Raw genomic sequence first — 71,168 nt, 5'->3', positions numbered from 1 at the left:
GCCAGCTGAGAGACATAGTCCCTCCAGCGTGTCCTGGATCTCCCTCTGGGTCTCCTCCCGGTGGGACGTGCCTGGAACACCTCACCAGGGAGGCGTCTAGGAGGCATCCTGACCAGATGCCCAAGCCACCTCAACTGGCTCCTCTCTATGTGGAGGAGCAGCGGCTCTACTCTGAGTCCTCCCCGGATGACTGAGCTCCTCACCCTATCTCTAAGGGAGAGCCCAGACACACTACGTAGAAAACTTATTTCGGCCGCTTGTATCCGGGATCTCGTTCTTTTGGACCCAAAGGTCATGACCATAGATGAGGGTAGGAACGTAGATTGACCAGTAAATCGAGAACTTCGCCTTTTGGCTCAGCTCTCTCTTCACCACAACGGATCGGTACAGCGCCCGCTTCACAGCAGACGCCGCACATATCCGCCTGTTGATCTCCCGCTCCATCTTATCTGAAACAAAAAAATATATATATGTGGAAGACTGAGCAATGTTTTTTTTTTTAAAGAATAGTCTTTTTTTTTTTGCTTTCTGTTTTTAATTCCTCCTGTATTATGTTACAATAACATCCAAATAGAACCATTAACTATTAACATCAGTAATTTTCAAGCTTTTACTTTTGAACTTCAGATTTGGATACAAACAGAACAATGGTTGGAAAATGATTACTCAATAATTAATCAGAAGATAATTTACTGTTTTGACTGATCATTAATTGACAATTTAGTGTTACTGTTAAACAATTATTCTTTATAGCTTTGCTATGGGAACTTTCTTTAATCAAGTCTATTAGTCAAAAGCTGCTTGTTTTTGGTTGGAGCCATACCGGACCAAGCCGAACTTTAATCTTGTCCTTTTGCTTTAATTCCTTTCTCCCAAGAAGAGAATACTTTAGTCGCTGCTCGTTTTTCTTTTTTCGGTATTCAAGGAAGGTGCTGAGGGCTGGTGCAGGGCAGGATGGGACAGTCTGTTGTGCTAGAAGTAAAGTAAAGAAAAAATGTCGCACATCACATACATGCAAACAGACGTTATGTATTACAAACTGAAGTAAGTTTAGCACAACTCTAAACTGAGTGTGTGTTCCCTTCTGAAAAGGCGGGTAGCTTGATCACAGTGCAAAAGAACCAGAACGACACAAATTACCCTAGAAGTAGTGCCTGAGGCTGTAACGGACCTTACTATATGTTGCTAATACACGGCTACTGTATTATATCGACTTTGTGTACTTTTAATTGCATTTACAATTAACAAATAAATGACAGTGGACACAGTCTGGAGACCACTAACGTTAGCAAGTTATTACAGCCATAAGAAATATAAATCTTTCTCTATGGTTATTAACTTACTTGAACATTGTGGAGTATCCTCCAGACAAACTTCAAGCCTCTTGCCATAACTGCTGCAATGGGTTGCTGACGGCTCAACCAGCTCTTTTCCACAGTTTGGGCTTGCTTTGCTTCTCATTTAAACGAAGCACACCAGAATAACTTCCGGTTCAAAAGTAAAACGAGCTGTAGTCCAATCAATTTCTTTGGTCTCCCACTTGGACGTACCTCTTCCGTTTTGTTAATGTTGTAGCGCTTTCGTTAATATTGCAGTGCTTTTGTTATGTTGTAGTGGTTTCATTGATGTTGTAGTGCTTTTGTAATTTGTAATTGTGCTTCATTAAGGTTTGTATTGCTTTCGTTAATGTTGTAGTGCTTTTGTTGATGTTGTAGTGGTTTGCACCTCAGGGCCACCGTAGAGTTGACTCATTTATACTAACGTAGTCCTTCTGTGAGGCAAAATACATCAATCTGATTATCAGAAATCAATTAATTAACTAACAAAGTCTTTGGAAGGAGAGACCTTATATTTAATAAACCACATTTAACTGTTTTAATTGTTTGGTTCATGTTCTGTTCTCCGATATGCATCCATATAATGTCTTGAGGCTACACAGAAGCACGCGTGAGACATCTTCGTCTTAGCAGGTACTCTTTAATTCTGCCCCGCGCCCAAACACAATACAGCACAAAGGTTCCTATCCACTGATAGCCTGGTACTACAGTTGGGACGTGTTGATTTTTTTGATTTGCTCCTTTTAGATCCGTTTTTAATCTGTTCAGCTTTGGCTGTAGGAAAGACACTGTCTCAATAGGGTAATGGGTGGGTAACAGTACAGAAGCTGTGTGACTGCCATCAATATCAGTTATGCTGTTTAAGTTAATTTCATAGATTTAATTTGCAATAAATAAGTGTTGTTTTGGTCGGATCAATATTTCAGTTACACACTATGGTTCAATGTTCAACTTGATAAAGGATTTTCTACATAATCGATCTATACAAGTAAGAATAGGAAAACAATTTTCAGGAAATATTTATGTTGAAAATGGTATTCCCCAAGGAAGCATAGTTAGTCCATTATTTTTTTCTATTATGATTAATGATAGTCTAAGCAGTTTGAAGATGTGGAAAGTGAAATGGGTGTTTCTTTGTTTGCTGATGATGGAGTATTTTGGAAGAGGGGTAAGAATGTAAGTTTCATCATTAAAAAAGTTCAAGAAGCTAATAATTAAATAGAAAATTGGTCCTTTAGATGGGGATTCAATATTTCTGTTGATAAAACAAAGGTTTCTGACGAAATAAAGTTACAAATTTATAGATTTGACTTGGAAAGGGTAAAACAATTAAAATTTTGGGGTATATGGTTGGATGAAAGGCTTACTTGGAAAGTTCATATTGAGAAGATGATTGATAAATCCAAAAGAGTTCTAAATGTTATGAGGTGTTTGGTTGGGAATAAGTGAGGTGCTGAACTAGAAAGTATTGAAATCAATTTATACAGGTTTGATTAAGTCTGTTTTTGATTACGGATGTATTGCTCTGGTTCAGCATCAGTGTCATTATATAAGAAATTGGATATTGTTCAATATCAGCTTGATATTGTTCAATATCAAGCTGATGTTGGTTCAACACCAACATCAGCATTACAGGTAGAAATGGGAGAAATGCCAATACCTTTAAGGAGATTGCAATTACTTTCAACCTACTGGTTTCAGTTAAAGAATCATTGTGAAACTCATCCTTGTCAGGAAATTTTAAAACCAAGTTGGGAAAAAGGGAAGAAGAAATTAAATTATTTTGGATGGACAGCAGATAGGACTATTAAAGATCTTGAATCATCTCAAATAAATGTCAGTAAAACAGTTATTAGATCATTAAATTATCCATCTTTGTTGCCTGATATTGATACAGATCTAACATTGCTGTATAAACAGAAAAAACAAAGAGGATATTTCAGATTTAAGTATGGTTCAGCAATATTTAGAAAGAAAAATATTGTGGATATGTGAACATTTTTATGGATGCTTCAAAAAATTCAAATAATAGGAATGGTGTTTTGTTTGTAGTTCCAGAATTTAATTTTAAATCTGGTAAAAGAATCAGTGATGGAGTTTCAGTTTACACAGAAGAAATGTTTTGGGATCATGTTAGCATTAGAATTGATTGATGAAATCCGACCATTAAGTTTAGTTTGCTCTGATTCTAGTTCAGCGTTATATTCATTTAAACACAATCATTTAGACAGCAGACCTGATTTATTAGTAGAAATTCAGCAATTATTATTTAGAATTTAAGTAATGGGATTATTTGTTTGTTTTATATGGATTCCTTCTCATATAGGAATAAAAGGAAACGAGATAGCAGATAAATATACAAAACAAGCAAGTAAACGTAGTCTAATTTTATAATAGTTCCATTTGGTAAAGGGGGAAATAAAATCAGTAATTAAGAAAAGGATTAGAGCAAGATGGCAGAAACAGTGGGAAGAAGAAAGAACTGGAAGATGGTTTTATAATACTCAAAGAAAAGTAGGCTGTATGAGAAAAACATCAAGGAATAGAAAGGAGGAAATATTATCATCAAGATTACGCTTTGGTCATGCAGGTTTAAATAGCACATAATTTAAAATATATGCTAAAAAGCTGGAGGTCGAAAAACAGTCCTAAGTCAAAGTCGGGAAATCAGAAAGTGCTACACAGTCCAAAACAGAATCTGGGCTCAGAGTCAGGAAAAAGATCCAGGTTCGGTACACTAACAGGCTGGACGAGGGCAGGCAGGACTGGTGGTCAGATAACAGTCCAGATCGGTACACAGGTTAGCAGGAAGAACTGACCGAGGTCAAGGCAAGCTCGGATAATCCAGAAACGGGCTGAGTCCAGTACACAAGTCAGCAGGCAGAAACAGGCAGGAAAATCAGATCATGCTGGCTTAGATATCAGTAGACAATAGGGTCAGCATCGACAGGACTATCAGAATACAGACCGCTGGAAAAGACTCACCGAAAGGATTAAATTGATCTCGCCAAGTGGAGTGAACTGAGACAAGTTTAAATAAGGAGGTGAACAGAGCCGAGTGCTAATTGCCAGTGACAGGTGCAAACAGTCAGAGGAAGGGTAGTGACTGAAAGTAAACCGAAGCTGATTGGATGGTGACTGGTGACAGGGGCGTGACATGCAGACAGACTGGGTAGTGACTGAGAGGTGAGTTGGCTGATAACTGGCAGGAGACTGAGAACTGAACTGAACTGGCTGGTGACAGAGATGTGAACTGATCAAAATAAAGCAAAGAACAAACATAAACCAAAACAAAACCTAAATCATGACAGAACAGGGTGAGCAAACAAAACCTCGTAAACATATGGTATACTTTGCTTCATTTGGAATGGTCCTGTACTCATGAACAACCTCTAGTTTAACTGGTAAGCCCTCCGTATGTAATACTGTATGTCAAATTTTAAACACTTTCAACTCAGGAGCATATTGAAAAATATCATCTTGATGCCTTAACAATAATAATGAAAAGAAAATCTACTAAGCCAGAAGAATAGAGAATTATGATCAGGACTTGAATAATGAAGACTTACTAGTTAGTGGTTATGAGTGAATCTTCTCAGAATTACTTCTTCACACTGTCTACAAATCCAGCTGCTTCCTTTGGTGTTTTAAATAATTGTCACTTCTCATCTGGGAGCTTTACCCTGAGTGTTGCAGAATGCAGTAGAAAAGTCTCAATACCCCAAGATCACAATTTCTTTTTCACAATGTCAAATTCCTTTCATTCCTTCACCAGGCTGACGCTGAGGTCAGGAAAAAGCATCACTGGTGCATTCTCATACAAGATAGGATCTTTATTTGGTCTCAACAGCTTGCCAGCTGTGCGGAGTATGTTCTCTCGGTCCTGGTAGATCAACAGGCGTATCAGTACTGCAACTGGTTATGGCACAAAGATCCAATGAACTTGCTCTATCATCAAAGACTCAATATATTTGGCTGCCAGTTTGCAAAAAATGTCACGGAGTCATCTCCTTCAAAGCCCTCACACATTTTCACTATGTGAATGTTGTGTCTGCTGTACTTTTCCAGTGATTCAACTTTCTTCAGCAAAAACATGTTATCTTGATTTAGCTTATCTAGCTCCACACTCATACCCATCGTCTGATCCTCCGTCGTCCTGATGTGGGCCTACGCCTCGGTGCCTTTCTACATCGGGCCGTTACTTGCAGAGACAAGCATCAGGATTGGATGTAGTGCACGTAGGGTAGCAGAGGAAGGTGGGGGGCCTTGGCTTTAGGAATACTTAATGTCACCTTGCTGGTAGGTAAGAATGCCGAGCTGTTGTGTGAGGTTGAGCAGTATCAGCTAGAAATAGTTGGACTCACATCTCACAGCTTGGGCTCTGCAACCCAGATTTTGGCAAGGTGCTGGTGGACTCTCTTCTACTCCGACGTTGCCCAGAGAAAAACACATCAGGGGTGGTGATACTCACAAGCTCCCAGATGAGTTCCTTGATTTTTAAACGTTGGTGTCCTTGGAAGTGGTAACTTCTTTGGATTCAATGCTCATCTGGGCAATGACAGTCTTAACTGGAGAAGTGTGATCGGAAGGAATGTCATTTCTGATCCGAACCTTTGTGATATTTCTGTGCAAGGCCGCTGGCCAGACCTGGTAAATACCAAAAAGGTGGGGAGTTGTTGCTGGGAACAACTAGACAAGGAACCTGTACGAGTGATCTTCCATCCATAGCTCTGGGAGAATTTATCCTATGTCTTGAGGGAGGTTGGGGACATGGAATTGTGGACCAATCTTGAAACCTCCATTGCAAATGTGGCTTCAATTAACTGTGGCCAGAAGTTTATCAGGCCTGTTGCGATGGCAACCAGAGGACCTGTTAATGGGCATCATGGAAGCCGTCAAGCTGAAGAAGGAGGCTTTTAGAGCTTGGATGTCCTTAGGGACTCCAAATGCAGCTAGCAGGTACCAGGTGGCTAGACAGACTGCAACTTCTGTAGTTGCAGAAGCAGAAGCAATGAATATGCAGAGAGACTTCCAGTTGGCCTCATGGAAGTTTTGGAAAAACTGTTCAGCAACTCTGAAAAGGAAAACAGAGACCATCCTAAGCTGTGTATGCTTTGGCAAGGAAGCTGCAAACCCAGACGGAGGACATTGTCAGATGGTGGAAGAAGCTCGCTGGGGATCTCCTCAATCAGGTCACAATGTCCTCCACAAGGTAACGACTGAATACTCATGAGAATATGATTACATCACTATAGTAAAGGCATCTAAGGTAACAGCAGATGGGCTTAAATCTGTGACGATCTCGGCACTGGCTCTGATCTTTTCCTCTGTTCACCACACCTGCTCATTCTCCACCCTGCCTGCAATTAGTCCTTATCGGTTTCACCTGTTTTCACCTCCTTATAATCCCCGTGCAGATCAGAAGCCAGTGCCAGATTGTCTCAAGCCACCTGTACGAGCATTCCAGCGTTTCCTTGTTCTGCCTGTCCGTGTCTGACCTGATTCTGCCCTCCGTTACCGAGCCTGCCTGTTCCCCGTTCTGATTCTGCCTGGAGCCTTGACCCCCGCCTGTGAGTACCGGATTCTGCCTTGCCCCTGTGATTATTCTGAGCCCGCCTGTTATCGGACCTGGACCGGACCTGGACCTCGCCTATCGGATTCCCCTCTCTGTGCTGCCGCTGGATAACTGCCTCTCTGTGATTGGACCCGGACCCCCCTGGATAACGCTCCTGGAATTCCCTGAACGGATCGTCTGCCCGCCTGTAGTCGCTCTACGGCTTCAGTCCTGGAACCCTGGCCCGAAGTTAAAGCCCAAGCTTTGGAGTCCCACTACCAGGTTAGTGATCCAGCCTCCCTCATTCTTGCCCGACACCACAAGCTGATCACTAACCTGTTGTCTCTGCTGCAGGGAGGTTTCCAGTCACAGAGCGCGCAGCGAGCTCCGAGTGCCTGCGGCGGCGTATCTAAAATAAACTTGTTTAAATGCCACTGACCTGTCTGGTTTGAATTCGGGATCCAGTTTCCTGCTCGTTACAAAATCTGAATCAATTGGACTTTCATACAGTTTTTCTGAAATGTTTCGACACCTATCCAGGAGTCTTTCTCAGTCCTGGTGGCTCACACTTGAGCAACCAGTAGCTGGAGTGCTGCTGTTTTAAGGACATGGAGGCCCATCCTCCTAGGTGCATTCTAAGTCAGATGCAAATCGATGACCCACCCGTCACTGTTCCGGTTTTGTAAAAGGTTATTGCTTAGTGTGAGTGGAGTACTTGGTCACCTGAATCATGAGGAGAGCAGCTTAGGTAATCTCTTTGGAATGTGTTGGAGCACAGAGCTGTCAACACGGGGGAGTTGGAACGCAATCCATCCCTTCTGTTCGGTGATGGCTTTTCTCTTTTGACCGAGATGGCTTCTTTCACCCCTCTGAAAGGAGATTACATAAACAGTCTTGTCGTGACTGACTTGATGAGAAATCTCCCCGGTAGAAGGGTGGCAGGTGTGGAAGTAATTTTGCCTTAGTTTCTGTAAGGCTCTGGACATTGTAGTCCGTTCATGATTGACACATCTCTTCAGTGCCGCATAGCGGACCATGTAAGACTGGGTGGTGGTCCCAATTTCTTTTTAAAAAGTTGACCAGAGGGTGTGTTCCAATTATCAAGGGATTCATACTTCTCAAGCCTCCCTGGGAGAGCTTACTCTGGGGTGTTGAAGATGATCTTCCAATTGAGTGTTGAATTGCAGATCCCTAAGGAGCAATTTAGCTTTTGTCCTGGCTGTGAAACAGTGGACCAGGGGTCTCGTTTATGAAATATTGCATAGAATCTATACTAAAAGTTTGCATACTCCAAGAAAAAATTCTGATTTATAAAGTAACGTGCATGCACGTCAGCAAGTGACATTGCTTTATAAATCACAGCTGCACCTCATCTTTGCATACACGTTTTCCCCTCATGCTATGCCCTCTACATGCCCACATTTAGTGATAAATGGTCAAAGCAAAGCACCTCATCAATGTAATGGTGTATTCAAGTGAGCCAGCAGATCAATTGTATTTCATTGTTAACAATAGCAACCACGCAGAAAAGAACAAGAAAGGCTATTTCACAGAAAACCCTTTTTTAAATAAGTAAATCAGAGGGAGGCAAAAGCACATATGTTGTCCCCGTGAGTCAGCAGGTGATGAGGAGGGTCTGAGTGAGGAGAGTCTGGCCAAGGAAGAAATTAGCACCAAAGGTCTGTCTGTTCCCTGTACCAGTCCACCCAAAGTGCATCGTGCATCTGAAGGAGGATGGATGCTGACGAATGATGTCTTGCAAAATCAGAGATAAACAAGTTATTGAATGAAAGAAACAGTAGAACAGTGTTGAGTAATTTGACACTATTGTCTAAATGCTGTTTTCTAACGGACTCTGAACAGGACACAAACATGGAGGCAGAGATATGCTTTCGTTAAAAGATTTATTGATAAACTGAAGATTGTGGACTGTGGTTGGAAAACGAAACAAACTTTACCACAGGCAGCAGACTCAGCAGAGGCCATGTTCCTCAACTAAAAAAAGGTGGACGGCTCATTCCAGGTTGGGGGTCAGTCTATACCTTTATTAATACATTTAATTATCTTAGTGTCTTGTTCATGAGTGATGGCTGTCATGTTTTTTTCTGATAGTGGAAAGATTCAGGCACAGATGCAGAATAGGTGCCAGTAATGAAAAAATAAATGTCCAAAGATGTCGTAGTTCAGGAGCAAAAATAAAGGCACAGAGAAAAAAGGAAGCATGGGGGAACAAAGCACAAGGTTAAGTAAATTAACCTGCACTGAAAGAAAGAACCAGGCTGCTTAAATACAGGAGACAAAACAAGAGAACAGCATGGGGAACAGGTGAAGTCAATCCAAGTGCTAATGGGTGACAACTCAAAGGAATGAAGGCAGGGGTGTGATGGAAAATGATTCAGGAAGAAAACAAAGAAAAGGCATCTAACAGAACACAATACATAAAAAGAAAAATCAACAGAATCCACTAAAATGAACTAAAGTGACCGTACTGCACAATATAAAACACTTTGGGCCTGATTTTTTTATAAAAATTTTTATTAGCGTGTCCTGTCTGGTAGTGTAACATTAATATTTGCTGTCTTAATGCCAAAGAAAGCATTACTGCTTTCACTGTAGTGCTGTGCTTGAAGTATATGCAAAAAACTTTATTATGTATTCTTTGGGGATTATTTTAGGTTCAATGGACACAGAAACAGAAAGTAAAAGAAAGAAAAGAAAGAGATAAAGATGAGGCAAAACATTAAAAAGGGACAAAAAATAGAGCAGAGGAAAAACAGTCCGCTTCTACATCAGCAGAGAAGACATATCTTCTTTTCTCACCACACCTGTTATATTCCCCAAATACATCACCAGACAAGTGTGTGGAATTGTATAACCTAGAATTTTAGCCAGTGTTGATCCAACTTTTCCCCAATAACCACTTATTCTTCTGCAGCGCCAAAAAAACAAACTTCTTCACATTTTCTCCAATATTCTTGTGGCGTGGAATTCTGTTAGCTTTGAATTCTATGTGTCATAAATTGCCATCTTAGGTTTTTCCAACAAAACTCCTTCCATGATAGTGAATTTGTTGTCCACTGCTGTGTTTCACACATTTGGAACCATTTGTGGGAAGTTATTTTAATATTCAGTTATGTTTCCCATTTCTATTTTAGGTACAATGTAGTTTCTTTACATTCCCCTGGGGCAATGTACAAGGCTAAGATGGTTTTTACTTTTGTTTTTTTTATGAATCTATCACTACTCTAAAAATGCTATAGTTGGTGTCAAGTAATTTTGGTTTAACTTGTTTTGTGTAGTAATCTCTTGCTTGTAAATACCTAAAGAACTCCCTGTCCTACAAGTTATCTTATAGTTTTAGTTCCTGAAAACTCATTAATTGTCAATTTTTCAAAAGGGTGAAAATTGTAGTGATTCCTTTGATTTCCCATTGTTTAAATGCTTGATCAATTTGCCCTTATTTAAACTTAGACTCATATCTGAGCCATCTTAGCCATCATATTCCGGCCTGCACCACAGGCCGGGATATGAATGGAGGATAAAGACACACAGTTTACAACTGATGAATAAAGACATTTCATTGAAGGAAATAATGAGAGCTTTTAGGATATTTAGAAAAAAAAATATTGTAATATTAATGGAGAAATAATAATGATGATAATAATGGAGAAAAAGAGGACACAACCAATCTATGAAATCACTAATTTTGTAGAATTCCAAAAATTAACCTTTGCCTTTCAGGTTTCCCTTAAATAAAAACAGCACAACTATAAAGGTATCATTGGTGAAAACGGTTTGAGCATCTGTAACAGTAGAATTTGTAGTTGTGTACCTACACAGATACAAATCACTGTAAACAACTAACATTCTACTGTTATAGATGCTCAAACTTTTACACATGTACTTCAAAAAGTGCTATTCGTGTGAAAATAAGTTGAAGCCCCATTGATAAGAGGGAAAACATTTTCAAGACATACAACCAAGTGCAGTTGTTCAAATTTAACAAGATTAGGTATTCAAGATAGAAACTAAATTATTAAAATTACCAACCAGTTCGGGTCTTCGTTTAGATAGATACAAAGTGCCCTGAGGATGCACTCCCTCCTCTTTTCAACTGTTTCATTAAAAAAATAAACATACGGTAATGTCACACTTAACATTTTTAACTTAACTTGTCACTGAAATTAAAATCAACTTAAAATTCCACAATGTTCTCTACTGATAACAAGACATACCTGTGTGATTGGGACCAAAGTCCTTCTGATTTTAGTCCCTGTAGAGCCTCCCTTTTTATTGAAGACTTTGATGAGCTGGGCAGTGTGTTGGTCAATCTGTGCATGACACTTTGAGAGAAGGGGACCAGTAGTGATCCTCACAAATTCTGCTTCCACTTGAAAACATAATATCCACAAACAACATGTTATTGGCACCTATTAAAACATTTAAACAGAATGTGTAAATAAATAAATAAATAAATAAACGGGCTGCGCTTTAAACAACAGTATTTCCTGTGCCATGGTTACATTTTACACAAAATAATTAACATTTCCATGTTACATTGTATCAAATGGCAAAATATACTGACTGTAGCAGGGGTTCAAATCCGACCTCATGCCCTTTGATGCATGTCATCCCTGCTCCCTCCCCTGCCTTTTTCCGTCTATACACTGTCACTATCCAAAACTGCAGAATTGCTAAACAAATAATAAAGAAGCATTTCCTACCTCTGACACAGTGAACAATCCTGGCCATCTGATCTTGAATTCCGCAACCATGGGCTTGTCTTTGACAACCTCCTGTCTCCTGTATGCGAAGGTCTTGGCCATCTTTTCTTTTACCACTTTATCGCTATGTCTCTTCTTGATTTTAGATAACAACGCCAATCTGTCATCTTCAAAGCTGTCCTGGGTCTCTCCAGCAGGATAGGGAGGACAAAAATTTACCTCTGCCTTGCTTGGTTTTTTGACATCATAGGCAGGGTGACATCTATCTGCGGGTTTGTGCTTGAGAGAGTTGATACTTAGTTCAGGCCACCCCAGGTTTCTAAGCGTTTGTCCTGTAGTTTGCCATCTTGTACTTAAGGATAGAAACCACTGGAGGATCCCTGTTCTCTCAAAGATGGATGTGCTTTGATTAAAGCTTCAGCAACAGATTTAATTTCTAAGTTTGAGGGATATGCCTTGAACTTGATCATTTCCTGTGCCAGACTTTCCAAGTTGTCTGATTTAAGGTTATGACCAGGCAACAGAAGAATTCCATTTGATATGAAGGCCTGGTTTGCACTTCGAAGTTGCATTTCCACGTCATATGAAAAGTTTGGGATTTGGAATTCTTTGAGCCAATGAGATCGAACAGTTTCTGAATCAGAGGAGAGTATTATTGTGTCAGAAGATGACGATAAGGATATTTCTTCATCACTGTGGTTCATACTGCCTTGGCTGAGGTTTAGAGCATCTGACAAGCAGATTATTTTCACTGTGCTCTTGTCTTAAATGTCAGAAATCTGGTTACGGTTAACAAAGTCATTATCAAAGTCACTGTACATGTACTGGAGTCTAATGTCCCCCTCTATATCAAACTGACGTTTGATCTCATTGGATAAATCCTCAAACAGACTTTGGCATCCCAGATTCTATGGTCAGTTTTTCAGCATTGTTGGAACCAAGGATAATCCGTAGTTTTACTGGTGTAGTCATCATTCAAATGTGTTGGTCTAGAAAATATAAAAATACAAATATAAAGTCAATTAAATATGTATAAATGCATTCAAATTAGAAAATAACCAACTGACTTGGATCATATGTAAAACAAACAGGACACTGAAGGAAACACTGAGCAATCCACAGACAGAAACCAGTGACATGCTGATAGTAGCATGGAAGATTATTTTTTTATACTATGGTTAGTGGTGCTCAAATTAGTTGCTTGAGGTTGGAATAGGCGAAATGACATTTTTAACCAAATACCTCTATACTGATATTGTGAGGATATAGTGGAGATGACTATGGTGCTTCCACAAAATATTTAAACAATGAGATTTTTGTGAAATAATTATCTGTAACATGCTTATAATAACTAAAGGCAAAGGCAAATGATTGTTAGTTCAGAAAATGTCATCATTTTACTATAATGCAGCCTTTAAACTTAAAAAGACACAACACTCATGCCATAGTCTGATGTCACAATACCCAAAATCCCAGAAAATATCTAGTCTCATATTACAATACCAATATATTATCAAAGGATTGGTCAGCCCCACCAGTGACATGGAGTTAGTACATGTACAGAAACATGTTAGTAAACAGCCAAGTGGAAAGAGGTGACAGGCATTACCTTCTCATGCAGGTAAGAATAAAGAGCAGATTTTGTAAGCTATATATTAAAGCCATTTACTCACGTATTCAACATGTGCTTTTGATATTTGGATATCTTTTAAAGGTATCCAGTCGAAGGGGCCCAACAAAGTAGTCATGTAATGGGTACTTCTCTGCCAATTTGTCATGTGTTATCAGGGACATTGCGCCGCTTGGATATGGTTGCAGTTCAAAGGCCCAGGTAGTGCTCTCTAAACCAAGCTGAGAACATCCTGACTTTGAAGTTCAGCACGTCCTGAATTACAAATATTCGTATTATCTCTTCGAATTCAGGTAGCCCATCAGTAAATCTACAGATGACTGTCATTCCCTTTCTGTAATTGATCCCCTTGCAAACTGTGCTGTTAGCCATATTTACTTCTGCCATGTTTGGGTACATCTGCTGGAGAGGCAATGATACATCATCTTTCAGAACTTCAACAGGGACCCTCGATACACTGGGCAAGGATATGGGTCCCTGCACCCATAATGTGGATGTTTTAACCTGTAATGATTAAGTAACTGGCGTCTAGTTGAGCTCTTTGAACTGCAACCTTTACATTGCCACATTCACATCTGGGAGGAGAAGGGGAGAGGGGCAAAAAACAAAACAAAAAAACAAAACGTAAAACACAATGGAGATATTCTTAAACTAAGAAAGAAAAGTCTCAGCAGTGCCGCAAACACCATATCAATGAGTGAAGAAATAGCTAACCGTGGAGCAGTTTGACCTCCTCCTTACTGCCATCTTCTGGATGTACGAAGTATTTCATCCATAATTCACTTAAGTTAAATTATTATTGATTAACCAATATAGAATTATTGTGTACACAGAATGAAAGACACAATTACGAAGACTTTTTTAGAAAAAAAAATATGTTAACTTATCAAAGACATGTATTTTAAGTAAACTGACAACATAAAATGTATACAAAGTGCACAACCCACCTCATTCACTTTTTTGAGCGTATGTCACCTCATCCTAGGCCTTTTTTGGATCTAAATATCTTGCCTTGCTATTAGCAAACTGTCTTACAAGTTTATGAGAAGATAAGGAAGTCCACAGAAGAAAGATATTTGATCTACAAGAATATGAGTCATGAGAGATTGTACCATTCCATTTTGCTGTACTGTTACTGGGCAATTGGCTTTTTCTGTAAAGACTACTAATCAGTGGAACACACTACCTGATGATGTGAAGAGCTGCAGTTCACTGAGTTCTCTGAGTTTTTGCCTCAGCGACCAGTTGAGCCTCCTGTCGCTTTGACCGTCGGTACACATCAGCTGAAGAAGGATAGGACTCCTTCAGCTTGATGGCTTCCCTTACCGCTGGTGTCCACCAGCTTGTTCGAGTGTTGCCGCCACAACATGCACTGAGAACTTTGCGGCCACAGGTCCGACTAGCCGCCTCAACAATAGAGGCACAGAACATGGTCCACTCAGACTCAATGTGCGCCACCTCCCTCGGAACGTGTTCAGAGCTGTCCCGGAGGTGGGAGTTACCACCATCGGAGCCAGCTCACCACCAGGTAGTGGTCGATGGAGAGCTTTGCCCCTCTCTTCACCCGAGTGTCCAAGACATGCAGCTGCAGGTCAGATGAAACAACAACAAAGTCGATCATTGAACTACGGCCTAGGGTGTCCTGGTGCCAAGAGCACACATGGACACCATTATGCTTGAACATGGTGTTCGTTATGAACAATCCATGACGAGCACAGAAGTCCAACAACAGAACACCACTCTGGTTCAGATCAGGTGGGCCGTTCCTCCCAACCACGCCCCTCCAGGTCCCACTGTCATTGCCCACGTGAGCATTGAAGTCCCCCAGAAGAACAAGAGAGTCCCCAGGAGGATCACTCTCCAGTACCCCCTTAAGGACTCCAAAAAGGGTGGGTAATATGAACTGCTGTTTGGCGCATAAGCACAAACAACAGTCAGAACCCGTCCCCCCACACGTATGCGGAGGGAGGCCACCCTCTCATTCACTGGGGTAAACCCCAACGTACATGCACCAAGATGAGGAGCAACAAGTATGCCCACTCCTGCTCGGCGCTTCTCACCAGGGGGAACTCCAGAGAGGAAGAATGTCCAGCCCCTCTCAAGGAGACTGGTTCCAGAGCCAGAGCCACACATTAAGGTAATTCCGACTATCTCTAATCAGAATCTCTCCACCTCGTGCACTTGCTCAGGTTCCTTCCCCACCAGAGAGGTAACATTCCACGTCCCAAGAGCCAGCTTCTTCAGCCAAGGATCAGAACGCCAAGGTCCCCGCCCTCTACTGCTACCCGTTACACAATGCACCCGACACGTTTGGCCCCTCTGACAGGTGGTGAGCCCATTGGAAGGGGGACCCATGTTTCCTCTTTAGGCTGTGCCCGGCCGGGCTCCATGGGTAAAAACCTGGCCACCAGGCACTCGCCAGCGTGTCCCTCCTCCAGGCCTGGCTCCAGAGTGGGGCCACGGTGACCCGTGTCTGGGCGAGGGAACACGACGTCCATTTATGGTATGCATCATAAGGGGCTTTTGGGCTGCTCTTTGTCTGGTCCCTCACTTAGGACCTGTCTGCCTCGGGTGACCCTACTAGGTGCATAAAGCCCCGGACAGCATGGCTCCTAGGGTCATTGGGACACTTAAACCCCTCCACCACGGTAAGGTGGCAGCCCAGGGAGGGGCTCAGATATGTAATCATTAACTGTATTACTGTGTGTGTGTGTGTGTGTGTGTGTGTGTGTGTGTGTGTGTGTGTGTGTGTGCGTGCGTGCGTGCGTGCGTGTGTGTGTGTGTACCAGTGATTAAGTATGGACATGTGTGTCTGTTTATGTAGTGTGATTAGAACAGAATTTGTAGTGATGCTTTATTTCCATATAGTTTTATATCTAAATGTTTTTGTAATCTGTTAAGGGACTGCTAATGCATAATAGTTTATGTTATAATCTGGTGCAGATTAAATGAGATGCTGAGTCTCAAGCGACTAACCTGCATGTAAAGGATTATTATTATTATTATTATTATTATTATTATTATTAATAATAATAATAATAATAATAATAATAATAATAAATATTTTTTAAAAGACCAGAATGTATTTGGGAGATTCTTTCATGCGATCCCCTGAGGAGCGGAAGAGCAGGATGGTCTTGGCCAGTTATTCCAAAAGTGGCTTGGACGTTTCATTTCCTGAAAAAATCGTCCCCTCTACCTTTCCTAGTATCTACTGGGAACTATATACATAAAATTATATCGATTTTATACTTGGAGTAAAACTGTATCCTTGCTTAGTTTAGTTTTATATAATATTGCATATTACATGTATTATTTAGAAAAACAAAACAGGGCTCTTTTTCAGCCAGGCCTGAAGCACCAGAAGTCTAAAAATGTGTTTGGTGGTTGCTGATAAGATTCCTTTGCTCCAAGGAAGGGGAGAGAAGCAAAGCCACAGCACTGAGGATGCAAAATATGGAAAAAAAGCGAAGTAGGTTAAACTTTTGCATACACATAATACATTACTCTCAAAATATTTCTTATTTGAGAAGTTTTTTCTAAATCCCATTTTTGGAACGGGTTCTTTTCTTGCATTATTTCAGAAACAGACATCGCTCCTTGATTAAATAATAGTTTATATTTATTTAATAAAACAAATATTCTTAGGGTTTTAATGAAATTTAACACAAAACACTATTTAAATGACCACTGCAGTCTCAGTTATTCAACACCCGAAATCTTTCCTCAAACAAACAAGAAAAGGGAAACTAAAAGAAAGCAAAGGCTCATAATGTTCCCAGAGATTGCCAGAAAAAAGCTACCAGCACCCAAAAAACAGATAAAAAAATAAATAAAAAAAAAAACAAGATAACCCGCAGACAGCCCAATCATGAGAGATTCGAAGAGAAGGGTTCAATTACCGGATATTGTTCAGGCCACTACATACAGTATTGTTCTCTTTGTAGGCAAGAAAGATCATTCTGATCGAGTTAACGGGGTGTGAGGAGGCATTTATGAGTACCTGAGTACCTAACTCCATGGCTGAAGTTAAAGACGCTCACTGCCACTCACCCCAGAGCTCAGTTTCCCTCACAACTGCATAAATAAGGTTTTAAGAATCAGGGCTTGACCTTTGAAGACTCCAAATAAGCAGTGCTAAATTGTTTGGGCAATAAAAAAATTGAGCATGCAATAAGCGGATGTGTTGCTGGTGATCTCTGAAAACTGTCTGCACAGAATAAGATGTGCAAAATCAGTTTGGTCCACACCATTTAAAATTCTTAGCAATGTTTCAATTACTCAGAGCAATGCCAGTCAGAAACAGCCATCACATAATTTCTCCAGACACCCAGGACGCACAAAACCATTTTTAACGAATAGAGAACTTATACAATTTAACTTTTTCTTTAATTAAAAACAATATCAGTTACTTTTATAAAAATAAAGGGGGAAACAATTAATTTGTCAGCAAAAGCTCTGTAAAACTCTTCAACTACATAATGATAAAACAGAAGACAATACTTCTGTCATGATGCAGCCTGAAGGCTGCATTCTGAACATTTTCCGGCTCCTTCCCCAGTGCAGCCCTGATTGGGAACACCTGGCAGGCTGCAATCATCTTGGACTCACTCCACCTGCTCATCCCACTATATATACTCACCTTAGTCTCTCCCTGATCACTGGTTTGTCTTCAGTCTCTGACCATCATGCCTGTCTCGTTCCTGTTCGTCTCCTGGTCCTGCCCCCGTCTGTTCTCGTCTGCCAGTTCCTGCATCCCTTTCACTCGTCTGGTAAATGGAATCTGGTTTTCGTCATCCACTTCCTGCTGCTTTAATAAACTTTGGAAACCAGCTCTGTGTGTGTGTGTGTGTGTGTGTGTGTGTGTGTGTGCTGTGTCCGGGTTCATCCGGACACAGAATCATGACAACTTCTATTTTTACCCCCCTGAATTTAATTAAAAAAATGTTACAGTTGACAAATCAGGTCACAATGAAAATAGTGTTGTTCATTATCATTATCATTCTACCGGTTTGTGGTCAAGTGACGGTGGCCATGTCAAATGCGACAGTTGAGCAGAGCTTCTCCAGCCTCCGCCAACCAAAACTCTCCCTCCATTTGTTGGAGGTAATATTGATAATATTTTTTTTTTTTAAACAACACAAATAGATCTGTACAGGGTGTGTAACACCTCTCAGCCATTGACCACAGGAGATATGTACCTTGACTAAAAATACACAAAATACAAACTAAGGTAGGCTAAGAATAATTTAATACGACATAAGTGTGCTTCATACAGAACCCATCAAGGAATGTCGACAGAGGGGGACAAAATCCCTCTTGCCATAAATCATGGACAATCCCACACGTAAGTGGTCTCTCTAAATTGTCTTTAGAAAGTGTGTGTGTGTGTGTGTGTGTGTGTGTGTGTGTATACATGTTTGGTTGTCCTGTGTGTCTTTGTGTTGATCCCAGAGATTCATTGTGTCTCATTTATGTTATTTTTCCTGTGTTACCCTTGGATAATTTTCTAGTCATTCTTTAAACACCAGCGCCTCAGCTTCCTGCTTCCCTCATCAGCGTGACTGGAGTAATCCAACCCCTGTCCTGTTAATCCTCTCCGATGTATTTTCATCCCTGGTTCACATTCAGTCATTCTCAGACCCATCTGTTTACTCCTCCAAGTCTTGCCAATTGCTTCTGGTTGTTTTGACCCACCTTGTTGTTGTTGTTTTTTTCTTATTAAAGACCCACTTGTCAAGAACTTGCCCGCTTTCTGGTGACTTTTGGGTCCACTTCCACAACGGCTCTAGTCGTGTTGCCACAGAAACAGGACGCACCCAGAACAGGTCATTTAGGACGCACAGTGAAAATTCAAAGTTAAATCAGACAGAAATCATCCAACAATCAGAAAATCAATACCACATGAAAGCTGAAAGTCTGAGCTGAGATTTTATTGAGATAATTCTGAGAACCTATTTGATAAAAAAAAACGGATCCTCTGTCGGTGGTCAGAGGATTGTCTGGCAGCCTTGTTTCTGTCAGCCTGGTCCCAGGGCAGCTGTGGATCCATAATAGCTTACCACCTCCAGGTTGTGAATGTGTGTATAAATGGGGAAACGACCTGATTGAGTATAAAGTGCTTCAGGGTCGTCGGATTTGATAAAGCGCTATACAAGTATACATGATTTACTATATGAAAACTAAACTTTTCTCTTTAATCTCACTTCAGGCCAAGCTTCGAGAGGGGTCATAATTGAATAGGTTGATAGTACGGGGGGATTTTTGTTGCTTTTGCAAAAAATCTGTTTAGAACGGAGAGAGAGAAAACAACCCACAGTGCTGTACAAAGAATAGGACTTGCTTTTGGTGAGAGCGGACATCTTCAGCACACACCCAACGTGACTAAGATAGTCCCAGGGGCTTGACGGTTCTTCAAAGCAGTGTGGGACGTGACCAAAGGGATCTGTAACCTGGGTTTAGTCATCACCCGCAGTGTGTTTAGTGCACCATAATTACATTTTAGTCTTGGTCACAGCAAACCACTCTGATGCTTTAATCTCTGTGCTGCATCCCTTCAAGTGGAGCAGAAGGCTCCACGGTGCTTTGCACGAGCATCAAGTTGCTTTCTTGCATCTTGTCTCCCCCATCTGATCCGCAGCTTGAGCTGCCCAGGCTGCAACTCAGTTTCTTGTCATTTTGGATCAACTTCTCCAGATCTGAAAAAGAGATGCTATTAGACAGTGAAAAAAAGAAAGAATTGAAGTTAATTCTCTCTCTCTCTCTCTCTCTCTCTCTCTCTCTCTCTCTCTCTCTCTCTCTCTCTCATTATTCCAAAAATGTGTTTCACCACGTTTCTTCACTATTATCCTCTGACAAAACTCTGACGCCTTTCGCATACACAATAAGGATGAAATCTGAAGGGCATTTTAGATAGGGGCATCAACGTAACGAGATTGAATTCCAAGCAAAGCTCGTTAGATTTTTATTTGCAAAAAACTGAAATGCATGTATCGTTTTTTTTTTCTTACTTCATAATTCCTAACTACCTTGTGTTGGCCTATCTAAATAACATCTCAACAATGAACATTAACGCGTGTAGTAGTAAGGCAAGAAAATGTGAAAAAGTTTAAAGGCTGTGAATACTTTAGCGAGACACTGTATGCTGGCTGCCAAACGTCTCATTTTTCATTACTTACAGCTTTGTACGGTCTTGTTGACGACACTGAAGCCATGGTCAGGATTCCTGCTCAGGTCGATGTAGTAGTAGAACTTGAGTTCCTGTGGGTACTGGGAGTGGGCTAGGTCCTGAAGCAGCGGTATCATCCTGTTGGACATGGGTCCCTCGGCCAGGGCCTGGTGCATCATGTAACTGCACCAGTCATCCTGGACAAAGCTGGGAGTGATGAGCAGAGCCCGTATGTGGCTGTTCTCCACTGCGTTACAAAACTCTGTGAACATAGCACCTCCCGGACAGGAGTCCCTGTGCCACAGGAAGCACCGGAGGCTGCGGGGCGGAGTCTCAAGGAACGACACCAGTCGTTGGGCCTCCTCAATGTCCCTCTGGGCAGAGCTGTGGCACACAAACACGTCATATTTCCGTTTCCACCTCAGCTCTGAACTCGGAGCGAGTGTCGACGGCTGTGGTTGAGTAAGAGCGGTCCCGTCTGATGTTGCAGCGGAGGAGGAGGATTTACACTCTGGTTTTTCAGCTGCTTTACCTTTCTCATTTTGCATTGGTAAAGTTTTTTGAGATTTAAACAGTTTTTGGAACCATCCTGAAAAGATTAAAAAAAAAAACAAGCATCAAGAAATGCATTTAGGACTTCGTTACTTAGATTTATCCATAATGGTTCTACAGGGAACTCGATTTTACCACTACCCCTAACCCAAGAAAAAAAAGCGAAGTGAAATTAGATTAAAAATAAAATCAAGCATGTGCAGGAGTGTGTGTGTGTATGTGTGAGTGAGAGTAAATAAGTCAGTTTCATTTATATAACACATTTCACAGGTCAAAAATCACAGTACTTTACTGCAACGAGTATAAAAACCCAAAAGAATAAAAAAGATAAAAGCATAAAAGAAAAGACAAACAAAACAGTACAGACGTAACATGCATGTACAAATACGCAGTTATCCGGAACATGGCAAACTGGTTTACACCGGAGGCAACCCATGAGATACATGTACTTAATGTACACGTGTACATCGAACAGCATTACACTAACTAAAAGCCAGTTTGAACAAATAGGTCTTCAGCTGCCCCTTAAAAAGAAAAACAACAGAATCAAGACATAGCAGAGACAATGCCTTCCACAGTCTTGGGGCCACTTGGGATTTATCCCTGTCTTATTTTAAAATGTTGCAGTGGAACCACCAACAACCTACCCCCTGACGATCTCAGACTCTGTAAAGAGTTGTGGGGCTATAGGAGGTCAGAGACCTGGGGAAATGTGCTGTGTCCTTCTTGCGTTGGTTAAAAGTCTTGCAGCAGCATTCTGAGCTGACTGGAGACGGTCAAAATCTTTCTTATTCAAACATATATTAACAATAACAATAGTTATAATAGTTACAATAAAACAACACAGGAGGGGAATTCACCTGCAGGTCGCTGCCACAGAGCCGCTGTTTGGTACTACAAGCTTATCAAGTCAAGGAGGAGTGCCGTGATATCCGCCATGAGCGTGTGCTTTCCAAAAACAACACTTTATTTCGGTCTTAAGCTCAGCCCTACAGACCCTTCTGTTTAGTGTCATGTTCCTCCTTCCCGTCCCCCGGTAATTACTCGCGGCCATGATGAAAAGGAAAAAATACATTTTGCAAAAACTGTCTGTGGCTCTTCCATCTGTCAGAAGTTTGTTTCGCCATAGACCCTCTGATGTTAAGCAAAGTGCATGGATCTTAGATTCAAGGAGCAAGGCATCATAATGGCATAATAAAGTTAATGTGACAACATAAAAAAATAAAAAATTAAGACAACTGATGCTAACACAGAGGAGCAGGAGCAGCCAAGCCAAACGCCTGTGACACTGGCGCCATCTTCCTTTTCCTGGTTGAGTAACACTAAGCTGCAAAATACTCAAAAAAAATAAATAAATAAAAAACCTGGTGGTATATACACCCTTTACCTGACATTTTACATGCTTGTAAAACGGTAGTAATTGCTGCAGAGCAATAGTTGCTAATGGTTTTTTTGGGTTTTTCTTTTTTTAACCTGGCTAAAGGGAAAATGTCCCTAAAGAGACAATAATAAAGTCATAGTGATGTTTTCGAGTCACCCTACTGTGACCGTATCAAGGTATTTGTGTTTTGACTTTCTTCTGTGCGTTTAGTTTCAAATGTTACTTGGTTGTTAAGTTTCCAATATTGTGCCTTCTTTAGTTATTCTCTTATGGTATATTACCCTTAGGTGTTTCTGTTTTTGGTTTTCTCTGTTTTTCTATTTATATTATTTAGTGGAGTTATTTTAGTTCATACACTTTTGGATCAGGATCTTAGTTCTTTTTGTGTTTATTTGTACTATTCCTGTTTTTCTTCCCTGTGTTCCCCACTGCTCAGTGTTCTCCTCCCCTCTGTTCTCTAGCCATCACTGATCTCAGATGTTCCTCATTTCTCACCTGGTTAATCCCGTCATGATTTTTTTCCCCCACTCCTCCCCCTGTATATAAACTACCCTATTTTAATTTCTCATTGCTGGTTTCTTGGTTGACTTATGCTCCCTTCCACCCTGTTTGTTTTCCTGCTCCTTGTAGCTTTGTTTGTTTTTTTCCATGCCTGATGTTCTTTGGTCTGAGCTTGTTTGTAGGTTTGTTTTGTGTCACTATTAAAATCTCTGTCCGAGGTTTCTGTCTGCATTTTGGTCCCGCTAAAACATAACACGACATGACAGCCACTCGCTTCCACGTTGTATTTAATCTGAGCACTACAACATTTTTAATAAGTGTACAGGGTTATACCCAACCCTAAACCTACCCATTACACCTGCACACTTAACCCCAACCTAAACCTAATTGATACCTTGGACCTAAGCCTAACCCCCAAAAAAAGGGATGGAGCAAAAAAAAAAAGGCTCCTTTACATCAAAATCTTCACTTTGATGGTAAAATGCAAAATAATATGTTCTCACTCAGCTGCATACAGATTGTCTTGGGACCGTTTTTTTTTTTTTTTTTCTGGTCTTGGGCTCTGTCTCTTATTGTTGGGCCTCTAAAAATGGTGTCAAGTCCTGTTCGAGGCTCCATAGTTTTTGGCAAATATACAAAAACTCGAATCTCTTTGATCTTCACCTGCAGACGAACATCCCGAAAAACAGCAATAAGAAACTGAATGTGAATTATAAGCAATAGTAACAGAAGTGATGAGAGCATAGCATGAACGATAGTTTCGACCATTGCAACAAACATCTGGTTCATTGTCTTCCCAGATGATGCAGTTTGCGAGCCTGCCCGGACATTCTTGTTTACCAGATCTGGACTACAGCAGAAAAGAATAAAAATGTATTGATATGTGCAGGATTGTTTTAGCATCAGATACCCTGATTAATTAACTGATCTAACAAAGACTTGTGTAAGTAGTGATTTTCTGCTCTGTTCCTTTTGTTGCCATCATGCATCAATCTGCTGAGATTGCACAGTGACAAGGTTGGATGATAGCCCCTTGTGTGGATGTGTTTGATGCGTGGGAAAAAAAAGTAAATATTGCAAGAGTGCCAGGCCGGATGAATTTTGCTTTTCGTGCAAGCATGTATTTACACTTTGCGAAATTAGTGTTTCATTGTTTAAAAATCAAAACAATCAACACTACTGTGTATTATCTATCTTGTGTTCCGCCTCAGTGCACATGCTCTGATGTGTTTTAGTGTTCAACTGAACCGTGAAAGAGTACCAGTTCATATTGTGCACCAAATAATGAAAAAAAAAAATAAATGTTGGTCTGCAGGTTTCACACAAGTCACCATTTATGCAGCTGGCTAGAAGTATGCAGTACATTGAGTTCCTCTTGCAACCTCAGTCTCACCACAATAAGTTAAAGGAAGCCAGTTTATCTTAATTTTACACAAAAACCGCTCAGTGGGTATCATTAGCAATCAGTAGTTCCTTTTACTTTTGTCATAATCTGTAGAATTTCAGACTTTATTTTGTGAAGTGAAACATGGCGGTGGCTACATCATCTTGTGTGTTTACTTTCCTTCAGAAATAACTGGGGTTGTTGTCAAGGGGGAAGACATCGTGAGGAGTTTTAAATATTGTCCTTCTGCTAGAAAGCCAAGGATGAAGAGGATTTGTTTTTGTTTTTTCTTTTTCGGCATCTTTGAAGTGTACATGTAAATGTCTTCACCAAAATGGTTTCAAAGTCCAGGCACTAAATCTGACAGAAAAACAGAGGGGTCATCTCAAAGGAGCTGTGGACAATCCGAGAGAGCTGAGGATAGAGTTGCTGACCGAATTCCTCAGGTGATGTGACAAAGTAATTGTGTCAGGGTGCACGCACTTGTGCAGCCAGGATTATGCAACTATGTTATGTTTTATATCGTTTTCTGCTGAACTGAACAGCATAGACATGATATTAGAGGTTGACAAATAAAATTATTCCTCATCGTCATGTTTTTTTCATAGTTTTTTTTTACATAAGCTTTGTATATGCATATGTATGCATGCTGTTAAAAAAGGACCTCAATACATTTCTCCTTCTAAAAGAGTTTTCCCAATTCCAGCTTTAAAACCAATACACCCCAGCACAGAAAACTGACGTTTAATGATGCAACAGCTTGTTGCAACATGAAACACCCCAATGAAACAATGAAACACACAGCGCTCTCCTACTCTCCATGTGAAGACCGTTGCACTTTCAGTTTTCTCTTCCACTGAACTTAGTGTTCCTTATAAATCCTCCATAGTATTGCAACAGGACAAACTGGGAATTACAATTCACGCCGTTTAACACAGTTGGTCCATTCGAACCTTCTGACAACAGCTTGTAGAACCCATGACTTGTAAAGGTCTCAAGGAAAGAAATAATCAAAAGGATAAGGGAAGCTTAGCATGGGAAAGAAACATCAAATCCGCTAACTTACCATGCATGTTGTTAATACCATCATGCCGGCTGGGCTCCTCTTTAAAGTCTTTCAAGTAAATAAATGCCAGATGCAACTTCATGAGGTCTCCATTTGGCTAGCACACACGTTACTCTGAGATCCGATAGCTGAACAAACAGCAGCACAAAGTAACTGACATCACCCCGAAAGAAGAGGAAGTTACTGTTTGCTTGAAGAGGGGCCGGAACATGTGTCGTACACAAATGCAAAGTCAGTTCAAGCTTCATGCTTGACCGACACTGCAGTTAACCTTTAGGTAGACCAAGTAAATGCACAAGAAAAGTTACAAAAAATACATTCTGTATCTTTGCCTGTTTGAATAGTCATCGCAAACACAAAATAAAAACATTTAAAAAACGTCTGAAATACTTTCTCTTTTAAATGTTCTTCCACCTTCAAGACGTGTTCACAGGAGCTCAGAGGAGGAGACAGGAAATGGACGTTTCTAGCTTCAGATGTAAATCACATTTACAGGAAGCTCCGTCTCAAACTCCCACGGTGTGAATTTAAATTATTCACAAGTCACATTTTCTTAACGAGCTCGGTGCACTTAGTCAGACAAATGGTTGTGTCATGTATGGAATTCCTGACTAAATCTGAGAAGATTGCAATGTTTAATATTCATTTCAGACATATAAACTCCATGTTGGCATGGATGCGTTCAGAAAGAATAAGGAAGATTTTGACTCTGCAAATAGTTCTGGACATTATATTTTTGGACGTGATATGAAAACAGAAGGAAAATCTGACTTACCAGTTAATAAGCAGCATCCAATGTAGTACGTGTGAATTGTTGCACATGACGAAGGCCTCTTTTCTTCTTTAGTGGAAAAGGAATGATGGCAGACAAAAAAAACTTTTTCAAAAAGACATTACATCAAGTTTGGTAGAACTCCACACTTGTTAGACTGGCGGGAGAAATCTTTTGAAAGTTAAACAGATCCATACACTTCAACCATCATTGCTTACATTGAGATTTCTCAAAGATTAGAATGCAAGAAAGGACAGTTCTGATGGATTCTAATTATGGATTAAGCATGTGAAACAATTTAACCGGATGTAGACCAGTCTGTAATTGGTATTTGGTGTCATACCAAGTCTTTATTATAGAACATGTTGTGGATTTCAGCTAAACATTGCCTCAGGATAAATCAGGGGTTTCCAGAGTGTAGTGGTAATTGTGCTGGTGGATCAATTATCATTATCATTATGTGATGGTTGCAACATGTAACAAATAGACCTACAATATACAATATGTCACTGTTAATAAATTATTATTAATATTCGTAGTAGTAGTAGTAGTAGTAGTAGTACTTGCCTAGATTATAATAAAGCAGTCTTTCAGTGACATAGGAAGAATGGAACAATTTATGAGCCAATTAACTTTTATTTTGTCAATTGTTGGTACTGGCATTCATTATTATTATATTTGTTTTTATATATCAAGACCATTCATTGCATCAGCACATAGATACACAGTTGATAAAAAGACATAGACACACACACACACACACACACACACACACACACCTCCTGTCTCTGTTCTAACCCGATGACCTGCATTATATTTAAGAAAAACACAAATGAAAGGATGTTAAAAATAGTGTTATGTGGTCTGTTGTTGCAACCGTCCCCATTCCTGTCAGGCATGATAAAGCCTCATGTACTAGCTAAACTAGGAGATCTGGATAAATTCTCACCATATTAGCTAAAAGTAACCTTATCATTTGTTTAAATAATAGAGGTTTATTAAAAAAAGCTGTGACAACAAAAACTCAGGCAAAAAAATAAATACTTTCATACCCTAAAGACATTTTTTCCCCAATAAATGTTGGAGGAGCTGTTGAATATGCTTGCTTTTTCCCTGCAGGGGGGCATCCAACTGAGCATTTGAGGTATGAGTGTCATCTCTCTAGCTTATTTCTGAGCAGAGACAAATAACACATTGCAACCCTGTTGCAACTGTCCACGGTCTCTCTACAAATTAATTTAGAGGGTATAATATATGAGTCATTTAAATTACTTTCTATTTTTAAGCAAGCATCTTGGTTTGTAACTCTATTAACATTAACTACTTTGTTAGTTAATGTTAACACCAACCTAATCCTTTTAATTAGAGTATAATTGGTTCACCCAACTGTTCTTTTTCTCATTCACTGTGCCGTATCCAGAGAGGCAATGCTAACAAAAGTTGTATTATGGATAAATATAAACTCATCAAACTTGTAGTTGGGAAAGATTCTATGCTGCAGCACAAAACCTGCTTTTCAGATCCAGTGTCAACTAAGTTAGAAACAGTTATACTCAAACTTCCTAAGCAGTTGAATTTCTTGGGCCTGATGCAGTCTTTGCCAGGACACGATATATGTCAGCTTGTTGTTGGGGATGAAAAAGGTGCAACTACCCACCCCCACCCCCAGTAGACTAGATATTTGTTTTATTTTATTTTTAAAAGTCTGACTTAAGCTTATTTGTATTACTATTTTGTTAATGTTTTCCAGATTAATTGCAGATATATTATTTTGTTTCTACTAAACATGGAGGACAAACCAGGGGATTTTACATCGGAAGAGTTGAGGAGGTTGTGAGGAGTTTACATACAATGAGTTGTATTTCTAAATTTATTTGTTAATGTTCAGTATGGGCTTGTAGATTTCAAATGTCTATTTATTGGATTTACATTTTTTTAAATGCATGCTATTGTCCTGTTGTATATGAACTGCTGATTGTGAAAATAAAAATTGACAAAAATACTGATTGTGTCAACAGTTTAAGTCATTAGAAAAACAGAATACCTATGAGCCACTTTATTAGAGTATCTTAATTAACCAGTTATAATATCACTAGTTTTGTTGCATAAGCACTTTTTCTTAAAAAGGTCAGGATTTAACCTGTTTTGTTTTCTCATTGCTTATGCAAACAATTTCTGATTTCTGAAATTTCTGATTATTGATAACAATCTGCACAAACAAAATGTAAATGTTCCATTGTTACCAAAATTATTGGTTAAGTTCTTCCAGGTTGTTTTGTTAATATATAAAAGTGTTTCAAAAACACACACATACACACACACACACACACACACACACACACATATATATATATATATATATATATATATATATATATATATATATATATATATATATATATATATATATATATAGAGAGAGAGAGAGAGAGAGAGAGAGAGAGAGAGAGATAGATAGATAGATAGATAGATAGATAGATGTTTCTATCTATATATATTTCTGTACAATGTTTTGTTTTTGCTGTGCTTGCATTCAAATGCATGTATGTATCCCTGTGTTAAAAATAAGATAACACCGCTTGTAAACATTTTTTCCATAAGTTATAGAAAATGCTGAACGTTAAATACAAGAATACTGCTCAGATCCATCAACATATGTTGTGACAAGGAAAGTTTGGATTTTGAGGTACTGGGGTAAGATCACATAGGTTTATACTTCTTTCTACCCCATTTAATGTTATTTAACATTAAGCCGTTATTAACATGTATAGCTAATCTCTGTTGATTAGCTATAAATGTTTAATTTTTCTCTATTTTATGCTTTTATTTTTCAGTCAGTTAAAGTAAACTAAACCAAAGTAGTTTCCAGACCGGTGTAGAACAGCTTATCTTTATGTAATAACTGCTCCACCTAGCCCCATTGAGAAACTTTAATCCATGTAAAAGCCCAGCCAAAGGCAGACGGGAGGGCGGGACTCTATTTGACGCAACGCCGGGGAAAAAAACGTCACTTCCGGAGTGATCATCTGACGTGTCTCAAACAGTTTTCCACCGGTGTTGGTCTTTTTTTTTTTTCCACGCGTGGGATATTTCTCAGACGTTTAACTGTAAGCTGTTAAGATCTGATGGTTTTACTGTAGGTTTACGGGAGCATCATTTGATTGCAGGACGACCTTTTTTTCCCCTGCGTTTATCTCTTAGTGTCTGTCTTTGCTGTCATCAAAACCCAGGTACGTGGTGACAAGATGTTGGATTTCTTCACCATCTTCAGCAAAGGGGGGATAGTGCTGTGGTGCTTCCAGGGAGCCGGGGTGACCGAGTCTTTCACGGGGCCGGTCAACGCTCTGATCCGCTCGGTGATCCTTCAGGTGAGCCCAAACACAAAGAATAGACCTTTTTTTCCCCTCCCTGCCGTCCGTCTGGGTTTTTTTTTTTCTTCCTTTAAACTGTCAGTCAGCTTTCGGTGGCTAATGCTAATGCTAAGCTAGCGGTTAGCTACGGCTAGCAGTTAGCTTCATTCGAGGCTGGTAAACAAACTTGTTTTTCTTTTCAAACGTGCACCGTTTGGCTTTTGCTAAGTGAATTGATACAAATTGTGCCACAATAGTGTTTTCCGTTTGTTTTTTGTTGTTTTTTTTTATTTTGTTTTCTGGACGGATAAAACCCAGCAGAACCTACGTATTACGTCTAAAAGACTGGGGTTGCTGGCTACATGTCGACGTTGACTTGTGTTGTTCTAACAGGAGCGCGGCGGGAACAACTCGTTCACCCACGAAGCTCTGAGTATGAAATATAAACTGGACAACGAGTTCGAGTTGATATTTGTGGTAAGTGTGAAGCTGGCGGAGCAACACGAAGCACAACAGGGCAGACAGAGGAGCTGACCTGTGCCCGCCCCCCATAGATCCCTCACCACAAATAAGTAAATCAGTGTTCCCCTTTTCTCTCCCCCCCCCCCCCCGTCCACACCAGGTGGGTTTTCAAAAGATCCTCACGCTGACTTACGTGGACAAGTTCATAGATGACGTCCAGCTTCACTTCAGGGATCGTTACAAGAACGAGCTGGAGCAAAAGGGAGCCCTGAAGCATGTCAACAACTCCTTCGACTTCGAGGACAGGTTCAAGAAGCTCCTGAGGTGATCGGCCAGAGTTAAACCTTTGTTTTTGTTGCGGTGGCGCTAGATGTCCGTTTATTGGTTTGTGTGAGCAAATGTGTCACAGGAACCGAGACGCGCTGCTTTACAGATGTGTGCCTACTGTTTTACACTTGGTAGCGGTGCAGCGCCTTACAGAAATGTTCCCATTGTTGGTTATTTTTCAGTTTTTTATTTATTTGTTTGGTAATTTCCTAACAACAAACTTCAGCATTTGACGCTAGTCAGTCCAATCTGGCCGCCCTGCTGCGAAGACTGGCTTTGTGGGGTGCAGCACTAGTAATTCTGCTGCCGGTAGATTTTTTCTACCATCCTTTTTAGACCTTATCGTCCCCCTTTCCTTCTTAGATTGTGGTTTGAACATCAAATGCCCTGTGAGGCATCCAAAGCTTAGGATATATATATATATATATATATATATATATATATATATATATATATATATATATATATATATATATATATATATATATATATAACAGTGTCCTCTGTGCCGGGTTCCCTGTAGGGCTGAACAATTAATCGCATTTTCAATATAATCGCGATTTAAAAAAATGCAATTTCCAAATGGCAGAGGTCTGCAATTTTTGGCTATGTAACAATTAGTGAATTAGACATTAGTCCATTAGGTGTTGGTAAAATGTTTAAAGTGGGTTTGCCTCCACATGGAAGGGAAGACAGTTGCAGCAGTGAGATAATGTAATTGTATTACTTGTTTTAGAGTTTATATAATCATCCATAGCATTAAGTACAGGTCAATCAGTTTAATACATAGACTTGCTTGTTGGTGGCACTTTATTTTCTACAAGGATTGATGTCCAAATCAACTAAAAGCTGTTTTCTCGAACAATATTCTGATTAATAGAAACATTAAAAGTTCTTGTTTTAAATAGTCCTTGTTTACAAACGCCTTTTTTTAGACGCCATTTTTGTTGCTTGTGGTTAACGCAGAGAAAAGTCAAAATTGCAATTTTGGTTGAAATATATTGTAGGCAGAACGCAATCATTTCTGCTCTGAGTTTAGACGCTGTGGGTCTTTTAGCAACTAACCTGCACAGCGAGAAAACAAAATGATTTGTTGTTTGTATATGTTCAAAAAGACATGATAAATTAAACTGGGGAAAAAAAAATCGCATTAAATCGCAATATTAAGAAAACAAATTGCAATTAGATTATTTTCCAAAATCGTTCAGCCCTAGTTCCCTGTTCTTCGTGATGCTGTTTGTTCACTAATGTCCCCCTAAGAAAAGTAGACTGTGCGTTAATGTAGCACAGAAGGTCTGGAGATGCTACGTTGGTGTAGCTTGTAGGTACTGAAGGAGGGAGGCAGTGTCTAGTGTCAAGGGCGGCTCTTGGCCTTGTTCATAAGGCTGGTAGCGGATAGGAAGAAACTGTTCTTGTGGCGTGAGGTTTTGGTCCTGATGGACCGCAGCCTCCTGCCAGAGGGAAGTGACTGAAATATTTGGTGACTGTGGTGGGAGGGATCAGCCACAACCTTCCCTGCACACCTCAGAGTCCTGGAGGCGTACAGGTCCTGGAGAGATGGAAGATTGCAGCCAATCACCTTCTCTGCAGACCGGATGACACGCTGCAGGCTGCTCTTGTCATTGGCGCTGGCACCAGCGTATCAGATGGTGATGAAGGAGGTGAGGATGGACTCAATGATGGAGGAGTAGAACTGCACCATCATTGTCCTTGGCAGGTTAAATTTTTTCAGCTGCCGCAGGAAGTACATCCTCTGCTGGGCTTTCTTGGTGAGGGAGTAGATGTTCAGCTCCCACTTTAGGTCCTGGGAGATGATAGTTTCCAGGAAGCGGAAAGACTCCGCAGTGTCTCAGCATCAGCGCTTTTGCTAGGAGCTCTCTTTTTTTTTTTTTTTTTTTTTTTGCCATTCAAAGGTGTTGTTTTGCATAATTATTGCAGATGTTCAAGCACTAAATGGAGGGTAACGTATGTTTTTTTTGACATTCTGATTTTAATTCACCGTTGGAACAAAAGAGAGGCGGAGGAAAGCAGCAAGGCCCGAAGCCCGCCCCCCATGCGGTCCTTTGAGAAGTCCGAGAAATCCCAGAAAACTGTGAAGTCCATGATTGAGACGAAGGGTGGAGATAAGGCGAAGGAACAGGGAGGCAAAAAGAATAAACATACCAAAAAGGAGGGTAAGCCGTGCCCCAGAAAGGCTTTTTCTTTTCTTTTCTTTTTTTTGCGTTGGGCTCGTCTGTTTTATCTCGGCGTAACTGAGTTTTATTTGTCTAGCTCCTGCCGTTGAGCCCGCCAAAGGGGATCAAGGCAAGACCCCACCTTCTGGCCAGAAGGCCGTCGTCAACGGCAACCAAGGCTTGACTCCTGAGGAGATCATCCAAAAGAACAGAGAGGATTTCTTCCGCAAGCGCATGATGGGGCCGGCGGAGAAACCGATGTAATGAAGCCGATCATTTCCTATTTGTAATTCAGATGGATAGCACAGCTACCGGAGGCAGAGGAGCTGCTCGTTGTTTTTTTTTTTTTTTTTTTTAACTCTCCTCTTTTGGTGTTTCTCAAATCCCTGCTTACAGCAAGTCCCCAAAGCCCCAGAAGCCAAAGGAGAAGCAGAACCGTGTGTGGAACAACGGCGGCAGCAGCGCCAAGAACCTGGACTACAGCAACAAGAACGGAGAGGCTTCCCCCGGAGACGGCGAGAGGAACCCGGACGGGCGATTCGACCCAGTAAGTTCCCCCGGGCCCCGACGGCCCCCACAGCGGCTCTTCTCGGCGCTGTACCGCCTGCAGCGCGACTCACGCCGGGGTCCCGGCTGTCTTTTAGGATATGCAGGTCAGCTCCATGAAGGGCGACCTGCTCTCTGTGGACTACGAGTCCAGCGAGGAGGGAGAGATGGAGGAGGAAGAGGAAGAGGAAGTGGTCGTCAGCGAAACAAGCAAGACCAGGTAAGAGCGTTTACTTATCGCGCGCCTATCTTGGTCGGTGAAGCCGATTCCGATTCATACCGTCAGAACTTGTTTTTTCCCTGTCCTTTCTTCACCAGTCCCAAAAAGAGTGGCGGCTTCGGGGGGATGTTTGGGATGCTGAAGGGTCTGGTGGGGTCTAAGAGCCTCTCCCGGGAGGACATGGAGCCAGTGCTGGAGAAAATGAAGGACCACCTCATCGGTAGGAGCGCACGGCTCCGTCTGTCTCTGCCAGTTGCTCTGGATGGGGAAGTCGTTTTAGTCAATTTGTTGCTGTTTTTTTTTTTTTTCTCCTCATGATTCGCCAGCAAAGAACGTAGCAGCGGATATTTCCTCCCAGCTGTGCGAGTCCGTTGCCAAGAAACTGGAGGGCAAAGTGATGGGCACGTTCACCAGTAAGTGCATGTGGCACCCACGGCGCGCTGCGCTGTCTCCCCCCCCCCCAGTTTTTGTTTTTTGTTTTTTAATAAAAACAAAAAACAAAAACTGTCTGATTTTATTTATTTTTTTTGCGTGGAATAATAAACATGACACCGAAACACAGTTGCAAGACCTATCAGACGCATTTTATTACCTGAATATTAAAAGTGTAGCTGAATAATAATTTTATGCAATTTATTAACTTTCTGTGGTGCAACAAACTTTATTTAGCGGTGCAGCTATTTATCAAACTCAGTTTCTGTGTATCTGTTAGCTTTTTTTGTAGCAGATAAGTAGGACAATGTACCTCTTTTTCTTTCTGTAACTCGGAATAGATTTAGGATCCTTCGGCCCTGTAAATGGCTCCAAAGACGAAGCGCTAAAAAAGGATCTTGTGTGTTCCTAGCCGTGGCCTCCACAGTGAAGCAGGCCCTGCAGGACTCCCTGGTGCAGATCCTGCAGCCCAAGCGGCGGGTGGACATCCTGAGAGACGTCATGGAGGCTCAGAGCCAGCGCCGGCCCTTCGTCGTCACCTTCTGCGGTGTCAACGGGGTGGGCAAGTCTACCAACCTGGCAAAGGTCAGTTAAATGCTTCCTGTTGGCTTAGCCTTCTGGGAGGGGACTGGCAATGTTCCCTGAGTTTTATTAAAACTTACTTACCTCCTACTAGGACACGACAGTCGCTCCTGATGACAAACCTCACCATCCTGCGCGTTTCTTGCTTCCTCCCCTACTCTGCTACATTTCTCCCCCGTCTCGGTCCAGATCTCCTACTGGCTGATTGAGAACGGTTTCAGCGTGCTGATCGCCGCCTGCGACACCTTCCGCGCGGGCGCGGTGGAGCAGCTCCGCACCCACCAGCGCCGCCTGAACTCCCTGCACCCGCCAGAGAAGCACGGAGGCCGCCCCGTGATCCAGCTCTACGAGAAGGGCTACGGGAAAGATGCCGCCGGGATCGCGATGGAGGCCATCGCCTACGGTAACAGAGAAGTCCCCTCCGCGCGATGATCTTATTTTAAACGGCTCGCAAAAAGGACTTAAATCATCACTTTTCCCGTTTGTCACATCAGAATAGCAAAGTTGTTTATAGTGGGATCTGATGTCAGAGCAGCACCAGTAGGCGGGTGATGGTAAAGTTCTGGGAAAATTAGAAAAGTTTTTTTATATAAACACAACCTGTAAAGTGTGCCGTGCATCTGTATTCAACCTCCTATTTATGCCAATAAAACGTATTAAAGTCGTAGAAACCAGGGAACATTTTCTGCAGGGTACCGTAGGGGTTCTGATCACACACTAACCGTCCATGTTGGGTCTCCCCCTCCCCCTCCCCTCCCCTCCTAACCGCAGCTCGGAACCAGGCTTTCGACGTGGTGCTGGTGGACACGGCCGGGCGAATGCAGGACAACGCCCCCCTGATGACGGCCCTGGCCAAACTCATCGCCGTCAACATGCCTGATTTGGTGCTGTTTGTCGGAGAGGCTCTGGTGGGCAATGAGGCCGTGGACCAGCTGGTGAGACCCCCGATGAAGTCAGAGTTTCCTGTTTTAAGTACAGGGTTCCCACGGGTCCTTGAAATCCTTGAAAGTTTGTGAATCTGAAAAAATAAATTCAAGGCCCTTGAAAGTTCTTGAGAACAGCCAAAAAAAAACACCTTGTCCTTGAAAGTCCTAGAATTTTTTTGTGGGGTTGAAAGTTCACACGGATGACGACTCGTCATTATTTTACTACCACACAATCGTTTAAAATGATGTTGATTCCGCAGACTTTTAATTTGCAAAAGTACGTTCGCTCTTCTTTGTTAGTTGCTAGGCTACGGTTTAGGTCTACATACGTCCAATAGGTTACATTCACGCAGTGTTGCCAATTCAGCGACTTTGTCGCTATATTTAGCGACTTTTCAGAGTCAAAGTCAAAAACTAGCTTAGTCAAAGATGAAAGTAAGTGAAACAAATTGATATAATTCTGAACATCTCAATGCTGCACTTTTTTCCATAAAATTCCATGAAACGGTAGACTAATGTACATCTTATATGTAATGTAGTATGGCATAGCCATGTTGGATAATGTAGGCTATGATATGATCATATCAATGTAGGCTATGAATTAAGTCCACTTTCTTGCATTGCTTCTGACCCAACAACTTCTATGCTGTTTAGTCTTCTATTGAATTTGCATTGTATTAAAATATGATAACCTATTCAGCAGTCACAGTAGGTAAATGCCGCCACGTGTGGTCCTTGAATTTGAAGAAATTGGTCCTGGAAAGTCCTTGAATTTGATGTTCACCAAGGTGTGGGAACCCTGTAAGTAGTTTTAGCGCTCCTAATAAGGCCTCTGTGGGCTTAGCCAGAGAGATGTTTATCTGTATCTTCCCTGTTTTTGTTTGGTTGTTTTTTTTTTCTCCTCGTTTTTGAATAAACGTCTATGTTAAACCGTCCACCAGAGGGCAGCACCGCTCCATCGACCTGCTGTTACGTGCAAACCAGTTTCTGTGTTTACACAGATGCATCCCTTACACCCCCCCTCCCTCCCCCGCTTCCACACCGCTTCGTCCTCCAAACAGCCGTTCTAGCTGAAGATGATTTCATGCATTTGTTTTTCCACCTGCCCGGCTCAGATTCCCGCTGAATACTTCAGCGTTCTCCCGTCTTGTGTCCTCAGGTGAAGTTTAATCAGGCTCTGGCCGACCACTCCATGTCGGACAAGCCTCGCCTCATCGACGGGATTGTTCTCACGAAGTTCGACACCATTGACGACAAGGTAAACGAGCCGTAGCCTATCTGAGCGTACCGCCGTGTAAGTGATTTGCACCCTGGCCAGCTCACAGCCCCCCCTTACTCCCCGACAGGTGGGCGCGGCCATCTCCATGACTTACATCACAGGCCAGCCCATCGTGTTCGTGGGCACGGGGCAGACCTACAACGACCTGCGCAGCCTCAACGCGCGCGCCGTGGTGGGCGCCCTGATGAAGGCTTAATCGCCGGCCGCCCCGCTCTGCTGAGTATTCACCGGTTTCCCGGAAGAAGCCGACGGTACATTTTCCCACGCCGCCGTGAGATGCTCGTCCGCCCAGGCTTGCATTTAAATAAACTCAAGTGACGGACAGATGCGCACTTCAAGAGAACGTTCTCCATGGACTCCATTGAAGCCTTTCTTTGAACAATTATTTATTTTTTGGGCCAAAATAGTGTATTTCAGATCAACTAACATGGCATCTTAACCGGACCTCGGTGGACTCACCAGTCCACCGGGTCACCACAAGCAGAACTTGTGCATTTTTTTTTGTCCCTCAGTCATCTCCACGTTGTGGACATCGGGTTCCCCGTCTCCATGGAAAGCTTAGCAACCATAGTGCCTCTCTCTCTCTCTCTCTCGGTCTCTTAGTTCTTACATTACATGGTTCCCCTGCAGGGGTACAGTTTCAGGTCAGAAACCTCCAACAGTTTACAGCTGGAGTTAAAATGAGCATTTGCACAAATTACCAGGTAAACTGCTTTAAAACAACAACAAAAAAAATTGTAATGGATTAAAAAGACCACTTTTAATGGTGGTTCACTATAACTCAGAACAATACATCTTAACCATGAACTAACACCTGTGCTGACTTTGATTCATTTGGATGTTTCCATTTAAAATCGTCTTTTAGAGCTCTTTAGATAAGTCTTCGCCCAGCCTCCCATTTATTATTTAGGAGGGATACTTTCTGCAGGAGGAATATTTATGAGTTAAACTTTTTCCCCCCGTTTTTGTCACCGTACAACCACAAACTTGGATGTATTTCACTGGGATTTTATCTGATAAGGGTTATTATACACGGCTTTTCAAAAAAAATAAAAAATTGAGAAAGAGCTCCACACATCCATCTGGGATCGCTCCATTGGAGATGCATCTCAGAAGGAGGGGCGTTATAAAAAATCCTTGCATATGATTGGATAAATCGCTTCATCTTCACTGACCGATCCTCCCATCCAATCTGACCAGGATCCCCGTCCCTGCTGACGAAAAGCATCCCTACGGCACGATGCTGCCACCGCCATGGTTTACTGTGGGCATAATGCGCGGCGTTCATTTTCTGCCCTCCACAACTTTTGATTTTGGTCTGATTTGAGATTGCAATTGTCCACGCTAACTTTACAACTGTGACTTTCTTCTTTCCGCGAAGTCCAGTAAAAACTCCTGTCCTGGTAGGTCTGGAGCTGTGCCACGCTCTTTCCATCTTCAGGTGACTGCATCCGTGGGATGTTGCTTTAGAACCGAAACCCTGCTTTAAACGTCTCCACGTCTTTCTCCCTGACCCCGACTCTACCACGTTCTTTGGTCCTGATGATGCTGGTTGGTCACTAATGTTCTCAAACGTCGGCGGCCTTTCTAGAACAGTTGGATTCTATTTAATAATTGACCTGAAGGCAGTTTTGTTTGTAGAAAGCATATTTTTTTTACCCCTGTTTTATCTTTTAACATGTTGGTCTGTCACGTAAAGTACACTGAGGCTTGTGGTTGTAATGTGACAAAATGCGAAAACGAGGTGTGGATACTTCTGTAAAACACATACAATTATTTTTTACGTCGGTCAGTCTTCCAGATTTGAGACTGCGCTGTTTTTTTTTTTTTTTTTTTTTTTTTTTTAAAATCAAAGTTATGACCCTTTATTTTATTTCCCCTTTTAGATTTTCCTTCCCTCATTTCTCAGAGTAAATGTTAAATTTTAAAGATCTATAACCCCTCCTTTAAGGTGTGGCAGTGCAATACGAGAGAATCAAGGGTCATACTGGCATTTTGAACTAATTTATGAGAATGTAAACATTTGTTAATAAAGCTGCTATATGCAGAGTTGGCCTGGAGAGTGGCACTTGCTCTGTTACGGTTCCTATCCTCAAACTAAGACACGCCGTGGTCATCGGTGTTCCAAACGAGATGAGTGGGATACCAAAAGCTTTATTTTATTATTTTTTTACTGGAAATGGTTCATATAAATAACTAACGTCAGAAAGACATTCAGGTTTTAAAAATACATTTAAAAAATAAAGTTTACAAAGAACACTTTGTTTTTTAGCAAAGGGGTTGCTGCAGGCAGGGTGGCTGAACTCCTATGACAAAACACTCTGCTGACCTGTTTTTTACGTAACACAAACTCATTTACCTGTCATATTCTGAAGAATGATATTCCACCCATCCCCTTTTCCTTAATCGTTCTGGTGACTGGCTTCAGCCCCAAGGAGTCAATCCATCAACGCGAGGTTTGTTTTCAGTCAGGACCTCCTGCTGCGCCTTGGAGCTAGAACGGGGAAGGTATGTCGAGGTGACCTCGTGTCAGAAATTCAGATCCAAATTAACATCTGAACACAAGAACTACGAGTTTAGTCGGGTCTGACGTGAGAACAGTGTGTCCTCAGACTGTAGCGCGCTAGCAGTTAGCTTCCACAAGCGTCGGCGTCTCTGCAGCACATTAGTGTTGGGGAAACGGGCGTCGAGGTCGTTTTGGTTTTGGCGTTGGCAGATTTATCGTAACTCATTCAGACGAAATAAAACGAGCAGCAGAGAAACGCTTGACAGCTTTTAGGTCACCCGGGAATCATCTAAGAAAACATCACGCTAAATAGCACTTAGTGAACTAGACCCAGCACAAGCCGAAGAAGAAACCCATCCCAAAGTTTCCACCCACTGTGGAATGTATATACACACACGAGGATGATGTGAGAGAGAAAATGTTCTGTCACAGCTTTTGCTCCTCCAGACAGTTTCCGTGCAGTAAGGAAACACGGGTTAGGGGCAGAGTTTTTAGTGTGTTATTCTGGGAAAAAAAGTCTAAAAAGAGTGGCGGGGCTTCTCGGAGCGAAGGAGCGGCGTCTGGTCCTAGCCCTGGAGGAGGTTTTTCTGTGCGCTGAAGCCGTTCTGCTGTTCCTCTGCGTTTTGTGAAGGTGACCCTGTGGATCAAAAATAAAAAATGATTTATTTATGTAAAATTCAACCTTTCTTTGAAATCGCACATAAAAAGGGAAGGACATGGCATATGATGCTGCACCGCATTAGAGACACATGCAAGTTAGAGTGATAATGTGATCGGGCTCACCCCTCCCCTTATCATGGTATTCCTGTAAATCTATAAGATCATCTGACTCGACAAAGGTATCATTGGCAATCAGTAATTTGGTCCTTGCGGTTCTGCCTGAGTTTGCGTTGATGCACGCACTGATATTTTATACAGATTTGCAAGCTTATTCATTGTGCAGATCTATTTTTTTTGTCATGAAGAAATGTTCCATGCTTTCTAGAGAGACAGAAAATCTGGTTTTGTGAAGGGGGAAAAAAAAGACAAATAGCCCAGCCTTGAGTGAATCATTCAGTTTGAAACCTTTAGGTCAGGTTCAACCTGACATGCCTGCCAGAAAGGAGAACTTCCCTTCGTGGTTATTACAATGTTTTCAGAAATGACTAACCTCTGAATTAAACTGCCCTCATGGATTTATAATCTTTGCCTGACGCAGTAGTACGACTACCGGGTACTAATGTTTCAACATGACTTGCTTCCTCAAGGAGAGGCCGGACATTTAAATACTGCTGTGAGTTCTGCAGGGACACGTTGTGAAAAGCTTCATTTGAAAATATAGCGTTTCCATAAAAGTGTCTATTTTCTTCTAAAAGCAAGTAAGCAAATAAAAGTTTTAAAGCTGCTCAAATACTCCACATTTATTCACTGTTAGACAACTGGAAGAAACACTTGACTAAATTAAGATTAGTAATACCTTTACTGTCCCACAATGGGGGGAATCGTGTGTGACAGTGGGAAAAACCCAGAATTTAGCTGTAGTTTTTAAGTAATTGATATTCTATTAGACTTATTTGCCATTAAAACTCAGTCACCCAAGTATAACAAGCTGATAATAGCTGGGGAATTAGCAGAGCTATCTGCAGGTATGATGGTAGAGCAAACCTTCAACTTTTAGGTCCAACAAGAAAGAAAAACTGCTTCATGTTCTAATTAAAAAAACAAAATAAAGCAGAGTTTTTAGTTTAGCTTTGAAGTACAAAGATACATTTCTGGAATTTGATTAAAAGGCATTTAAAAATAGTTTGACAAAAACATTTTAGCAGGAACTAACTAAGGAAGGTTGGTGTGCCTTCATACCGGGAGCTCAACCATGCTTACTGCAGATCCAGAGCTGTGAAAACAGGTTTGCTCTCTTACAGATTTCTTTTTGTCACACTTAAATGTTTCAAATCAAAGAGATATTATTAGACAAAGAGTAAATACAAAAAGCTGTTTTCAAATGATCAAATCGAGGGAAAATAAAAACCCAAATCAACCTTAAATAGTGAAAATCGGATTGCTTGTTAAATTATGAACAAATCTTTGCCACATCCAGGCGTTAGCCTAACCCTCGCCGTCACATATGTAGCCTGACAGGGAACATGTCGTGCCTTGATCTTAAAGGACACATACCATACAAAATCCACTTTTTGTTGGCCTTTAAATACATTTTGTTGTGTACTTAGAGTCTCTCGGAGTGCAGAAAGTGTATTAACCCACACAATTAATATCACCATCCCCCAGCATACTGGTGGAACGCTCTGTGACCTGAAAGGAGCGAGGTAAGAAGGACTTCCTTTGCATTTAAAGAGACCACACCAAACCGGGTTGCTCTCAGACGCACCTCAGAACAGGGGCAAAAGAGAGGCAATAACGAGGAATTCAGACCAAAGCACTGCAATTCCACTTCATATAGAGCACAACTGAATGATTTGAATGTGAGAAGAAAGGCATTATAAAGAATGATATGTCCCCTTTAAGAAACCAAATCAAAGACATCTTTCCTTCTGGAAATGGTTACAAAACCATTTCTAAGGCTTTGGGACTCCAGTGCGCCACTGAGAGCCACAATCAACGAATGGAAAATACCTGGAACAGTGGGGAACCTTCCCAGAAGAGAACACCCTACCAAAATTATTGGTATGGACAAGTTATTCAGGTAATGGCAAAATAATTCAGAACAATGTATACGTACTATAGATCTCAGAAGAGATGAGTGTTAATAATTCAGCAACAAGAAAAAGACTGGGCAAAAATGGCATCCATAGGAGATCTCTAATGTGAAAACCATTGCTGATCTAAAAGAATACAAAGGCTCGTCTCACAAAAAAAGACAAAGGATTTGGAGTGTCCTAGTCAAAGTCTGGTCTTAAAGGAACAATAAGTGATATTTAACACCAGTGGCCTTTTACGGCTAGGGAGGGGCAAAGCCCTGAGTGGCAGCTGTGCGCACACGTGGCCGGCCCGGCTATGTAAACAAGAGACTGGAGAAAAACACAGAGTTATTTTGTGTGATCTCATACCATGGTCCATCTAAAAAGATACATTTAGCTCTTCACAAAACTATTTTTCAGTTTTTTTATCTAAAATAATGACATTTCACATATTGCTCTTTTAAATCTGATTGAGAAGATGTGGCATAACCTCAGTCAGACCGGTACTCAAGGACCTTTTAATATAGAATTCTGCAAAGAGGAAAAGGCCAGAATTCCTCCGCAGTGATGTAAAAAAAACTCATTGCCATTAATGCTTGATGCTAGTTTTTTTTTTTTTTTTTTTTTTCCACCAAGGTTGACAGAACCAGTTATTAGGTTTAAGATGTGATTAGTGTTTTACAAAAGGGCCCAGGTGGGCTGGATTAAAAAAAAAAGAAGTAAAATTCCCCCTAATCAAAAAAAATCACAATTTAAAAACTGCTTTTTGTATTTATATAAAAATGTTTGATTTGAAATATTTAAGAAATAGTAAAAGCTAATTGCTTTTCACAGCACAGCAGACACTGCTGCACTTAGATATTAAAAGGAAAACCTCCCTGAAAACCTCCCTGCTTAAAGCTTATCCCACATACAGCTTACAGGAGAAAAGTGGGAGTGGAGCCAAACCATGTGACGGAACAGGGACAGTAGTTTCTATTATAGGCCAGGTTCTAAAACAGCCCTACTGTTAGTTAAGTCTTTCATTCTCCTGTAGAGCAGAGATGAAGCTTATTTCAGAGCCAGTCAGGTTCCCCTGGCCCTCACCGACCGACCCGGTTAAAGCGTAACCACAACTGGTTTGACGAGCTAGAACCAGACCCGCCGGCCTTCCTGGAGCTCACCCCAGCCGTTGGTGGACGCGTCGCGGTTGCAGATCTCGTTGGCCAGCCTCTCAAAGTACTCGGGCAGGTCGGCGTACTCGTCGCCGTAGGAGATGACCTTGATGCCCTTGTCCAGCATGTTGTCGCGCAGCTTCTTGAATTCGCCCACGTCCTCCCGCCGCACCAGCATGAAGTGCTCCAGGTCCGACTTGTGTTTGACCGCCTCCAGGAACAGAGCCTGAAAAGTCGTGTCGTCCACCGTGCGTCCGCAGCCTAGGAACACGAAGGATTTGGTCTCGTACAACTTCTGGATCTCGCGCTGTAAACAACAAAAAAAAAAGAAGGAACAAATACATTGATAATAACTGCCGCTGTCCTTGAACAGCCAAACAAAGCATTTACACACTGCAAAAACGGATCTAAAAATAAGTAAAATGTTCTTAAAGTTAGTGTATTTATCCTTGATTTGAGCAGGTAAATAAGATTATCTGCTAATGGAATGAGTATTTTGACCCCTAAAATAAGATATTTAGACATCCTGCACTTGAAATAAGATGATGGAGATGAATTGTTCCTATTTTAAGTGCAAACATCTTATTCCATTGGCAAATAGTCTTATTTACCTGCTCAAATCAAGGAGAAATACACTTATTTAAAAAAAAATAGTTTACTTATTTGTAGTTCCGTTTTTGCAGTGCAGTAACAAAGTTTAGGGCTCACCATAACCTCAGTGTTCCTCAGTACGTTCTGGTAGCCAGCAGGGTGCAGCACAATGCCACAGGGGTTCGTGTAGACGCCGTGGATGTGCAGGACGCTTAACCTCCGCTTCTCCTGAGCCCACTCCAACACCTAGAAACGGCCGAGCACACGTACGCTTTCACTTTTCTGGTCTGCTGCGCAACATCCTGTTCTGGCCGGGCATCGCTAAATAGTAGCGAGAGAACATTAGCGCCGATGGCGACGGGGTTATAAATACCAGCGCTGAGAGGCATCAGGTCCTCTGCGTGACTAAACGCTAGGCTGAGGCGAACGCACACGACAGGAGAGCTCTTTGTGAAAGACGCAGCGCAGCCGTAAACCAAAAGTAAATACATCTATAGAATCTGACATCATCGGCTTGAACTTTAACTTTCTTCCGCCTGTCAGAAACAAAAAGGGCTTATCTCTGTTTCCCCTAAAGCAGCCAACAGGGAACTTTATTTCCATGCAATGTCACAAATGGGAAGTTTGTCACCATTGTGTGCGATTTCTGCAGTAGCTTACTTTTTCAGGTGTTTTACATTGTGTGCAGCTACAGACGTAAAACCCAACCTGAAATTGCCACGGGGCGCTAGTCTCCGAGACCTCTTCAGGTCCAACTAGCGCTGGCTGCGTGCTGCTGCACATGCGTTAGCGACCTTTGCACTGATTTGAGAGGAAAGAAAGCTGACGACATGCATTGTTGCAGGAAGGATCAATTAGGTGCCGCGGCGCACCCGAAGCAAGAGTTTACCTTCTTCTCATCCGTCAGGTCTAAAGACTCCAGCTTGGTGCCCTGGTGGGCCGCGTAGATCTCCAGCAGGTTGTCGAAGTTGGTGGTGAGCACCAGCGCGCCGCTCTCCATCAGCTGCAGCACCGACTGCAGGAGGTGCTTCCCGGCGTGCTCCATCTTGCACTCCAAGTCGTCGAACACCTCGTACAGGCAGTCTTTGAAGAACGTGGAGCGCACGTTTCCCGTCCTCTAGGGCACACGACACATCAACACTAGTCAGCGACGGCACGTTTTAAAAAAGGTCTTTACATGTGTACCACGGCACCCTCCACAGTCAGTGGTGCAAATGAACAGAAATGTTGATGTGGTAGCATAATGCAACAATGTGCTTTGGATATTCTTTTCTCTGATCCACTGTAATGCTCACTGTATGCAGACATGTTAGATAGGAGTCCTCCTACAGCCCTTTTACAAGAGGCGGGTAGTAATTGTTTACATTTACTCACGTAACTTTTTGGAAAATATGAACTTCTACGAGTAGTTTTACTGCTGCACCTTTACTTGACTGATATCATTTTGAAGTAACGCTATTCTTACATGAGAACAATTACTGGCACAGAAACATTTAGATCGCTGTTAAACACTCGTGTCTTTTTTTTGAACAGATTATGTTGACGCATTTGACATGTTCACGTGTTTTCAGAGGACTCAGACCAATTTTTACTGGTTTAAACTTTGACATTTTGTTATTTTCTTATGTCATTTGTTTTGATTGATTTAAGGATCAAACACCCTGGTTCCCAGCCCACATGGGCTTACAAGACCCTCCATACACAAAACAAACAGTGAAGGATGGCCATATACGTTATAGTTTTATCATTTTTCAATTCAATTCAATTTTTTTTATATAGCGCCAGTTCATGAAACATGTCAACATTTTATCCTTTTATTGTTATTTTACTGTCTTTGATGTCCAGCACTTTGTTTCAGCCGTGGCTGGTGTTAGAATTATTGTTCATGATATTGGTGATGATGAGTAAATTTTTTGGCTAATCTGCCTACCTATTATCATTTGTTTTTTGTTTTTTTTAAGGAATCCTCCGACTGAAGATATGGGAAAGTTTAGACAAGTAGCTATTTTTGTTAGCAATTTTCTGATGTATGATGATCAGCACTTCTTTTTTAGCTTGTAGGCTGTTGTAAGTAGTCGACATTCCAGTCAATTTAAAAATACTTCATTAATCCCAAAAATAAAAGTGTCACAGAGGTGTCTTGAACGAGTTGTTGCAGATCCTGATGTCAGCAGACAGGAAGGATCTCCTGGTGCACTCTGTCTTTCAGCAGATATGCCGAAGCCTCTGACTGAAGACACTCTGTAGTTGTTTAACACTCTGAGGATGCTCAGGGTTGTCCTTAAAGTCCTTTATTTTATGAAGCCTTCTGTATTCGCTTGCTGAGCTTCTTTAAGTCAGTTGTTCTGACGCTGCTACCCCAACAGATGATGGCAGAGGAGATCACACTCTCCCCAACAGACTAACAGAAGATCTGCAGCATTTTGCTGCAAACCCTGAAGGACCTAAGCTTCCTCAGGAAGTACAGTCTGCTCTGTACCTTCTTGTAGACAGCTTCACAGTTTGTTGTCCAGGTAAACACCCGGGTATTTATACTCCTCCACCACCTCCACTTCTTCTCCCGTGATGGAAATGGTGTTAAATCTATTCCTGTTTCTCCTAAAATCTACAATTATCTCCTTTGTTTCATTCACATTCAGGATGTGAACTTCTGGGAGTGAGGAGAAGCCCCTGGTTTTAGTTTGCAGCAGTAGTGTTAAGTCAGCCCAGTTCAGCTTTGGTCATTGCCGGGCTACAATGTCAAAACAAACCCAGATAAGGCGTCTGATTCATTGTCAAATGAGCCAGGTTACGAAAAATTTCAGTTCACAAAGGCTGAAATTATCTAAACCAGAAGTGTTCAAACTGCAGCTGCCGGTCCATTTTCAGTCCTTAAAATGATTTTATGTGTTTTCAGACCAGATTTTGATAAAATTATACAAATCTGGTCAGGCAACAAAGGTTGTAAATGTACTTTTAAAGCAACATTTTAAAGACAAGGCACACTTATTTGTATAGCACACTTCAGCAACACGACTATTCAAATTGCTTTATATGATGAAATCAAATATATTGCAGTGGCATAATAAAGTAAAGGACAGAAAAGTTGGACTACAGAGTGAAATTTAGGATGTTTTAGTTAATTGCTAATAGGCAATTTAACAAATGGGTTTTAATCATGATTTAATGGATTTTAAGGTTTCAGCACTTTTGCTTGTTTTCTGGAAATAGTTTCAGATTAGTGGAGGATGAAAACTAAATGCTGCTTCTCCATGCGTGGTTTTGATTCTGAGGATGCAAAGTAGACTTGAAGAAGAAACCTGAGCACAAAGGCAACACATCTTTATTGCTTTCTGGTGCTAAACCATTTATAATCTAACAGCAGTATTAAAACAAATAATTAAATAAAATAATAATTTTAGGGTCTTAACTCCTCCTAAAAAACGTTCTACAAAAGAAAAAAAATGTCAATTTGTTTATAGGAATTGTTATGGTTCACACTAAGTGTAAAATTGCCAACCTTCAAAAGTAATTATATCTATCTATCTATCTATCTATCTATCTATCTATCTATCTATCTATCTATCTATCTATCTATCTATCTATCTATCCAGACAGACAGACAGACAGACAGACAGACAGACAGACAGACAGACAGACAGACAGACAGACAGACAGACAGACAGACAGACAGACAAGTGTAAAACAAATAAGGCATTGGTACAAGACTAACCAGATTTACTATACTGATCATGAAGATAATTGCTCTTATGGCCACTGGGGAGATATATCTCCAGGCCATTAAACAAAGTTGCCTCAATGTGAAGTCAAATTTCTAACTCAAAACAAAAAGCCTTTTGATCGGACCGACTTATGATCCAACGTGACCAGACCGTGTGTAAATCAAATCTCTAAGAATAGAAATGTCTATCTGAGAAATGGAGTGCGTCTGAGGTCTGAGATGACTTGAATGAGGATTAAATTATAGATGGACAAAAGAATAGACAATAGCATGGGGTACTATGAAAAATGTGTTTTTTTCCCCAAATTTAAAAACCAGACTCTGCATATTAACCCTGCAAATTTCAATGAAATTCTTAATGCAAAATTGTGTGTCGGATTTCAGGACATCTTTGAGTCCAAGGCTCCATCCCCTCTGTTCCTTTCCTCAGCTACTCACGCCACGTCTTTCCGCTCAAAGATTATGTCCTGCACTGTGTGGTGTGAATCTTGCTATGGGTGTCATACCCCCCCACACACACACACACACACACACACACACACAAAAAAAAAAAAAAAGAGTAAGGAAGATGCTGATGGCTATGGATAGCAAAGGCTGGATCAGTGACCAAGGTGATCAGAGACTGAGAGAAAATGCTGCCCTCACTTCTACAGATTACAGCTCTAATGGGCTAAACAGCAGGAGTCCTTTCCACAGGAAGAAGCTCATTATCTACAGCTAGTGTCCGCAGCACCCATCCTGATCACCCTGTCCTTGGGCTGACTCACAACTTATGTAATAACCAACTAAAGAACAAGCAAACAGCCCTGCTTCTTCAAAATATCCATCCCAAACTGAAAATTATTATTCAGTAACAAAGAAACTTCACCGATTGCTTCAAACCATTTACCATTTGAATGATTACTGTAAACATAATAAATGATGATAAAGCAAAAATCAATAATAGATAAATGAATATTTCCCTTCTTAGCTGAAACGGCGCATGTGTTAGGAGCCTTGCTGTTGCTAAGGCAAAAAAAAAAAAATGAAAGGATTCATGAGACAAAGCAAGAGTTTTCCCATCAGATTACACTCATTACTTCTACAGGGCACAGAAACTTGGCCGATACACAAATCCACGAAAGTGGGTTAAACCCCTGACTGGCCATAAGGCAGGTGTCTCACATCCACAAACACAGCATTCCAAGGACAAGCGATTAACGCCGAAGTCTGCAGTTTATGGAAAACGGCAAAACACAGTCGTAAAAAACGAGGTTTTGTTTAGCAAGGCAACCCTGAGCCCGAGACGAGTGAGAGCACAAGTATTTCTAGAGAACAGGGGGAAACAGGAGTTTTGTGAATGTTGGGGCTGCAGGTTCACATGCTCCACTATAAGCCACTGCAGTCATAGGTGGAGATTTAAATGTGTCTGAATGGAAAATATGGGCTACAGGAGGGGAGGAATGGGGTGGGGGGTTCTGGTTCACAATATTCCATGTTTGTTTGGGTTTTTTTTTTTTTTTCCTTCTCCCGACCCGACCCGCTGTGCCGGACCCCGCTGTGCCTGCGGCCAACGGGAGTGGGCTGGTGTCTGCGCGACGTTGGATCAAAAATAAACACGACGGATAAAAGCCATAAAAGCGCTGTTTGTTCCCTTTGTCCCGACAGGCTGAGGGCCGAAACAAAGCGTGTTTTTATCAAAGTCAAAGGTGCGATGAGACATGACTAACACAGGAGGCAAACGGTATTAAGACTCCCATCTGCCGGGCCCCCGATCCAGATCAGACCGATTCAGTTGCGTGTAAATCCGTCATTGTTCGGTTTTGTCCCCTCCTGAATTTTTCGCAGATCTTTTAGTCGCAGGCCAAACTGACAAACGCTGCAGCGATCAGTTTAAAAGAAGAAATTAAAACGCTTTTATGGAGGCACCTTCAAAAAAAAAAAAAAAATAAATAAAATGTTGTGTTTAACAGGAATGTGAATCCATGTATGGGTACAAACAGTGTTAAGATTGTAATTTGGGGCAGTGGCCGGCCAGCAGGGGTTTTCCTGGAATTTAGCAGACTTTGGTTGGTGCACCACACGGAAAACGTTTTGAGGTTCTGACAAAGTGAACACCTTGTTTATGCCACGCATGAGGATATTGTATATGTTCACGATTTAACTGTACTGTCGACGCAACTTGCAGGCCAAAGGGGGTCTGCTCTACCAGGGTACGACTATCTGATACAACCGTCAGACGACATTAGATACGTTCTGTTTACAGAATCAAGACAGAAGTATTGTCAATCCAGTGAACTTGTTGCTGTTTCACTTCAGCATTACTGTCCAGCAGTCTAAAAACGACCCACATAAAGAATAAGGTATATCAAAATAAATATATATAACATATAACTTGGTTCAGACTTTGTGAAGTGAGATTCAGCTAACAGCGGATAACTCTCTCCATTAAATATAAAATCCAGATTAGTCCGCTGTAGGTAAATCAAAGACCTGCAGCGGAGGAGAGAAGGCAGCGTACCACAAATGATCCTGTGTGTGCAGAGATCGGAAGATAGAAACCGCTTCCGGTCCAAATAACTGGGTTTCATAACAGAAAGTAACTGGAGGCAAACCATCTACGAGCGAAGATAATTGTTGTCTTCTTAAAACAACAACAACAACAAAAAAAAAACATGCAATACAAATATGACATTTTAAAGGATTATGAAATACCACTAGCATAAACTAGTGTGGTGTTTCTGAGAATGTTGAGAATTAATTTCAGATGGTAGAAATTAGCTGCGGTAATGGCCCCAAGCTAGCCATTAGCTTCCCTTTTTGAGACCATCGTATCTGGATTTGTACTAAAACAACATACTGTTACCTACTGAGTTTTATTATATATATATATATATATATATATATATATATATATATATATATATATATATATATATATATATATATATACACGTCTTTCATTCCAATATCCTTTGAAAATATAATGAAGAGGAGATTACACTCCACCATAACTTTGATATGCATTTGACACAGCAGAATAACATGTCCCACATCCTTGATCCCGATACATCTTCATATTCATTTTCTAACAAACCCGGATTTCTTTTTCTTCCGGGAAGCCAGACTTACAACCTTCCCTTTGTCTTGAATAGCTCCTTTAGCTTTCTAAGGGCAATTTTAAATTGTTTATTTAGACTTCTTCATTTACATTTCAGTAAATTACCGCTTTCAGAAGAATGCTTTTGTGTTTGTTACGCCCCTTTAACCCTGACCCGTGAATCGCTCTGTTGTAAAAAGGCTCATAAACCCAATGGACGAACCAGTGTTGTCAACAACACGTCGGCCACCTTAGCGAGGAACTGACTTTAAAACGGATCAAGCATCCTGCAGCGAAAACTTAGTGGGGCAACATTAAATTAGGTGAACTCCTGATATGTCACAATCACCACATTGATAGATAGAATACAGTTTGAGCAACAATGACTCGTTTCCAAAAAGGATAACTTTAATAGACCTAATAGATGCTCAGCTTAAGGGTGATGCAGCTTTCAGGTCCTCTGTTTGGATTTTTTTAAAGACATTTTATGTGCTCTACAAGTTTTCTTGTTACCTCCATTTGCACTTTTTTTAAAAACCTTTAAGCACACATTGAAAAATATGCTATTGTTGACTGGAGGACTGGATGCTAAATTAGTGAAAAAGCTGCAAAAGTCTAAAGAAAACCAGAAAGACCTTCACGAAGCCAGGAGAGCCATCAATCAATCAACACTTCACAAGGATGTAAGAAAACCGGATTATCTGGAACCAAATTGTGAACATCACAGGAGGGTTTAAAATATTTGCACAGGTCAGGGTTTAAGAAACAGCGAATCTGTTATCTATGTGTACTACATAAAATGGTTGTAAAAACGTACCAGCGTTGATCATATTCAATAAAAAAAAAGCTCAACAACCAAGCCTTATGTAATGACAAAGTTCTGTGGTACGTCTGGAGGTGAATGTGGATCAGGGAAGGTCAGCGGCGGTGTGTTCAGTCCAAGATGTGCGTGTGCGACAGAGAGAGATTTGGCAAGGGCAGGAACAGGAAAGAAACTCAAGACAGCCTTACCGGAGAAAGTTTCTGAATGAGGTCATGGGCCACATGCACCAAATTCTTATCCTCCTGCATGTGCTTCTGGAACCGCCGGCTCTCCTCCTCCTCCAGCAGGTCAAAGTCATTGGCGGCGTCCAGGAGGGCCTGGATGAGCCCCTTCCAAGAGCGGAGAGCAGGGACCTGCGGAGCCACCGCAGAGCTCACCCCCGTGCCAATCACCAGGACAAGCTCGGGGGCTCGCTTAGTCTTCAGGCTGGGCAGCAGTTTCCTTTGGGGGGAGGGGGAGGGGGGGGGGGGGGGGGGGGCACAGACTGAGTGATGACGGTACCAAATGTGGTGCTTGCCAAATCCCTCTGACAGCACCGAGGCTACACAAAGCATTTGCAAGCATGCTATTAAAAGCTAAAACCCACCTTAATTTAGGATAGGCAGAGAATTTAATCAGTCCTGCTAAAAAACAAACAAACAAACAAAAAAAAATCCTGAATATGTAACAGAAATAGTGTGCCAGGTGCACCTGAGCTTACCTGGGCTTTTTAGCGTTTGACTCTGCATCCTGAGAATCAGCTGCAGGCCGCTTCTCAGTTTTCACTGCTGCAACAGAGGCCATTCAGCTCCTGAAACAAACACGGCCAACCGCTTAATGCCTACCAAGCAGCTGGCGTGGCCAATTTAAACAATGTTCTCTGTTACTGCTAATGAACTGATTTGGACTGTATTATAGGTATAACCATAAATTTTTTCCTTTTTTCTAAACAGCTGGCTGGTTTGGAAACCGACTCGCAGGTAGAACCCAGGAGAACGCGATCATTACATGAGAGGGTGTTCCACAAGGACACACTGTTGGCCCATGAATGTTTACACTACACATAACTAACAGACAGAGCATTCTCCACCAAGATTTTCACATAAAGTTGAAACTAATTGGTATTTTGTTGTTGAAATAAGCCTATTTTCTTTCCTTAGAAAATAATTGAAATCTTGTGTTGAATATGAAGATGTGTGTGAGTGCATCTGCTAATTGTCTTCGCATGTTGCACGCTGTATGTCACAGGGCAATGACATTCTGACTGGTTTTCTCACTCGCTGTCGTCTTTTCCCGCACGAATGTAACCTGGACACTCCTACGTGCCCATCTTCTCGCTCATCAGTATGAGTGTTTGGATACAAATGCATTCTGGGTAAAACTACTTCTAGCTTTTGGTGTCTTTTGGAAAGATTTTTTTTATGTTTGATTGGCAGCCAGGTTTGTCCCTGATGGGACAAACCTGGTCAAATAACACAAAGTAATGAATGAGCGTGCTTTCCGCTGTTGACGGCATGACATTAGAAAATCTCCAGATGATGCACTTGTTAAATATTGGCACATGGACCCACGTTGCCCCTACTCTGCTCTCTCATCCGTCGTCACGAGGCTTCAGACTCTGAACTTTAGCATCTTAGCAGCCGCCATGTGTGCCAGATGTGAGCATCTGGCATGCTGCTGTGATGTCAGGCTGAACATCTTATTGGTATGCAAAACATGAACTCCTGACGAAGCACAATAAGCAACAACTATTGCTTTGCAGTCACCATAATATCACTATGGAGTATTCATACAAATGACTATTTGCTTGTGGCGTTGTGAAGGCCCAGCACTATGACAACAAGTCCTCTAAGAGATAAAAGTGATCAGGGACACCTCTCAGCAAACAAACAAAAGGCTCCAATAAATACCTCATCTGGTCTTACCCAACGCTGTCCTTCCCCTGCAACCAGGAACTATGTTATTCATCACTTTCAGGAAACACACCTTAGCTGGCTGGATAGGTATTTTTTAAATAAACCAATTTGGCCACTACGTTTTTTTTTTTTAACTTTGTAACAAAATATTTTGCTTCAAATTCATATTGTTCCAAATGTTACTTCTTTTTTCTGACATAGCTTAACTCCGAGTTCTGAAACCCTGTTCGATTGCCTTAGATTTCCTAGAAGATGCCCAAAGGTAGATGTTGTGACATGATGACACAAATAACACAAACAAAAAAGCACATAAAACGGCACTCACCTGGCTTCAGGTAACTCCAGCGTTTATTTCAGCTGTGGCGTTTTGCTACTTCTGTTAGAAGTCAGATAAAGTCAGACAAGGTTGAACTTGATCCTCTTTTGGTAGTTTGGGGATCGATTCGCCTCCGTGGCGTTTTTCTCCCCAGTTTTTTTTTTTTTTTTTTTTCTTTTTTTTTTTGAAGGTCTTGTCAACCTGGTAAAGAACGTCACAGTCTCGGCAGTAACTTTGTGGGGGGAGAAATAAAATTAAAAAAACTCACCAAAGATAGTTCAGAGCAGCTCAGAGACAACAAGCTCCTTAAAAAAAAAAAAAAAAAAAGTTTAATGGTTTAGGTCCAAAAATAAAAAGGGGAAAAACAAAGTCCACGGTTGTTAAACGCACGAAACTCCCTTGATACTGCTGCTCATTCTGGACTTACACGCCTCTAGTATTGTTAAATAAAACGTCTGTAATGAATGTTTTCTCGGTTCAGTCTCATAGCCGCTCGCAGCTCTGCTGTCTGGTGGCGGACGGCCGGCTGACTGTTCACGCTACACCGGCGCTCGAGGACGGTAATGCGCAGCGGGTTTTCATGACGCCCTCACGTGCTGTAGGAAATCTGCGCTGCGCAGCCGTAACACTCACCTGAACGCAACCGTAAAAATGAATAACGATATTTAATGCACCGTCAACTTCGCAAGGTACAATATTTCAGCTAACTCGAGCTCTGTTCGGCACCCAATGACTCTCTGTGTGATGCAATAATTTCCTGAACAATATGAAATTATTTTGTTATGTCTTTTCGAGTTTTTAAGACCTACATATAACGCATCCGTCTTTTATTTAACTGCAAAACAAGATAAAAAAAATAATTTAAAGTCAGAATGTTTAGAAAATACACATTTGAACGTAGCAGGAGACTAAACCTCACATGGCTGTGACACAACCTCTTACATCATTACATGCAGGCGGTGAACACGTTTAAAAGTCTGATTCTACATGACCAATAACATCAGGTTAATATTCCAATTGGGATATTTTCCTCGTTAAAAAAAAAAAAAAAAGTCACACAGTCGTTTGATTTTATTAACAGGACCACGTCAGCATATCAAGCTCCGGCAAAACAAAACAAAAACAAACAAAAAAAGGAACAGACACTGCTAGGCTGCCACCTGCTGTTGGAAACATATACTGCAGCCAGAAGGTTGATCGTAGTAGTGTGAAAGCCCCATTTTCAAAGACCCTTTTGAAAGAAGAAAAAAATCTATCATACAAGATCACTTAGAATATTTTCTCACTTCTATGTCTTTATTTGAATTAAACATAAGAGACGGCATAAAAATATGCACACACCCATTTGGCAATTGACATCTTATTATCCAGCTATTGCTGTAAGCAGGAGATGGATGGTCTGGTCTGAGTAAGCCTTTATACTCTACACATGATGCCCCACATAGCAAGAGGATCAAGGAACAGCTGTCCTGCTACACCCAATTTCTATTAAATGGTTTTCCTGAATTTAAGACAAATCAACTTTAAAAAGTGTGGTATTTCTGGCTTCCACGTTAACATACTTTTAAGTACCAAACAAAATCATAACTGCATTATGAAGCTAAATGACCCAAAGGTTTTCCCTACCTCGGTGCCAGAAAAAAAAAATCCTTCTCGTTTGTGGCCACATTTAAAAGAAAAAAAATAAGAAAATAAGAAAAACACATTTCAAAATGGTCAGTATTAAACATTTCTTTAATTTCTCAGCAGATCCTCTGAATCATTTTCAAAACTATACATATAGTAATGTATATGAAGATACAATCAAGCACTGAAAGGCAAATCATCCGTCAGGCGACATTCCCGGAAACATTTCTAGTTCGATTTATTTTTTCCCCCCAAAAGCATTTACTCAGACTGAAGGTTCTTAGCTCAAAGATACCACGGATCCAAAAAAGGCCAAGTGTTCAAGTCCAAAACAGTAGGAAAAAAAAAAAAAAAAAGGCATACTGGTCACTTCAAGTCAGTGCTCTCACACACAAGTAATCCTCATAGCTAGTTTAATTGCAAACCTGCAATGGGTGGTTTAAAGATCCATAATCTAGCTGGGCATATCATAATAGAGCAAACATTTCAGAATATTCACCACTTCCCTTTTTAAAATGCAGCATTCGCTTTCTGAAGTCACGACATGACCCTGAAGGCAGCATAATGAACAACAGGTGCTTCATTTCTACTCTGGAGTGTCTTAGTATTATTATTATTATTATTATTATTATTATTATTATTATTATTATTATTATTATTATTATTATTAATAATAATAATAATAATAATAATATTTATAAGGTAAAGGGAAATGATCGTTATTGGAACTACTGGGTCAAATTGTCGAAAAAGGTAAAATATTGCTTTAAGATCTAAAAAGGATTATTAAAGCTTTGAAGCAGGCATGGCTGAATTAGTGCACTTCAGAATTAAATATGTTATCGGTTGAAATCCCTCGTGGAACTGACAAAAAAAAAAGGCATAGGAAGCCAAAGTTAAAAGACAAAGAATAGGCGAGTGCTTTGGATACAGAGAGGCTCTACACAGAGATGGAGCCTTCCCTGAAATTGGTCTTCCCTATCAAAACATTGAGAAGCGTAGCCTTGCCCTCCCTTGCATCCCTTTGAGCCTGCTGGATGATGTCCCTTAGCTGGTCCTCGTTTTCCCGTCCGACAAGGTAGCCCTTACCGCCATAACCATCTGCCACTGTGTGATAGTCTGCAAAAAATAGAAAGATACATTTAGCTGTTGCCTACCAATATATAAATATAAAAACAAAATAAAATGGCGAATATAAAGGACATGGTCACAGCTGTGGCCAAACGCGTACCTGTAAAAGCGAGGCCACAAGCCACGTTACTGCCGAGGATGGGGACCTGCTCTCTGGATATCTGACTCCAACACGCATCGTTTCCAACCACGGATATGACAGGTGTCTGGAGAGCAAGATCAAGTGGATTATATGTAGCCAAGCAGAGGTCATTAAAACATGAGCGTTAGTGTTAGTCTTCACGTTTATGCTGAACTTTAATGTAACGGCCGGTCAGCGTAGCGGTACGTTCCCATCTATGCAAACCAGAGATGCACTGAGAAAATCGGCTGCTGATCGGAATCAGAGGATTTTGGCTTTGACTGATGCTCGCCAGGTTGGAAACTCAAAAATCTTATTTTTATCTGATCAATGAACACACCATGTGTTAAGTTCTACCTTGAAATGAGGATTTTCTGCACGTCTTCCAGTAAAATCGACAGGGAAAAAAAAAAAAGGTGCTGAGGGAATCAAACTTTGAGGATGGGGAATGGGGCAGGAGATCACTTAACAGTCTTCAGATTTTATTTTTGCGCAAACTTCACATAGGCTGCGTTCATGCTGCAAAGAAATGCGACCCATATCCGACTTTTTCATGGCAGTGTGATCTTTTCACCCCACAAAAAATCTGATTTCTGCCACTTCCATATGTGGTACTCAGATTTTTTCTCAAAGCGTCCGCTGTCTGGACGGCCGTGTCTCATTTTATCCGTCTCTCCTGTCACTCTCCTATCTCTCACTACACATCCACATGCAGCAGCAGCTAGCTCTCCTTAGAAGAGCGCCGATAGCTGTGCTGCTGTCTTCTAACCTCACTTCATCTTGCTATGATGTGGCCTTAATATTGTCGGCTCCCGTTGCTCAACAGCTTTATAACAATAACAAGCAGAGATGCCGGCCGGTATCTGCGTTTTCTTTTCTTTTTTTAAACAAAACTTTATTGAACACTCCTAGAAACAATTACATTCACCATTACTTCCGCAAACGGTGCGCCGCTCTGTGACGCCTCCTTCTGTTAGCGGCGCATGCGGGTCGCTTTGCGGCCTTAAACCGTTCAGACAGCAGTATGATGGCGGTCGCATTTAATAACAGCATGAACTGCCGGCTAAAAATAAATAAATAAATCAGATTTCAGCAAAAAAAATAAATCGGAACTGAGCGTCAAGACCTGCAGGTTGAACGTAGCCAACTAATGCCGACTAATGTTTTGGCTTCAGCTGTGGCTCTGTCAGAGGCAACTGTGAAGGCAGCATTAAGGCCAGTATTTAGAAACAAGCGGCTAGAGCTCACCACACCCAACATTTCTCAAGTCGAACAAATCAAATACCACAGAGTAAAAAAAAAAAAAAAAACATTACAAAGTTTAAATCAATGAGAAATCAATGTATGCAGAAGATTAAAAGAACCACATAATAAGCTCCACCCTTCTATGTTCTCACCAACAGGCTTGTAATGTTACTTAACCGCATCTCCAATAATCCCAGTACGTACGTTTCAGGCTGTTTCTAATCATGAGCCTTGATGCCGTGTTCACGTTTGACTTTGATGAAGACACGGAGGATGTGAGGACGTCGAAGTGAAATTTCCACAATCAAAGCAAAAGATTCACCAGCATCCATGCCCAACAGCACGCTTGGGCACGGATGCTGATGCCAGGTGAAGAAGACTCGGGTGGCTGTTATCGGTACCAGTGGGGAGTTTGCAGTCGGAGGAAGAACGGAGATCTAAGCAGCCGCTCAAAACTGTACTTTCCACAACCACAGAGAGGCTTCCAGCGGATAACGGGAAGGCGGAGCGTGGCTGAACCTCTGAATGCTATGAAACACGCTGAGCTTGGAAATGTTGGCAGCCTTTTGGAAATCTCCCCTACAGTAAGGATCTGTATACGCTCTCTAGCGAACACACGCTGAGACCGCGGTTAAGCGATACTACCCATAAAATTCACTAACTGCTAATATTATAGGCTAACAGCTTAAAATGTGAACTCCAGTCATTTCATCTGTTGTAAAGTATTTATAAAAGCCAAAGTTTCAGAGCAAATGCTCTCTTAGCAGGAAGGCCACAATAAATATTTTCAACGTGGGTCTTAAATTTTCTTTAAGGCAAAGTTCTAACAGAAAAGTAGAAGTCGGCCAAAAAAAACTCGGACCCGTGCATCTACAATCAAACACGTGGATGATAATAAATCCTGAACTGTGTGAGCCGACACTCCTGTTTGGCCTTTTCGACACGTGTGTCGGGTTACGCTGCCATACTTCTGCAAAATGCATCGCCCGTTTCTCCTTTCAGGCGAGTAAACGGGCTGCGTGCGTGCGGATGCGAGTCGAGGATTCACGTCTTTTACCTTGTGCCGGGTAAACGTGTCGTACTCCGCGACGCTGTAGCCCAGGGAGCCGTCTCCATAGACTATCCACACCTGCACGTCACCAAAAAGCAACAGGACTTCGGATTAGGGTCGAAAAGAGAAAGCTAATCGGGTAAATGGCACATCAATAATAAGCACTATACCTCAGATTCAGGGCGGCAAAGCTTTGCTCCCAAAGCGAAACCTCCTCCAACTCCCAGAGTCCCAAAGGCTCCTGTGGGAACACAGACCACTGGGATTAAGACATTTTGTAGCACAGCTCTAGACATCCCATTAATTAACTGCAACAGTTTATTGTTCCGTCTTCTGCTTTTGCAGGTTTTCTGGATCAAATCAAAACCGTGGGTCACCCGGTTTAATCGGCACGCTGCTTGTGAACTACCTGGATCCAACCAACGCAGAGGTCCTCTTGGTCTCATTATATAAGCGGCACTTCCCACAAAGTCTCCCCCGTCCGCCACGATGATGCTGTCCTCGGCCATTAGCTCGTCCACACAGTGCAGGACCTTTAAAGGGTTTAGGTGGTGCTCCGTCTTCTCGTTAGCTTTGGCCCTGAAGTTGAAAACAGGGTGAGTGATGACTTTGTAGCAACGGCGCAGGTTTGCCGTCTTTGCGTGGACGGCGCAGAGGTCCGCCACCGCCGCCCACCTGTTTGCGCTTTCTTTGGTGGAATCTCCGGCTTTGAGGCTCTGAGGCCATTCCTCGGGACAGCGATGGCCCTTTAGCCCCTTGGACAGACGCACAATGAATGATCCAGCGTCTCCTAAGAAAAATACACACACACACACACACACACACACACACACACACACACACACACACACACACACACACACACACACACACACACACACACACACACACACACACACACACACACACACACACACACACACGTCAGAGTCAACCTCAAATGTCTCAATTTCTTTAAACAGTTTTTACAAAATCTAGACATTTATGCAAAATGTTTTACCATCTGTTAATCTGTTTACGTAAATGATAAAAACAGCACAATTGTCACTTCAGCAGTGTTGTCTGGAGCCATCTCACTCTTTTTGTTGACTTTGATTTATTTATTTTTTTCTAAATTCAGCTCTTTATGCTTTAGATAATGGGACGAGGAATCTAAGCTTTGTATTCACGCTTAGTTTTCGTATTTCCATACTTCTCCAGACCCGGAAAATAACAAAAGCAAATTCCATTTTCTAGACCCTTAACGACCAGGTAGGGACCCTGATGATCTCCTGAATGAGCCAATTTAGGATTAAAAGTGAGATGGTACTTTAATGCTGAGGGTGTTGTTCAAAACGTACCCTGAATGGCTACGGTTGGCTTCCAGAACATGTCTGAGTTTTTCAGCAGCTGTGACTTGTCTCTGTTGACAGCAATGATCTTGCTCCTCCTGTTGAGAACTCTGCCATAGCTCAGTCGGAAGTCGCATACGGTGCCTATAAAAAAAAATAAAAAAAAATGAATAAACAAAACAACTAGTCTGACAATGCGGTTTTGAATACAACAGCACCGTGTTCATCTCTTGCTCCTAGAAAATGTGGATACTTTGTCCCATTGCAACCGCAGACCTCAACATACGTTAATGGTGGCATCATGTCATTGTAAAGCTGAAGCTACAGGAAGAATGGTTATCAGCTATTGTTTACAAGTAAAAACATGAAAAGTGGTGTGTGTTAGTACTCAGCCCCATTTGTGAAACCATGTAATCCTGCTGTTACACCTGCAAGTCTTTTTAGCGCATGTCTCTACTAACTTTGCACATCTAGAGACAATTTTGCCCATTTCTCTTGCGAAATATCTAAGATCTCTGCCAGACCGGATGGAGACCACCAGTGAAATGCAATTTCCTCGTTTTGTCACATAATCCTACTTGGGTTTTGGTCCGAACCATTGCACCGCAGCTCTGGCTCCACCTTTAAGTGTCAATATTGTGTTTTTAGCTCCATCAACGTTTGCTTCGACTCTGTCCAGCTTCGGCCTCTGAAAGGCCTCCATTAAAAATATGAACTTTATGCTGAAAGCGGAGCCTCCGACCTGCTAGGAGAACCAAGTCAGCGTCCTTCAGAGCATCCCGCCTGTTCTGTCGAATGTGGATGGGGCTGTCTTTACCCAGCATGCCACGGGACATGCCTCCGAGAAAGCAGGGGATACCCAGATCCTCCAGAGCCTTCCTATGAAACAAACATATTTGCCACGCATCACACGACTCTGTGGAGCCCAAAATGACATTTTTTTAATCCTAACGTTTGAAAGAAAAACATTGTCCCTCACCTGATGTCTTCTGCAGGCGTTGGAGGCAGCGTGGCTTGGCTCCCAAGAAGAATGACTGGTTTCTTAGCTCGACTTACCAGCTCTATGCACCTTTGTACCTGAGGAGAAGCAAGACATGCAAAGGAATCTGCGCCATGCCATGATGGCATCTAGTTATATATTTACTGAAAACTACGACATGGTCAAAACCAACTCCCAGAGTTAAATTTGGCTCTACACCAAATTTAGCAGGTTGGCCAGGGTGGGGCCAGTGTTTTTTTCATGGGGGCACAGAACAAAAGATTGGGAAAAACACTGAACAGGTCAATATTTCATCGTTTAGTATATTAAGTGAGCCAAAGAGTCAATTGTGGCTCTGCCGGTTGCAGACCCCTGATCCTATCTCAATACGGCTGAAGCTAAGCGTGAAACAGCTTAATTTTTTAATTATTGTTAGAGTCAAACTGTGAAGGTAAAAAATACAACTGGTCCAAGTGACCAACCAGTTATGGTATCTTGGTCAGCATATTATTCTAAGAAATGTGTTTAATATCATGTCTGTTTTTAGTACAGGGGCACTGGCCCCTGTTGGCCCATATCTAGAACCGCCCCTGGTCAAAACATTGACGTAACGCTGGAAGCTTGGTTTACCTGATCATCTGTGGCTTGAGGGACGTGAACAGGAAGTGGGGAAACATCCCTGGTCTCCCAGGCTCCAGCAAAAAGGTTCATGAGGTGGTTATTGAGGTACCTTACAAACAAGCAACTCATTAACTGAACGATCAGAAATACATTTTAGCCGCCTAGATTCAAAAAGTGCTTGTTTGTTTTTTAACCGCAAGTGACAGTTGTTTTTTCTTCTCTTTAAAATTCAACCAAACAGCATCTCCGTTACATACCACGAAACGATTTTTCCCATCAGCCCTTTGGGTGGGTTCTTGACAGCGAACTCTTTGGACACCAGGTGGTAGGGGTACAGCGTATCAATGGGGAACTCGATGAAAACGGGACCGGGGGTTCCCGACTGAGCGACTGCCAGGGCCTTCCTGAGCGTAGGCACGATCTCCCTGACGGTGCGGATGGAGGCACAGAACTTGCAAAGTGGCCTGAAGAGAGACAGCTGGTCGATGTCCTGCAGCGCTCCTCTGCCCTGGGGCCACAAACGGGTAAAGGAAAGCTCCTTTTAACAACTAGAAGCAGCACCGGAGACCAGCACCGCCCACGAATCCGGACTGACGTTTTGTTGTGCTGCCTTCTTTTATTGTGGTAATGTCTTCCATCTGCACATTCGCTTCATATTTACAGCCAATGGCTGATACAAAGTACAACCTCTCTCAGTTATACTTCCTAAGATCTTAGGGCACAGTAAAAAGGGTCTGTGTCTGTATTCACAAAGATTCCTAAGAGTAAAAGTGGCTCTTAAAATTTTAAGAATTCTATGATCTTTCTTAGAATTTTACCTCGGTGAGATAAACGTTATTCACAAAGCTTCCTGGGCCTTCAGAGAGCTCCTAAAGTGAAAAATGTAAGGAGGAGGACTTTTAGCGAGCCTAAAACTGACTTCAGCAGAGAAGACGGAGGAAACGGAGAGAGCTGATTGGCTGATCCACCATTTAAACAGTGGAGGAAATGAGCACATAAACCTCTCTAACAATCATACAATTATCAATATGTAGATAAGAAACTTTATCATCCCCATAGGGGGAAATTAATTAGTTTCAGCGGCCCGACGGGTTGAAGGCGGCTCGACCGAACGTCGTTTATAGAGGATTAATAAATAATATGGAAAATGTTGGATAGTCATGAACAAAAAGCTGAGGAATTTACAAATAATATATATAAAAAGAGGCGAGAGAATATTCCTGTATTGCATGATGATGTCAGTGGGTAAACATAATAAGTAAATCAAAATAAATGATGACGTGAATAAGGTGTTCAAACATTTTGACGTGGTGTGACAATGAACTAATATAGCTAAATTTCCTCTTGATCCAGTCTAATCAGTTGATTTCTCTCCTTTGATTAGGGGCGCATTTGTGTTTTTTTCCCCCCTTTTACTATCAACCAATCACAGCTCTTAAAAGGCAGCGTCACCCCTATTAATGGGGCCAACCACACCTCCTCACCGTCATTTTGCTTGCTCAGAGTCGCTCTTAGCAGCGACCTAAATCACTCTTAAGCTAAGACTCCTAGGTAGGAATCTTTAGGCTAAGATAGGAGCTCTCTGAGAGGACTATGAGAATCTTTGTGAATAGAGGCACAGGTTTTTAAATCAGCTTAAAAAAACTATTCTGGCCGTTATCTTCTTCTCATTTATTAAAGAAGGATGAAGACGGATCAAAGCAGTTATCCAGGGACATCACTGATGCTTCTGAAAGGAAAGTGATAGGTGTTGGAAGCTGCTGGTTACTGATCTTCTATAAAAACAGGACTTCTGCTAGTTTGTTTTTTCCTGAAGCATGCAGATGTTCTTTAATTGCTATACCAGGGAGGAAAGACATCTTAGAGAAAAAAATGTTGTTCCCCATCAATAAAGAATTCCGTGGCCAATTACAAGCTATGTCAATTAGAGCTCAGCAGGCAGGACTATTTCTTTAAATACCCCTTTAATTGACACCTTGGATGGCTGAACAGATGTACGGTATACCCACTGAATGTTTTACTGCAGCTCAACAAGAGCAGAATAAATGTAATCTATTTAACAAAACTACCCACTTTAAAGCACAAATTTTCACCTAAACTGAGGCCAGAAAACACAAAGCAACAAATCCGCAGCATAAGAAAACATTCACATAAACATAAGAAAACATTCACCTGTACACTGTTACTTCTCCTGCATTGTCTACTGTTCACCTTTAAATCCCTGCTGCACCTGATACTGTAATTTTCATTTTTACTGCAATTTTACAAGCTGTATGCAACAAAATTTCGTTCTGTATGCACAGAGTGACCAATAAAATGACAAATAAAGTTGTCTAAGTCATATAAATATCACAAAAACATATAAATAAAAAACAATATCACAAAAACAGATGGAACCCCAGAGAAATGGATAAAAAAAAAGCTACATTGCGAATTTCTGCGCATTAATACCAAACAATGGCTCACAAGACAAATGAACAACAATATGAGTTAAATGAAACTGGGACATCTCTAACTTGAGATCACTGAGCAGAAAGCCTATTCTGTCTCTAAAGGGCGAACACAGCCGCTACAGGCGCTCTGCTGCCGCACTGGACTCACATTCTCAAAAAACCTCGCAAGATTTGACGGTGCAGGAAAGCGATCTTTGTAGATTTTCCTCACATGGGTTTAGGACTGGCTTGTCTGGCAGTCAGGCGCTGAGGTACTCTGTCATTTCTTCCCCAGCGGACTTTAACATGAATCCCTGCCAAAGCCTTGTTATGAATGTGTTGTTTGGCATCTTTGGATGACAATTCATAAAGAGGTTTAAGTTACTATGTATCTGTGTTTGACTTGAATGATTTTTTTAACTTAATGATTAAATGACTCACTTATACAATACTTTTTTCTAAATGTGCTTCTACAAAGCAACTGAAAAAAACTGATAACTTCATCTTTCTTTATAAATGTGGTAAATCTGTCTTTCTTTTCTCCTCACTTCGACTTAAATTCAAATAATTGTAGTATCCTGTAAGGACCCAATCATCTGTATCGCCACGTCCATACTGTGAACGTGAAGCCGTGGGCGGCCAGGAGGAGGCCGCTGATGTACCTGCAGCAACGTTCCAGCAGCTCCTCCCAGAAGCAGCAGTGGAGATTCAGCCATCTGAGCATTTTTCACCGCTGTCACCGTGTTGGTGAGGCCCGGGCCAGCCGTCACCGCGGCTACGCCGACAGTACCTGGGGACAGACGGCAGCAGAAAACACGTGATGAGGGTTTTTTTTGTTTTTTTTCCAAAGAAAGCAGTTCCTAAGGTTCAAGCAAAGCCGTGCCCAAATCTGAACCGGACGTCGGCGTTCCTGTTAGCGCCGCCTGTTTGACGAGGCGCAGCCCAAAACAAAGGCACGCCCTAACCGGGCTGCAGAGCACGCAGTCCCTACAGCTATGCATGTGCTAGGGTTGTCACGATACTAAAGTTTTCAACTCGATACCGATACTCAGGAAAATATTCGATACTCAATACCATTTTCGATACCACAAAGATAAAAACAAAGACCCCAAAATTGAACAGAAATATTTTTATTAATAAATAAAATACAAATAAATTAATAAATACAGTAAACAATAATAACAATATTTTGAGGTTGTATGCTGTGCACAATATTAAGCAGGCCTGATTAAAAAGAAGTGTTCCTTCCTTGGCTATGCTTTACAACACATTGACACTAGCCAAAACAGTTAAACAAAAAGAAATGCTGTATTCTCAGCAGCTGCACCTGTTACAAAAAAAGTCTGAAACTGAAAAGTGCACAGAATTATTCAATCACACAGTGTTCAGAAAGTGCATTTTCCTCTATTCTGCACTCTAGATGAATGACTGTTTTGGTGCCACTGGTGGTAGCACTGACCTAAATTTGCTTTGCTGTTTGCAGATTTTTTTTGCCAAGTCCCCAGCTTCTGGGGGACTTGGCAAAAAACACCCCACCCCGCGGCATCGATACTTTTGAAAATGAGTATTGTATCCGGATACAACATTTTAGTATCGATACTTTTTAGAGTATCGATACTTTTGACAACCCTAGCGTGTGCTAACCAACCCCGAGGTCAAACATTAACTCCTCTTCTGTCCGCGTAGAGCGCGGGAGTCGGTACCTGAGAGCCTCGCCACAGCGTCCGCGGCGAAGACGGCCGTGGCTTCGTGTCTGGTGTCCACGACGCGGATGCCCACCTTCTCGCAGGCCACGAGGATGGGGGAGATGTGCCCGCCGACCAGCGTGAACAGAAACTTGACTCCGTGCGCGCGCAGGACCTCTGCCACGCTCTCCCCTCCATGCCGGGGGCTCTGCGTTTCGGTCTGGATTCAGTCGACAGGGAAACACAGAAACCAATGAAAACGCTCTCCTGAAATATTCACACCCATAAACGTCTTACCATCTCGTCTCATTCGGGACCGCAGACCTCAACTGTGCGTCGTAAACCAACGCAAGACGCATAACTGAAGTGGCAGGACAGCTTGATTATTTCTTTCACAACTAAAAATCTTAAGGGGTTATTTGTATTCTGCCCCTTTACTATGACACCCCTAAATAAAATCCAGTGAAGCCGACTGACTTCAGAAGTCCCTTGATTTGCCAGCGTGAGATGTGATCTCTGCATCCAGCCGTTCCATGACGGCCTCAGAGGCTTTCTAGAGAACAAACAGCTTTATGGAGATCAAAGAACACGGCAGACCGGTCAGGATCACCTTCTAAAACCAGGGTAGTTTATAGAACAATATCCCAAGCTTTGAATCGCTTCAAGCCATCATCTAAGAGGGAAAAGAGGACGGCCCGGCTAGAAAGCCGTGGCTGACCACCTAAACGGTGAGACCAGGCAAGGTGAGCGTTAAAAAGGGAAGCAGTCAGGAGTGTTTTTTTTTTTTTTATAACTCTGGAGGAACTGAGGAAAGCCAAAGCTCAGCGTAACCCATCCACCGGCTGTCGTTTTACCTTACGCCACGGTCTGGTTGAATACTCGATTCTGATTGGCTGCAGACTGTTCTAAATGATTGCGCTGGCTCAAACGTTAGCCGTTTACCTCACGGCAAGACAGTTGACGCTGGTTACCTCGGCAACGTGTCACGACGACGTATCAAGTTCTCTCCGCTTCTTGTGAAAAAGTTACGATTTAAACAGTAAAGTATTAATAACTGATCTAATATTTATTTAAGTTCGTATTATCGTGACCATGGTATGAGCGGGACAATGCCCTTCCTGGCGTCCATGATCAGAAATGAATGGACCTCCAGTCATTTCTGATCATGGACGCCTCGTCAGCCATTATGACCTTTACCCATCTGATGCAGTGAGTAGCTTTTCATTTCATGGACAACCATGTCAAAAAGACACGCCACGTGATCGGGGGGAAAGACATCAACCTGTTTCAGAAGGCACACAGCGAGCAAAGAGCACAACTAAGGAGATTGCTGAAGCTACTAAAACCATCCATGGCGTTAGCAGACACTGGACAGAGAGCGGGGAGCCCTCATCTTTGTGGAGAAAGCTTGAATGATTGTGACGGGCTATTATGGAAACATTTGTTAAAAAAAAAAAAAAAAAAAAAAAAAAAAAACACAGCAAGCCTCGTGGTAAGGTTGAATAATGAAAGTAAGAGCATTTCCACAGACGCAAATTAAAGCCTAAACAGCTGTGTAGCGTTAGCAGAACTTCTGATAGCTGAGGCTGTTTGGAGAAAGAAAAAAAAAATCTCCAAAATCTGGATCTGAATCTGGAGCAATGGAAAAATGTCCGGTAAGTCCAGCTCCACCCTGTATCAGCGCCATGGCATCATCAGGGTGAGAGGAGTGGTGCGTATGAAGTGACGCCCCCATCGTGCCTGGTGCACACCGTACAAGCCAGTGAGGACAACTAAGGAGGTTCTGTGATCGGAGGATGCTGCCCTTGCTGCATTCACTAAATGTTCTGGATGAGCAGGTTAGGGCATCTTCTGAGACGACAAAGCCAGGATTCATCGGGCTCAAATTGTGCAGCAGTGGTTGGAGGAACACGATGCGTCATTTTGAATCATGGACTGGCCTGACCTTAACCCAATTCAGAACCCTAAGGATGCGCTGGAGAGGTAATAGCGCAATGGTCCGACTCTCACGTCATCCCTGGATGAGATCTGGACAAAACATTTGACGCAACTTTGGATGGGAAACAATTTAAAATGTTGTCAAATTGCAAAAGGAAAACTATGACACAGGAAAGGCATGCTGCAATCAAAGCAAAGGGAACTCCAGAAAGATATTGGAGCGAGACTTTGTTTTCGGGACAGGAAGAGCATTTGTCGTGCCCTCCACGGATCCGGCCTTTATGGAACGCGTCATTTGATGAAACCTCCTGAGAAGCGCTGTTTGATGTTTGCTACAAACCACGCAGGGAATGCTGCAAACACTTGAGGTGTTTTTTTATACTGCTCCGGATATAAAAAATTTGAATGGAGAACTTTTCGCCAGCATCATGCCGCAGGGATGCTTTTCTTCAGCAGGGACAGACGAGTCTGACTGGAAGAATACACGTCATAAGGCTGCGAGACACCCGAGACTGAGGCGGAGGTTTACCTTTCCGCCTCACAGCCAGAGTGACAACGGGATGGTTTAGATCAGGGGTTCCCAAAGTGGGGGTCGCGACCCGCGAGATAATCCAAATAATGAGCCAAACGTCTGACTTCACAATGTCAGATATATATACTTGTTTTATGTAGCAAAAAAAAAAAAAACTGCTTTATGTAGCAAATTGTTTGCCATCATTTATGGGAAATATTTCTTTTTTTCCACAATCTCAACATGTCAGGTTTTTTTTTTTGTAAAAATGTACTCCTCCATGGCCAATAAGTTATTTTCTTTAGTCTACAACAGCCATGAACCAATTTTTTGGAGGGAAAATTACTAGAAAAAAGGTAATATTAGGTGCACAACAAGCTGGTTGTAATACGCCTTAAATATGACAAAGTTTAAGGAGCATGGATACTTTTGCGAGGCCCCTTTTATAATAATCTAACAGCTAACAATGCATCCCTGATGTAACAGAACCATAAAGGGAGTAAACATAAAAAAAAAAAAAAAAACTACACTTTATATAAACAGCTGTCCCCTGTGACACAACAAAGCCTTCCTAAAGTCACCAGTTACACCAGTGTCCCTTTGACAACGGCGGCTTTTATGGCCCAGGCCTGCAGCGGCGTGCTGCCCCGTTGCTTTGTGCAGCATCCCGCTGACAACCAGCCTCCTGAGCCGGCCTTTGTGAGCCGACCGCAGTTTACATGCCTGCAGCCCAGGCTCACCTTTACACCTGGGACAGCTTTACAGACGTCATGGGAGGGAGGACTGCCCGTGTTGCTGCATGTTTTCACACACTGGGGGGCAGTGCAAAGCACAGAAAGTAAAGGGATGGGGGGGAATCATGACATGTCTTCCGTTTAGAAGCGACTGTTGATCTTTAACCACCTACCTTGTGCAACAACTGGTAAATTAAGCCCAGTTTGTAGGCAGTGAACACAAGCCCAGCCAGAGCAAAGCCAGCGGAGCATCCGAGAATATTGGAAACGCATCCAAACGACTCCATGTCGGCATGCGGGAGAACAAACCCTCCCGTTGATCGAACCAGAACTCGGCTAGGCTTATATAAAAGAAAAACAACAACAGCCCTAAACCTGTCCTACCGCTGCTCCACTTCAGCAGCTCCCTTTCCGTGCTAGGCTATAATATAAAGCTGACTCCAGAGCTGCTATCGATCCATTTCATACATTATATCCGGGAAGTGCACTCGAAACACAACTGTCTAATGGTTGCCTAGCAGTTAAACGCTTTAAATGACATCGTAGCGACTCCTGAACAAGTTCAACTGGCATAACGCTCGTTCACCTGCAGGAATATCAGCGCTCAGGTCAAGCCGGACATGAGTCCTGCACGTTTCCGGAAAGGAATTTCAAAATAAAACTCTACCTGGACGCTACAGATCTGAATAGCATGGCTTACGTTTATATTGGATTTTTTTTTTCATTTATTATCAAATTGAAACAATCTTTCGTTTAAATGATGTGAACAGATATGTTGTTTTATAGTAATAATAAACAATTACCAAAACCGTGCGTTTTATTGTGAAGGTCAGTCTTGTTTTCCGGTTACAGGTGCGGCTTCCGTAGCCTGTACGTTTTGGACGGGCAATTTCCATGTACAGACAACCTGGTCGCTCCAAACTGCAGGCTTCTCCTAGATGTTTTGACATGCTGAGTCACTTCAGCTCCAATCAGTTCATGGTTTAAATCCCACCATTCGGGATCTGAAGATTGTTTTCTGTGTTCACTTCTCCTATATTGTCCCTTTCAATCTTCTCATTAAATGCCAGGGGTTTAAGAGAAAATGTTAAAAGAAAAGCTTTATTTTTATTTGCAAAACAACAAAAGTCAGATTTTTGTTTTTTTCAAGAATCACATAGTGTAAGAAATGATGCATCCTTTTGGAAAACTCAATGGGGAAATGATTTATGGTTTTCTCATGGTTCAGAAAGGTCAGCAGGGGTCACTATTTTAAAAAACAAATTTAATGGTTCTGTTCTACACTCAGAAAGTGATCCTAATGGCCACTATATAATATTAATCCTGAATGTCAACAACAGCATTATCCTTCTTGCCAATATATATGGATATAATTCAAAACCTGAAAATGATTTCTTACTTGATGGATTAGAATCTAGTTTTCTACACTGGTTATCAAAATACCCAAATGCTCTGATTTTAATGGGAGGGGATTTCAACATTGCTTTGAATAGCTCCTTAGACCGATGGCCTCCGAATGTTAATAATACTTCTTCTGTTAACTTGTCCTCCTTTATAAAAAAATTTAATCTCATAGATATATGGAGAGTCAAAAATCCAAGTTCTAGAGATTATACCTGGTCTAATAAGAATCGCACGTTAATGTCTCGCATAGATTACTGGTTAGTTTCTGATTACTTGGATAAGAATAACGTTAATCCTAGAATATTAATAACACCTTTAACCGATCATAAAGCAATATCATTGATTGCCTCACTCAGTCCTCACATTTCTCCCACATTCAAAAGTTATTATTGGAAACTTAACAATTCTATCTTAACAAATGAATTAATAATTAATAAAGTAAATTCATTAATAAACCATTTCTGGAAAAAGGCCTTAATTGATAACAATTTCACTAGAAATTGGGAACTCCTTAAATTTGAGGTTTCACAATATTTCAGAGAATTTGGTGCTTCTCTATCTAAATCCAGGAAAGATGAAGAAACAAATGTAATATCCAGAATAACTGCAATTACTCAAAACTTACCTGAAAATTTATCTGAAAATGATTTAAAGGATTTAACCATTCAACAGAACAAATTAAATGAAATATACAGAAGGAAAGCAGAGGGGGCCTTTGTGAGATCGAGGGGAAAATGGCTGGAGAAAGGGGAACAAAACACTGCATATTTCTTTCAATTAGAAAAAACCCGTGGTCAATTCAACTCAATTCAAAAACTTAACATTAACAACTTTATCACTGATGATCCCAAAACAATAGCAAAGTATTGCTCCACTTTTTACAGTGAGTTGTATGAATCACAATACAATAAATCTGAATCTGAAACTTTCTTTACATATCTTACTGAAACTAAATCAATTAATGATGACCAAAGAGATATATGTGATAGTCCCCTTTCTCCTGCTGAAGTCCTGTCTGCCATCAAGCATCTAAAACTCAATAAATCTCCAGGAGTTGATGGCCTAACTTCAGAGTTTTACATCACCTTTGCAGATCAACTGGCCCCGTTCCTCCACCGGCTGTTTGCAGAAAGCATCCATAACCAAACCCTTCCTCCTACTCTGTGTCAAGGCCTTCTGACTTTAATTCCTAAACCTAAAAAAGACCCCCTTCTGATCGATAACTGGCGTCC

At 41.6% G+C, this 71,168-nt stretch overlaps 4 protein-coding genes and 1 long non-coding RNA gene across 6 annotated transcripts; 2 read left to right on the top strand and 3 right to left on the bottom strand.

Moving 5' to 3' along the window:
- The first annotated feature begins 7,080 nt into the window (after positions 1-7,080).
- Positions 7,081-7,325, top strand: LOC118566719. The gene is made up of 2 exons (XR_004933246.1): positions 7,081-7,173; positions 7,246-7,325. It is a non-coding gene; the product is annotated as an uncharacterized LOC118566719 (long non-coding RNA).
- An 11,855-nt stretch (positions 7,326-19,180) lies between these two features.
- Positions 19,181-25,913, bottom strand: LOC105929064 (toll-interleukin 1 receptor (TIR) domain containing adaptor protein). 2 transcript variants are annotated; one of them, XM_021318809.2, is made up of 3 exons: positions 25,298-25,913; positions 20,424-21,002; positions 19,181-19,943 (listed from the first exon to the last, which is right to left on the bottom strand). In XM_021318809.2, the coding sequence occupies exons 1-3, from the start codon at positions 25,377-25,379 to the stop codon at positions 19,780-19,782; spliced, it is 825 nt and encodes a 274-aa protein (XP_021174484.2). In that variant the 5' UTR covers positions 25,380-25,913; the 3' UTR covers positions 19,181-19,779. The 2 variants fall into 2 exon arrangements, with proteins under 2 accessions (XP_021174484.2, XP_012722128.2); XM_012866674.3 differs by lacking the exon at positions 25,298-25,913 and adding an exon at positions 21,826-22,330.
- Positions 25,914-29,057: 3,144 nt separating this feature from the next.
- srpra (SRP receptor subunit alpha) lies at positions 29,058-38,427 on the top strand. The gene is made up of 15 exons (XM_012866826.3): positions 29,058-29,176; positions 29,300-29,437; positions 29,813-29,896; positions 30,042-30,205; positions 32,222-32,382; positions 32,480-32,642; positions 32,779-32,929; positions 33,027-33,148; positions 33,247-33,368; positions 33,475-33,561; positions 33,993-34,165; positions 34,352-34,565; positions 34,934-35,097; positions 36,248-36,346; positions 36,435-38,427. Exons 2-15 carry the CDS (start codon positions 29,315-29,317, stop codon positions 36,561-36,563), a joined length of 1,956 nt encoding a protein of 651 aa, XP_012722280.2. The 5' UTR covers positions 29,058-29,176; positions 29,300-29,314; the 3' UTR covers positions 36,564-38,427.
- A 74-nt stretch (positions 38,428-38,501) lies between these two features.
- Positions 38,502-53,150, bottom strand: fam118b (family with sequence similarity 118 member B; the record flags this gene model as incomplete). Its single annotated transcript, NM_001309998.1, is given in 7 exon segments — positions 38,502-39,510; positions 42,712-43,009; positions 43,411-43,539; positions 44,183-44,410; positions 51,105-51,357; positions 51,617-51,706; positions 53,137-53,150. Coding segments are annotated over 6 exon segments (1,062 nt in total). The 5' UTR covers positions 51,700-51,706; positions 53,137-53,150.
- A 1,692-nt stretch (positions 53,151-54,842) lies between these two features.
- Positions 54,843-69,150, bottom strand: ilvbl (ilvB (bacterial acetolactate synthase)-like). Its single transcript, XM_036150185.1, has 14 exons — positions 68,706-69,150; positions 65,368-65,569; positions 64,327-64,454; positions 61,490-61,740; positions 61,242-61,341; positions 60,612-60,709; positions 60,375-60,511; positions 59,642-59,776; positions 58,977-59,091; positions 58,711-58,880; positions 58,472-58,542; positions 58,308-58,379; positions 55,985-56,090; positions 54,843-55,872 (listed from the first exon to the last, which is right to left on the bottom strand). The coding sequence occupies exons 1-14, from the start codon at positions 68,817-68,819 to the stop codon at positions 55,694-55,696; spliced, it is 1,878 nt and encodes a 625-aa protein (XP_036006078.1). The 5' UTR covers positions 68,820-69,150; the 3' UTR covers positions 54,843-55,693.
- Positions 69,151-71,168: the final 2,018 nt, after the last annotated feature.

Source organism: Fundulus heteroclitus, chromosome 18, assembly GCF_011125445.2.
Source record: "Fundulus heteroclitus isolate FHET01 chromosome 18, MU-UCD_Fhet_4.1, whole genome shotgun sequence".
Lineage (NCBI taxonomy): Eukaryota > Metazoa > Chordata > Actinopteri > Cyprinodontiformes > Fundulidae > Fundulus > Fundulus heteroclitus.
The sequence above is the reverse complement of the archived record's forward strand: the minus strand, read 5'-3'. Positions and strand labels throughout refer to the sequence as shown.

Bases quoted from the DNA above. Each gene is read 5' to 3' on its own strand.
- srpra (XM_012866826.3), top strand. From the start codon at position 29,315: ATGTTGGATTTCTTCACCATCTTCAGCAAAGGGGGGATAGTGCTGTGG. The intron at 32,643-32,778 runs GTAATGAAGCCG...CCCTGCTTACAG, and splicing joins GGGCCGGCGGAGAAACCGAT to CAAGTCCCCAAAGCCCCAGA. The intron at 36,347-36,434 runs GTAAACGAGCCG...ACTCCCCGACAG, and splicing joins TCGACACCATTGACGACAAG to GTGGGCGCGGCCATCTCCAT.
- ilvbl (XM_036150185.1), bottom strand. From the start codon at position 68,819: ATGGAGTCGTTTGGATGCGTTTCCAATATTCTCGGATGCTCCGCTGGC. The intron at 56,091-58,307 runs GTAAAAGACGTG...CTTGCTCTCCAG, and splicing joins ACACGTTTACCCGGCACAAG to ACACCTGTCATATCCGTGGT. The intron at 55,873-55,984 runs GTACGCGTTTGG...TATTTTTTGCAG, and splicing joins TTGTGGCCTCGCTTTTACAG to ACTATCACACAGTGGCAGAT.
- LOC105929064 (XM_021318809.2), bottom strand. From the start codon at position 25,379: ATGAAGTTGCATCTGGCATTTATTTACTTGAAAGACTTTAAAGAGGAG. The intron at 21,003-25,297 runs GTAAGTTAGCGG...TAATCTTTTCAG, and splicing joins TGGTATTAACAACATGCATG to GATGGTTCCAAAAACTGTTT. The intron at 19,944-20,423 runs GTAAGTAATGAA...TCTCTTTTTCAG, and splicing joins CAACAAGACCGTACAAAGCT to ATCTGGAGAAGTTGATCCAA.